General features: G+C 37.7%; 4 protein-coding genes, 1 long non-coding RNA gene and 4 pseudogenes across 7 annotated transcripts; 5 read left to right on the plus strand and 4 right to left on the minus strand.

The window, feature by feature from the left end:
- The first annotated feature begins 3,931 nt into the window (after window positions 1–3,931).
- On the plus strand, window positions 3,932–4,528 carry LOC147927350 (uncharacterized). Its single transcript, XM_087487418.1, has one exon. The coding sequence runs from the start codon at window positions 3,932–3,934 to the stop codon at window positions 4,526–4,528; it is 597 nt and encodes a 198-aa protein (XP_087343544.1).
- A 5,658-nt stretch (window positions 4,529–10,186) lies between these two features.
- LOC147927351 (uncharacterized) lies at window positions 10,187–14,179 on the minus strand. Its single transcript, XM_087486845.1, has 5 exons — window positions 13,959–14,179; window positions 11,483–13,804; window positions 11,195–11,379; window positions 10,674–11,123; window positions 10,187–10,581 (listed from the first exon to the last, which is right to left on the minus strand). Exon 2 carries the CDS (start codon window positions 13,179–13,181, stop codon window positions 12,252–12,254), a length of 930 nt encoding a protein of 309 aa, XP_087342971.1. The 5' UTR covers window positions 13,182–13,804; window positions 13,959–14,179; the 3' UTR covers window positions 10,187–10,581; window positions 10,674–11,123; window positions 11,195–11,379; window positions 11,483–12,251.
- LOC104748871 (uncharacterized) lies at window positions 10,886–11,692 on the minus strand. Its single transcript, XM_010470452.1, has one exon. The coding sequence runs from the start codon at window positions 11,690–11,692 to the stop codon at window positions 10,886–10,888; it is 807 nt and encodes a 268-aa protein (XP_010468754.1).
- Window positions 14,180–22,313: 8,134 nt separating the features above from the next.
- On the plus strand, window positions 22,314–22,841 carry LOC104748872 (G-type lectin S-receptor-like serine/threonine-protein kinase At2g19130 pseudogene; annotated as a pseudogene).
- A 3,397-nt stretch (window positions 22,842–26,238) lies between these two features.
- LOC104747760 (protein HLB1-like) lies at window positions 26,239–28,517 on the plus strand (annotated as a pseudogene). The gene is made up of 8 exons (XR_015581507.1): window positions 26,239–26,551; window positions 26,688–26,787; window positions 26,996–27,061; window positions 27,227–27,355; window positions 27,484–27,519; window positions 27,613–27,732; window positions 27,880–28,049; window positions 28,160–28,517. The product of XR_015581507.1 is annotated as a protein HLB1-like (transcript).
- LOC104748873 (THO complex subunit 6-like) lies at window positions 28,478–31,013 on the minus strand (annotated as a pseudogene). Its single transcript, XR_015581506.1, has 7 exons — window positions 30,574–31,013; window positions 30,427–30,503; window positions 30,169–30,342; window positions 29,772–29,872; window positions 29,481–29,591; window positions 29,121–29,237; window positions 28,478–28,878 (listed from the first exon to the last, which is right to left on the minus strand). The product of XR_015581506.1 is annotated as a THO complex subunit 6-like (transcript).
- Window positions 31,014–32,501: 1,488 nt separating this feature from the next.
- LOC104748874 (UPF0725 protein At3g19520-like) lies at window positions 32,502–34,332 on the minus strand. Its single transcript, XM_019236840.2, has 6 exons — window positions 34,237–34,332; window positions 33,964–34,143; window positions 33,745–33,864; window positions 33,443–33,638; window positions 33,234–33,358; window positions 32,502–33,119 (listed from the first exon to the last, which is right to left on the minus strand). Exons 1-6 carry the CDS (start codon window positions 34,258–34,260, stop codon window positions 32,721–32,723), a joined length of 1,044 nt encoding a protein of 347 aa, XP_019092385.2. The 5' UTR covers window positions 34,261–34,332; the 3' UTR covers window positions 32,502–32,720.
- A 9,664-nt stretch (window positions 34,333–43,996) lies between these two features.
- Window positions 43,997–44,572, plus strand: LOC104747761 (uncharacterized). The gene is made up of 2 exons (XR_015581735.1): window positions 43,997–44,063; window positions 44,191–44,572. It is a non-coding gene; the product is annotated as an uncharacterized LOC104747761 (long non-coding RNA).
- A 16,636-nt stretch (window positions 44,573–61,208) lies between these two features.
- Window positions 61,209–61,864, plus strand: LOC147927352 (uncharacterized; annotated as a pseudogene).
- Window positions 61,865–72,089: the final 10,225 nt, after the last annotated feature.

Here is a 72,089-nt window from a genome sequence, read left to right on the forward strand (position 1 = left end):
AGAAAAAAGATAATTATGTTATTCTTTAATTAATTAAAATTAAATTGATGACAAGAAAAAAAAGAGATTTTTAAGAAATGTGCCACATTTGCAAACCAATTTTGTGGGTTCTATCACATTCACCTCGTCCTTTTGCTATGTACCACAATAAAGAGAATAAAAGACCCATATATCCCTCGAACTCGTTTTCTTTGTTTTTCCCTCGAAAATAAATATTTTAAATTTTGAAAACCAACCTTGCATGTCCTGTCTTTTCATCTGACAATCAATATACATTAATTTTTTTTTTTTTGTGTTTTAAGTCTCGAACTCTTCCTCTCTCCCACTTAATACTCAATCCTAGATAGATTAGTCGAACTCTTCCAATTAAGATAGATTGCGACCGCCGGAGTTTTTATGCCTAACCCTAATTTCGACCGCCGAAGCTTGTTAGTTTAACCTTCCATTTTTCAATTTTCACATAATATCCTTTTCAGCTTGCTTATTCTCTTTTTATCCCATCAGATTGAACTGCAACTTCAACGGTGGCCTACCTCCGGAAATGGAAACTAACGTTGACGCCGGTGAGCAGACCGTAGATCCGGGAGCAGTTGGCTCGACCCCCAATTTTAATCTTATTCCCGAAGAAAGTTTGCGAGACCCTCTCGATTCTGCTGTACCAGTGTTGTCGTAAGTTGTGACCCAGTTTCATCTTTTACTTTCTCCTTCGACCACTTTATTAAAGTCGTAATCGTTTTTGTCTACACAGAGGTCCCCCCCCAGCTGAGAACAACGTTGATCCTCCACCTGTGGTCCCTTTGCCCAACTTTGTCCTTATTCCCGAAAGTACATTTGTGGAAGCCCTCGAATCTGCTGACCCAATTGATGGAGATCTCGAATCTGCTGACCCAATTGTGGGGTAAGTGGCAACCGACATATATTCTCTAATATTGTCGGTGGACAACCATATACTAATTCCATCTTCTTTTGTCTACACAGAGATCTCCCAGATTCGACATCAGACCGTGTTGAAACCAACGATGGACATCTTCCTCCGCGTGCTTTTGTCGGAGATGTCCAATCTGGTGACCCAATTTTGAGGTAAGTGGCAACCGTCATATATTCTTTCATTTTGTCGATGGACAACCATCATATATTCTTTCATTTTGTCGATGGACAACCATATATTAAGTCCATCTTGTTTTGTCTACACAGAGATTTTGTCGATGAAACCAACGAAGGACATCTTCCCCCGCGTCTTTTTGCAACGGATTGCTATCCTCTTAAGGGCCGTATAAACTCATATTCCAAACCTGAATATTTGTTGGACATCGTAGAGGCGTTAGATGGGACCCCAGAGTTAGATTGGCTCTAACAGTCTTGCTTTGGTCGTCTTCTACTACTTCCTGTCCGCAAGAGTTCCCTCTCCGGGAAACTTGTCCACCAATTTCTTTGTCGATCACTGGTCACCAGGAAAAAACATGAAATGTGGTTCGTGTATGGTGGGCATCCGATCAGGTTCTCTCTTTGAGAGTTTGCAGTCTTGACTGGTCTAAATTGTGATCCATTCCCGTCTGAGGATGATACATCTTCTTCTGAATCTGCTGCTTCTGCTGATCCTGATTACCTCAACACTCTTGTTGGTCCGAACAAGAGTTACACAATTAGGCAAATTGTGGATATTCTTAAACAAGACAAGAGGTTGCCGGTTTCAAAGCGGATGGATGGTGATCGTAGGCTCCGACTGTCTCTTGTTGTAATCGTTGATGGCATTCTAATCTGCAATTCATCTAATGTTAAGGCTAGCAGCAAAGTTGTTAATTTGGTTAAAGATCTAGAGTCTTTTGTCAAATATCCATGGGGGAGGCTGTCTTTCGTAAGGACATTGGAGAGGGTTTCCATTGGCGAGGTCATTCAAGGTACGGCAGAATTAGCTGACCAGTTATCACAATCTCACACAGCTACTCACGGGTTCACTTTATCATTTCAACTGCTTTTTCTCGATGCAATCCCACTTCTTGAAAGAATCCTTCCAGATGGAGACGATGCCCAAACATTTACTGACCGTTCTGTGGTTCACTTATCAAAGCTGAAGAGCTTTCATAATTCTAACATTCTGGAAACCGAAATTCATCCATTGGTAAGTGTTTTAACTACTATTTACATTCAAACTCACTCATATATTCATCACATTGTGTGTTTTTCCCTTTTTTAGCTTCACGTAGAGAACATTCTTCTTGGCGAATATCTACCAGAATTTCAAAATTGCTCATGGGATGGTCTTGATGACGAGGATCCTTGTGTTCATTTCATATTACAAAAACTGGAAGATGGTCACATGTTTAGTAAAGAGGACTGGCATGGTGGCCTTTCTTCTTTCCCATTGATTTCAACTGTTGTGGCTAAGGACAATACAGCTTTTGCAGCTCCTAAACCTACCAAATCTAGAGGTCCAACCGTTAAGAAGGCCACCAAAACCAAGTCTAATTCTAACCCGCCAGATGGAGGTTCTTCTCCTCTCCACAGAGATTGCTTATCCGGAAGAGAGCTTCTTCAAGAGGTGGATAGGAGGAACGAAGAACACACTTTGAAGATAAAGGAGATGTTAACAGCTGAAAGAGCACAATGCAAAGCTGAACTTCTTGACGAAGTCCTTAAATCTTTGTCTGCTAAAGGAATCATTCCCAAATCACCTATCGGTATGCATTCAGATCTTTTGGCACAGATGCATGATTCTGCAAATTTGCACCAAAAGACCAAGGAAAAAACACCAATCAACTCGACAAGGTTACCACAAGAGGTATTATGTTTAGTTTAATTTCATAATTTAATTTCATCACCCGTTATCTTTTTGCTTTTAAGGGACTCTAACAATAATTCACTTGTATTCAAGGACCCTGTGGACAACGTCAACAACTCTCAGTGGACAAGCTTAGGTGCAAATTTGTTTGAAAACTCAAACTCAGAAACTCACGGTGGTACCCGTACCCCAGCCAACTCGACTACTATCCTAGAACAGGTTTTATTTTGAGATTTTTATGGGATAGGTGGATTAAATGTCACGTTTTCTCTTCACGTTTAACACTTATTTCATTTGTAATTCAAGGATGTTGTGGACAACCTCAAGGATGCGATGGACAACCTCAACGAGTCTCGGTGGACAAGCTATGGACCACACACTCCAGGAATCCTAAAGAACATAGGTGAACTATACGGGGAAGAACCTCCTTTGGTCAAGAAGGTATTCATATTCCTTTTTTTTTCAACTACTGGATGTAATGTCCACCTACTGAAATTAAATTGGCAGGTTAATTCCCCAAGTCACACTACCGACTCAGGGGATGGTACGTCCGGCAACAATTCTGGCGATCCGTCATTATCTGAAGATCTTACAATGGACGATGTGGAGGTTGCTAGCCCCAAAAAAAAAAGGGGGTCCAATCTGTTGGAGCTCATCAATCCCTCCATCCCTTCCAAAAGAACGAGGACTATGCCAAGAAGATATGGTCAGTCCTCTTCATCTAAGAAAAAGAATTCACGACCAGTGGAGGACCCTCCGTATGAATACTCCCCTTTCCGTATTGTAAAACCTGCACTGCGAAAGAAATTTCTGACCAGACTATCCTCATATCCTCACAAGTAAGTCAGTGGACAAAAGATGTTAAGGTTTATATCTTCTATTTAAATTTGAAGAAATATATTCATATTATCTACTTTTGATCTACAGAGAGTATATCATAGATGGCCTTGGCGTTAAGCGTTCTTTCTTTAAGGAATTGTACTCACCCAAATATTGGGTCGATACTCCGGTATGTTTTGTCCAAATATACAACTTCTCTTCATTTTTGGGGTCTCTTAATAAGGCACATACCGCTTGAACCCTTATTTCTATGTCTTTTTTACTCGGCTTCTATAGCATATGAAAGCAATGCTCACCTGGCTGTGGAGGACGATGGGCCCTTATCTACGCGAGACAAGAGTCGCAGTGTTGGATACTTGGTTTACTCACATGATCAGCACTGACTACGCCCTCTACAAGAACAAGAAGAATAAATCAACATTTCAATGGAACAGCCTCATCAAGAATTATGTCCGTGGCTCTGTCTACAGCCGTCAGTGCAATCTTGCGTGGTTTAGCGATGTAGATACAGTTTACACACCAAGGAACTGGGGTAAGCGGCATTGGGTTGCTTTAGCGATTAAATTAAAAGAAGGCGAAATTCAGATACTTGATCCCCTGATTGTAAACCACGACCAGTCTAAGCTGCCTCGTCTCATGAAACCGCTAGTTGAGTTGTTACCTATCATCATCAAGGACCTAGTCAACCCCGACGTGGCTGATTATCCTCTACCTAAATCGTTCAAGGTTGATAGATTGGTGGACGTCTACCAAAACGACAGAACCGGAGATTGTGGTCCTCTGACTGTGAAATTCATCGAACTACACGCCCAAGGCTTGGGTCTTGATAACCTCACGGAGAAGATGGTGGACGACATTAGAATGAGTTACGCGGTTGATGTCTACCAAGAATTCGTTGTTCATTTGTAATTTTGTGTCTTCTACTTCCACTACTTATCAAATTTGCGGTTCGATCTTGTAACAGAAACTTCCTCCCTTTTCACTTTCTCATTAGTATGCTGATTTAAGACCCTACTATTATGTCTACCATGGACTTCTCCATCATTTTTAGTCCACAAATATTAAAACTGTGTCCACACTTTAAAGTCTTTCTTGCCTTTACAAATTAACACAATACCTGTCCACAGGGTATACTAATAAAATACTTGTCCACATTGAAATAGTAATGTCCACAAAGTCTTTTTTGCCTTTAACAATGAACAAAATACTTGTCCACACTGAAATAGTAATGTCCACATACAAAAATAACTGGCAACAAGTTGCAATCCTCTTTAGTATACTGGATAGCTAAACATAAGTGGGTATCAAACATAACAATTCTTCTTTCTTTAACATCAATTTAAGAACATTACAGAGCTCCCAACTAAAAAACATTAAATACCTCACAACTACAAAACACAGTTCATTATAGTCTCTTTTAATGAGGGTCTATAACGTTCCACTATTTAACCTACTACTACGAACACAACTAGATCACGAATACAACCATTTTACTCTTACAAAAACCATTTCTTATTTGGGGCAACATCTTTTACTATGTGTCCACTTTCATTAACCACGGTAAATCTCCTCTACTCATTGCCCGATCATCTTCAGCTTTGCATAATCCATCGTTTAGGTAAATATGGTTTCCAGTTCCTAGGACCACTTATGGCTACGGGTAAAAATGGTTTTTCCCTTGTTACTAACTCGTATGTCCTCAAACAAACTTGTCTACGTACCTTTCAAGAGGCACCTTTTCTTGTTGACAAGTCTTCAAAGTTCCACCCATTCTTCATAAGGTGTGTTAAGGCTGGCAACCCGTACGCCTGTTACCTGGAAAGTCTTCGTCTTGTAGCTAGGGAAGGTAAGATTGACGAAGCCATCAACCTATTGTTCAATACAATCCCATTTTCTGAAGAAATGCAGTTTGCACTTGGTTTGTTCTTAATCTGTGCTGGTCATTACCACGATGGTGTCTCAACGATCAACTCATTTACGGAACGTGTTGGCTCATATGCAATGGCTGAATATATTTCTGAACCGGTTTTTCAAAACATTCGTCAACTTGGCCCACGTAGGATCAAAAGGTATTGCGATACTTGGCGGTTTTATAATGTTCCAAAGTGTGCCGGTTATGGATACATATGCACCATGGATTCCCGTTGTGAAGCTTGTTTTGTCTGGTGGAGGAGTATTCAATTCATATGTATGTTTTAAGCTTTAACGTCTTCCCATGTTACGGTGGACATGACGTTTTCGCCATGTCCACCGTTAAACCAAGTCTACATGTCCACCGTCGTTTGCATGTACTTCCCTTCAATGTTCTCCATAAATTAATGGACATATCTCTATTCAGTTATAATTACTAACTTTGGTCCACAATTGCAAATAAACAGATACTTCCTCCCTTTTCACTTTCTCATTAGTATGCTGATTTAAGACCCTACTATTATGTCTACCATGGACTTCTCCATCATTTTTAGTCCACAAATATTAAAACTGTGTCCACACTTTAAAGTCTTTCTTGCCTTTACAAATTAACACAATACCTGTCCACAGGGTATACTAATAAAATACTTGTCCACATTGAAATAGTAATGTCCACAAAGTCTTTTTTGCCTTTAACAATGAACAAAATACTTGTCCACACTGAAATAGTAATGTCCACATACAAAAATAACTGGCAACAAGTTGCAATCCTCTTTAGTATACTGGATAGCTAAACATAAGTGGGTATCAAACATAACAATTCTTCTTTCTTTAACATCAATTTAAGAACATTACAGAGCTCCCAACTAAAAAACATTAAATACCTCACAACTACAAAACACAGTTCATTATAGTCTCTTTTAATGAGGGTCTATAACGTTCCACTATTTAACCTACTACTACGAACACAACTAGATCACGAATACAACCATTTTACTCTTACAAAAACCATTTCTTATTTGGGGCAACATCTTTTACTATGTGTCCACTTTCATTAACCATGGTAAATCTCCTCTACTCATTGCCCGATCATCTTCAGCTTTGCATAATCCATCGTTTAGGTAAATATGGTTTCCAGTTCCTAGGACCACTTATGGCTACGGGTAAAAATGGTTTTTCCCTTGTTACTAACTCGTATGTCCTCAAACAAACTTGTCTACGTACCTTTCAAGAGGCACCTTTTCTTGTTGACAAGTCTTCAAAGTTCCACCCATTCTTCATAAGGTGTGTTAAGGCTGGCAACCCGTACGCCTGTTACCTGGAAAGTCTTCGTCTTGTAGCTAGGGAAGGTAAGATTGACGAAGCCATCAACCTATTGTTCAATACAATCCCATTTTCTGAAGAAATGCAGTTTGCACTTGGTTTGTTCTTAATCTGTGCTGGTCATTACCACGATGGTGTCTCAACGATCAACTCATTTACGGAACGTGTTGGCTCATATGCAATGGCTGAATATATTTCTGAACCGGTTTTTCAAAACATTCGTCAACTTGGCCCACATAGGATCAAAAGGTATTGCGATACTTGGCGGTTTTATAATGTTCCAAAGTGTGCCGGTTATGGATACACATGCACCATGGATTCCCGTTGTGAAGCTTGTTTTGTCTGGTGGAGGAGTATTCAATTCATATGTATGTTTTAAGCTTTAACGTCTTCCCATGTTACGGTGGACATGACGTTTTTGCCATGTCCACCGTTAAACCAAGTCTACATGTCCACCGTCGTTTGCATGTACTTCCCTTCAATGTTCTCCATAAATTAATGGACATATCTCTATTCAGTTATAATTACTAACTTTGGTCCACAATTGCAAATAAACAGATACTTCCTCCCTTTTCACTTTCTCATTAGTATGCTGATTTAAGACCCTACTATTATGTCTACCATGGACTTCTCCATCATTTTTAGTCCACAAATATTAAAACTGTGTCCACACTTTAAAGTCTTTCTTGCCTTTACAAATTAACACAATACCTGTCCACAGGGTATACTAATAAAATACTTGTCCACATTGAAATAGTAATGTCCACAAAGTCTTTTTTGCCTTTAACAATGAACAAAATACTTGTCCACACTGAAATAGTAATGTCCACATACAAAAATAACTGGCAACAAGTTGCAATCCTCTTTAGTATACTGGATAGCTAAACATAAGTGGGTATCAAACATAACAATTCTTCTTTCTTTAACATCAATTTAAGAACATTACAGAGCTCCCAACTAAAAAACATTAAATACCTCACAACTACAAAACACAGTTCATTATAGTCTCTTTTAATGAGGGTCTATAACGTTCCACTATTTAACCTACTACTACGAACACAACTAGATCACGAATACAACCATTTTACTCTTACAAAAACCATTTCTTATTTGGGGCAACATCTTTTACTATGTGTCCACTTTCATTAACCACGGTAAATCTCCTCTACTCATTGCCCGATCATCTTCAGCTTTGCATAATCCATCGTTTAGGTAAATATGGTTTCCAGTTCCTAGGACCACTTATGGCTACGGGTAAAAATGGTTTTTCCCTTGTTACTAACTCGTATGTCCTCAAACAAACTTGTCTACGTACCTTTCAAGAGGCACCTTTTCTTGTTGACAAGTCTTCAAAGTTCCACCCATTCTTCATAAGGTGTGTTAAGGCTGGCAACCCGTACGCCTGTTACCTGGAAAGTCTTCGTCTTGTAGCTAGGGAAGGTAAGATTGACGAAGCCATCAACCTATTGTTCAATACAATCCCATTTTCTGAAGAAATGCAGTTTGCACTTGGTTTGTTCTTAATCTGTGCTGGTCATTACCACGATGGTGTCTCAACGATCAACTCATTTACGGAACGTGTTGGCTCATATGCAATGGCTGAATATATTTCTGAACCGGTTTTTCAAAACATTCGTCAACTTGGCCCACGTAGGATCAAAAGGTATTGCGATACTTGGCGGTTTTATAATGTTCCAAAGTGTGCCGGTTATGGATACACATGCACCATGGATTCCCGTTGTGAAGCTTGTTTTGTCTGGTGGAGGAGTATTCAATTCATATGTATGTTTTAAGCTTTAACGTCTTCCCATGTTACGGTGGACATGACGTTTTCGCCATGTCCACCGTTAAACCAAGTCTACATGTCCACCGTCGTTTGCATGTACTTCCCTTCAATGTTCTCCATAAATTAATGGACATATCTCTATTCAGTTATAATTACTAACTTTGGTCCACAATTGCAACTAAACGAGACTAAACAAATATATGCAACCATCATTATAACCTAATTATATTATGGACCAAAACGATAACGTTTGACTGTACTTGCTCCATAACGTCAGGTCGCCATCAATCCGGTAAGACATTGCTCCTTCCCACATACAATGTCCAAATCACTTTACAGCCTGTAACACATCCTTTTAAATTAAAAAAATAATTCAAAAATAAAGTATTAAAATTTAAAAACCAATAAAGGATGGATAACATTCACCATCACTTTCATTATCCCCTTTCTTTCTCTTAACATTGTCTCCGTTTTACCAACAACATGGGTCGATACAGTTACAGTCAGCCTTCTTCCTCCTCGGCTGATTCTGTTAAGTCTCGCGACCGCCAGAATGAAAGGTACGGGATACCCAGGAACTGCTGGTGTGGTAGAAATCTTGAACTAAGTACCCACCATGAAGGTGTAAACCAGGGCCGTCTTTACTACAAATGTGCTAGATTTGAGGTATTAATTGTTCCTTGTAATTTCTGAAGCTCTGTTTCCATTTATTTCACTTTAAATAACCAAGATATGGAATAACAAATTGTGTTTTCTCTTAAAACAAGGATGGCGGTTTACACCTCAACAAGCTGTGGCACGGGGCCATCAACGAGGAAATCCACGACCTACACTCAAAGCTTGATCAGCGTGACGACCTTATCAACTACTTCACCCTTGGACCAAATGGCACGAAGTTCTACCCCTCTATGCTGGCCGCCCGAATGGAACATCATGGAGAAGAGATTGCCCACCTCAAACAACTTATTCGTGAGATCAGTGATGGCTACGAAGAACTTGCTTCCTACGTCCACAACCTTACACCAAGGAACAATCACCCTTCTACTCCATCGACCTTTGGGTTAAAAGGATTCACCATTGCCTTTCTCTTTTTACTACTTATTGGCCTACTTTTTTACATTTTTAAGCACTAATGTGTTCGCTAGAAATCACAGTACTTTATGTTGTCTACCAGTCCAAGAATCATGTCTACCAGTCCAAGAATCTTGTCTACCAGTCAAAGAATCTTGTCTACCAGTTCTTTCTGTTTCCTTTTGTTAAGTTATGTACTCTCTGTTTCCAATGTCCTCTATCTTTCCTTTCTAAGTTATGTACTACCTGGCCATCTATCTTTTGTTATTTAAGCATGCCTTTAATTGCATATCCACACTTTCAAAATTACTTGTCTATTACCACGCTTTCAATATTTCATATTATGTTATGTCCACAGTTAAATTATCTTTCCATCATCAGGGATAACTCAGTCACATGTTAGAATAGTAGCCAAATGCTGAAGGTGTGTGTTAGAATAGTAGCCAAAAGCTGAAGGTGTGTGTGGACTAAAACAGTTATAACCAAAAGAGTCTTACAACCATATCCCCCAAAAGAGTCTTACAACCATGTCCCCAAAATAATATTACAACCATAATAACCATAGCCAAAGGTGTTTGTCGACTACATCTTACAATCATAATAGCCAAAAGAGTCTTACATCCATATCCCCCAAAATAACAGCCATACTACCCAATTTGATTTCCCAAATGCTGAAGGACATTAAATCTTACAACCATAGCAGACAAAATAATAAGGGACTCATAGTAAAAAATCCATCAGCATCCAAAAAATGGAATCCCAAACAACACTTCCTTAACCAATCTTCATCTCTTCAAATTAGCGTCGAGCATGTTTTCCTGTTGTGACCTTGTCCAAAACATCTCCCACATTTTGTTACTCTCTTCTTCTTCTGGAAAACATTTATATCCAACCAACAAATGGTTAGTTAAATGGACCATGTTTCATAAGAGTGGACATAATTGTTTAAATAGAGTGACTTACGTGATGAACTTCACCTTGTGATGGAATCCTTCTCTTTTTTGGCCTTCCCCCCTGGCGCTTTGTCCTTGGTGGGTTTACAGGTACCTCTGTCAATTCTTCTGGGATATCCACGTCTTTCTCATTTGGACGAGGCATTACAACTCCTTTGTACTTTTCCCTCCATGGTCCAACGAAATAACAGCGGCTTATAAATGTGTATGGGTCAATGTTTCTTATTCGACCAGCAGCCAGAGCGTGACAGCAAGGTACCATAAGTACGTCAAAAACCCTGCAAGTACATGTTTTTTCTCAAGGTCAACTGTAAACTCACACCCAATCCCGTCGTTCACTTGGTAAATCCAGTCAGTAGCTCCATTGACCGCACAATTGAGTGACTCCTTCAGATGGTCAATCAACAATTCTTCAATTTCTGGTGTACACCTTGTCCTTGTCTTCCCAGCGAATGTCCTTCTACACCAAAACCACCTCATCAACATTGCTCTTATTAACTCTACCATTGACACTATCGGATAATCAACAGCCTTTTGCATTGCGGTGTTCAATGACTCTGAGATGTTGCTACTCATCAAATTGTAACGGTTGCCAGGGAAGTGTGAAAGTGTCCAATGTGGTAGTCCAATCTTAAGTAGATACTCCGCACACTCTGGTTTTGTTTCCTCGATTTGCCTCCACCAATAACGGAAATCACCAACTGTATATGCTCTCCCTGCTTTTGAGACAAGGTTAGCCAGACCGCCGCTTTTGAATTTGTGATTAACATTACGAAAAAGATGAACGGAGCATGCTGCATGATGTGCTAGAGGATATACTTTTGCGAGTGCAGAATAGATAGAAGCATGCCTATCAGATACAAAAACAAGGTCTTCTTCATCTGGAACAAATTTCGATAGATTCTTCAAAAACCACACCCACCCAGCATCATTCTCCACTTCCACTACCCCAAAGGCCAGTGGATAAATCTGCAAATTTCCATCCTGGCCACTAGCTGCTACCAAACAGCCTTTGTACTTACCCTTCATCGTTGTACCATCTATCACTATAACTTTCCTAAGAAACTTGTACCCATCAAATACATGCCCCAAATGCGAAGAACAGATATTTGAACAAAGTGTTACCCTTCTTGTCGACGGTCGTATGCAAATCTGTTATTGTCTCAGGGTTTGTTGACTTAACTAGGTGTAGATACGTTGACAGAAATTCGTAGCTTCCTTCTTCAGTTCCTCGTGTAGCATTAACAGCCAATTCCTTAGCGTTCCAGGCTTTCATGTACGATATCGTTACGTTCAACTCTGACAATACCATTTCTGGTAACTCGCATGCCCTTGGTCCTTTTTTCCCATTTGCAAATTTGCCTTGCAAAAGTCCAGCCAATATCTTTGCCGTTGCTTTAGAACCATATCTAGACCTAGCCGTAACGTCGCAGTTGTGTTCCATTGTAACGGTTCTCACTTCCAAATTCAAGGTGTTTGGAAGAGTGACAGCATAAACCCTCCAACCACAATTCTTGTCCACGCAGGCTGCAATTACTCTCGTTTTGTCGGAAGCAACTATACGGAAGCAGAAAATCCTCTTCATAGCTTAAAGTGATAGCGCATTGTGCATCTCGGCCTTATCAGAAAATATTCTACCTACATAGATTGCATCAACCGCTCTTTTCAAATCCATGTTTCTTTCATGGCTTGGCAAGCCTCTCATATTATCATGGCATGGTGGAGCGTCATTCAACAATAAAGGGTCAGTTTCATCTATCACAAGTCCTCCAACAAAATCAACAAAATCAGCATCCGAACATTGATAACCAGACGATGAACCGACTGCTACTATCGCATTCTTCATTGGGATGCCGCTAGAGTTCCCCTCTACAATAACCACACCCTCATCTTCATCATCAGTTACACCCGTCCTCTTCATGTTAGGATCCCAGTCCGGAGGATACTCTTTGTTAATCCGTTCAGTCCACTCATCGTAATCATATTCTGGACTGCTATCCCCAACTATGAGATTGTCCACTGCTGCTTCTACAGTGGACAATGGACCTACAACATCACCAATTGAGTTGACTATGTCTACATTAATCATATTGTCCCCCATCTCTCTCATATCAGAAACCGGTACATCACAAAACCGATCTTCCCCATTGACCACCACCTCAACATGGTTACCCACCATTACATTGTTCTCAGGTTCTAATGCATTAACCACACTAACCTCATATAGACCCGCTTCACAATTATTTTCCAATCCAATCCCATTGTCTGACGACGCAGCTGTAGTGGACATCACCTGATTATTCTGGTCCACCAACGGAGCTCTTGTGGACACCCCCTGAGTATCTTTCTCCACCAACGGGATACTAGTCGACAACCCCTGATTATACTTGTCCACCAACGGAACTACTGTGGACACCCCCTGTTTATCCTTATCAACCACACTAACCTCATATAGACCCGCTTCGCAATTATTGTCCAATCCAATCCCATTGTCTGACGACGCAGCTGTAGTGGACATCACTTGATTATTCTGGTCCACCAACGGAGCTCTTGTGGACACCCCCTGAGTATCTTTCTCCACCAACGGTATACCAGTGGACAACCCCTGATTATACTTGTCCACCAATGGAACTATTGTGGACACCCCCTGTTTGTCCTTATCCACCCTTCAGCCATCCTTGCCTTATAACTTGCTTCTACCTCCTCCACAAACGCCACCAAAACTTCATCATCAAGCCCATCATCTCCTTCATCCGCAACCATACCAGCGCACACAAAATCGTCACTCTTTTCTCCATCAGCCGAACCTTTTAAACTCACATAGAGATATAGTCCTGGGTAATCCGCCATCAACCCCTTGAACTGATTCCAATCAATTTCTGATTTTAACGCAACAGGGGGCCATTTTCCTTGACTCATAATACCCGCTTCTCCTTTAAAGCAAAAGCTCAAGATTAATTTTGTCTCCCATAAGCACACCCTGAACGCTTTTGCAACCTTCTCTTCCAACTCTACCAATGTCGTCCCTTGATTATACCCTACACACCATGCCAATTCTCCCACGCGAGGAACAAACTTCCAAATCCCGCTTGTTGCACAAGTCCAGTCCCCAACTAAAACACAAACACTTTCTTCCATCACCTACATATGCCATCTAAAACATGTTACGACATTTTTAAAAATTGTTCTTTTTATACTTTCATAAGATGGACATTTAATGCAGCACAACGAACATACCAACTGGCTATCAAAACACTTGAAATAAAAATCTTTGTCACAATAAATGTTCACATACCTTAGTACCAGTGTCTTCGTCCACCACAAAAATACTATCAATCCTTCTCCTTATATTAAACGCAAGCAACTTGTCCGTCAAAAACAAGAAATTTTAATATTTTATTCTTAATACTCTAATGCTTCCTTTTACCCAGCATTCCACTTCTTTGTCCGCTATTAATGCCAATTTCACTTACCCATGTCATTAATGCCAATTCATAGGTTGTACTGACTCGCCGACCTGCTATTTTTTCCGCACGAAGCAAACAACTGAGGGTAAAAACGTCATTTTCTGGAGCTCAATTTGGTAGATTTCACAAGGTTCATCGAATGTGGTATAATTGAAAAGGTTTATATGCAATGTGGTACATTTTTTAAAATTCCCAAAAAAAAAACCTATAGTATCCCACATTGGCTCTACCAAAACAATTTACTCCAAATTCCTTTTATATATATTCTCTTCCCTTATTGATACTTTTTTTTGTGGGCACACTAACTAATTGTGGGCCACTGGGCCCTATCCTAAAAATGTAGGATTAGTAATAAAGTAATAATTACAAATTATCAAATGAATATATAAAACAAATATGATAGAAATATAAATAATTAAATATTATACTATAGAAATTATTTTTTCATAATATTTATTTTAATATCAACTTTTCTAAAGTGATATAAATATTTTACATTATTTTTGATAATTGATGCAAATATTTTATATCACTTTAATAAAAATGATGTAAGATTTACAACATTTTTTGTAAGTAATGTAAAATAAACATAGATTCCATTTATTGATGTAAATATTTTTTTCAACCGATGCAAAATATTTACATCAACAAAATATAAATCATTTGTTTGAGTGATGCAAATTATTTTAACATCATTTAAAAATAATACAAATATATAAAATAAGTGGTGTAATCTTTTTTTTTTGTAGTGTTGATTGATTGGATTGAAGAATGTTATGATAATATGGTGTGTTTTTGTAACATACGCGAACAGGAATCCCGGTTTGGGATGTGCATCGATCGATGCAAGGGTGGTATCGATCGATGCAAAGTTGGTTTTCGCGAATGAGTTTCAGTTAAACATTGCGTTTTGGGATTAGGAAAACCCTGAAATCGTTTATAAAAGGGGGGACTCGAGGGTTTGGTCGAGTGTGGCCGTTTCTGGAGAAAAAGAAAGAGAGAAAGAAGTTCTTGAGTGTTCTTGAGAGTTTTGAGAGATTTGAGGCTGTTCGTGTAGAGATATGTAGCTGGGACCGTTGTAGGAGCTTCTTAGGAGTGTAGATCTTCTTGTTTGAGGTTCAAAATCTTCTTGGCAAAGGTGAGTGCATGACCATGGCTTATCTATGCTTGAGATTTCTCTGATCTGCTTGTTTATGTGTTTATTTGGCTTGTTAGAACTTAGAATGTTGTTGAGTCGACTCTAACTTCTAAAAAGAAAGAACAAAGAGAAAAATCTCTCTTTTGATTTTTTCTCTCTTCTCTCTCTTCGATACAGTTCGCCCTAGCCGTCATTACAGAGTCGACAAAAGAGCCTCCGCTCTCCGATGCCGGTGTAGCTATGGCTCGCCGGCATCGGACCATGCCGTCATGTTTCTGCTCTAGCTCTCTCCCGTCAAATCCAAGTTTTTATAGTTTCAAGTCTTTGTTCAAACCGCACTTCCGGTTTTCTCTCTGACGCTACTTCCGCCGTGTTTTGTCTTCTCCATCCAACTTAGATGATCTCTTGTCCCCGGCGACTGCCTCTGGTAATGTTGTTGCTGAAGCTTCTGCCCTGTCTCCGCTGGATCTGGTTGAGGTAGTTATTTTGGTTCTCCTCTCACCGGGTCTCGTCTCCTCCTTCCGCCTCTCTACTCTGCGGCTTGCATCAGGGTGTCTCATCACCTCCCCTCATCTCTTTGTTTGGTGGGTTTCCTGAATACTTCTTCGGTTTTGCCTTTTTGCTCTCGGTCCTCAGTCTGAGGATGGGGCTGAGTCCGTTTTGAGAGTCGCTCTCTCCCGATCCGCCGGTTTCCTCTTCCCGGCAATGCCTTCTCTCGCCCTTCTCCTCCTGGGTCAATTCTTTGACTTCTCGGGCCCCCATCATCTCAGCGTTTCCACTGGTTCCACCTTCTCCTCTGTTGCTCGTCTGAAGAAGCAGATATCTTCTGGTGCGATCCCTGCCGCTCTCTCCGTCAGCCTCTGCCAAGTTGCAGAACCACCAGAGCAAGGTCACAGGTTGAGACCTTGGAGTGTGGTGTTTTGGTGGGCTTGGTCCAATACTTCTTGGGCCTGTACTGCTAATCCCTTACTCTTAATGGGCTTATTGGTTTTATGGTCCATCCAAAGAATCGATTTGGTCCGCTCCAATCCTCTCGACTGCAGCTGCTTCCTTCTATTCTCGAGCGTTGGATACTTCTCCAGCTCCTCCCTGCCTGCATCAGATACTCCTCCAACGGGTCCAGTCTACGTTCAATCTAGAACCACCGTTATTGGTTCAGCTTCCGTCCATAGTGGGCGTAGTTTATTCACCGACTTTGTTTCCGGTGTCTCTCGAGGTTGCCTTCAACCTGTAGCCACCTATGCTGGCTCAAACTTTGTTTTAAAGTCACAGATTATGTTGACTACCCCTCTTCCAGTTGAGTATGTTGTGTTGAGTGCAATTTCTCTCGTGGGTCTACTCATGTTAGATTGTTTTGACACTTCTCCTGGTCTCATATCAAGCTTTGTTATGCTTGTGTCTCTATGTTTAGGCTTTGCTTGCTCCTTTGCTTTAGTTTCCAAGCCTACTATTCGGGTATGTCCGAATATGCTCTATCCTTTTGTACTTTTCTAGTTTGAATGATAAATTTGGTGCACAAAAAAAAAGAATGTTGTTGAGTCGCAAGAGGCTTTGGGAAGCTTTTTGTGGCTTTGTTTGTGTGTTTTGGTGGTCTAGGGACGGAGATGCAGCGAGAAGAACGATGGTCAAGAGAGAACTCTTTCTCAGTTTGAAGATTTAGCTTCTCGTAAATACAAAAATCCATATATACATTAATTTCATTTTATTTTCTCTGAAAATTAGTTAATAATCTTCAATTTTTTATTTTAGTTTTTTTTTATATATTTAGGCTACAATTTATCATAAGTGTTCAGTTTAAATGTATCACAATAACCAATTTTAAGGTTGGTCATCACTCTTAGCAGGAGTAGCTCTCCTGAAAAAAAGATAAAGATTTATTGTTGGAAATGGACAAACAATTCGTTCAGGCATATATGTGTGACAACCTCTCCCGCGGACCCCACTAGCCCACCGCTAGCTGCCCCAACGGACCGTCCATGGACCCTGCTAGCCCACTGCTAGCCGTCCCAACAGACCCCAAGCTAGCCCTGCAGGGCATCGTTCCTAACCCCTCACCGTGGAATGGAACTATTCATCCAAATCCACAGTAGGTTATTGGTGCGCCAGGCGTTCCTAGAACCCTGGTCCCCACCCTTTAACAACCTTCCCACAGGACAAGCTGTCACCAATTGACCTGCAGATCAAAATTATATGTCGGTTTTTATTGTAACATAAAATTTCATCAGATTCCGTCCATTGTAACATAAAAATCGATTGGTGGCAACTTGTCCTGTGGGAAGGTTGTTAAAGGGTGAGGACCAGGGTTTGAGGAACGTCTGGCGCACCAATAACCTAATGGTGGATTTGGATGAATAGTTTCATTCCACGGTGATGGGTTAGGATCGATGCCCTGCAGGGCCAGCTTGGGGTTTGTTGGGACGGCTAACGGGGGGCTAGCAGGGTCCACAGACAGTCCGTTGGGGCAGCTAGCGGGGGGCTAGTGGGGTCCACGGGACGGGTTGTTACAATATGACATTGTTTACTCCCATCTGCCACGCCGATATCCAAAATGGCCTCACAAGATTCTTTTATTTTACAAGATTTGATAGTCAAACAAGGAGCTCACCGTTCATGGGATATGCATAAGGGGAATTGGCAGATAAAAAAAAAAAAAAAAAAATACTTAGGTTCACCCCTAGGGGTGAACCTTTGTATTCACCCCCTCCTCTCTCAACCAATCAGATTGTTCTATTTAATATTTATTTAAAAATAAATCAAAATTAAATTAAAAAGCAAAAAAAAATTAAGGAAACAAATTCTGTATACTTTTATTTAAGGAAAGTTAAATATTGACTTGGTTTAGATTTTACAATTAAACGAGGTTATATATCGGTTTGGGTTTATAAATGAGAATTAGGGTTTAGATTTTACAATTAAAACAAAATAATGTCGGTTTGGATTTACAAATGAGGTGGTTAGGGTTTAGATGTTACAATTAGAACAAAATTATATGTCAGTTTGGGTTTACAAATGAGATGGTTAGGGTTTATATTTTACAATTAGAACGAAATTATATGTCGGTTTGGGTTTACAAATGAGATGGTTAGGGTTTAGGTTTTACAATTAGAACGAAATTATATGTCGGTTTGGGTTTACAAATGAGATGGTTAGAGTTTTGATTTTACAATTAAAACAAAATTATATGTCGCTTTGGGTTTACAAATGAGATGGTTAGGATTTAGATTTTACAATTAGAATGAAATTATATATCGGTTTGGGTTTATAAAAGAACAGTTTAAGTTTTTAGTTTTATAATAATGTATACATATTTTATTTCCATATTTTATAAGGAGGTGAATGAATAGGTTCACCCCTAGGGGTGAACCCAAGTATTGTCCAAAATTTTTTTTTTAATTAACTGGCTAACTATTCTAAGTTTCTAACCATAACCTTCTCATATTATGTATATTTTCTATAATAATGAAAATTATGTCCCTTGTACATAACCAACAGTTGTTAACACATTCTCCCTCTCACCCTATTCACGTGCACCCTTTTTTTTTTTAACAACAATAGAATCAGCTCAAAAGAGCCAATTTGGAGGAAAAGAATTCACAAATAAAACATGCTGCGGTGACAGTCGCGCTTGGCGTGCCAGGGAATCCGCTTTGACATTCGCAGTACGAGGGACCAGAGATAGAGAGAAGGAAAGGAACTCCGGTTGATCTATCTTGATGTCGTCGAGGTAGGGTGTGAAGGCCGGCCATTCATGAGGAGAAAACACCATCTTCACTAAATCATTCACGTGCACCCTTATTTCTATTATATATGTACACATATTTTATATCTTCTCTTTTCTTTTTCTTTCTTTATCTTTTAATTTTCTTATTCTATATATTTCTATTTATCTGTTTATAATTTGCAAAAAAAAGTTTATTCATTTTAGAATTTCACAATCTCACTCTAAAAACAAACTTTTTGTAGTTTATTTAATTATTTCATTTTTTTAAACGGACAATTTTAACTCATTATATAACTAAATAATAAAATTATTTATAATATATAGAACACAACAACATTCTGTTTCATGTTTTTTTTTTTTAAATATCATTCACAACTTTTGAGTTATATTTATATTGCATAATTACAAATTTAAATTATAACTAGAAGTATGCAAACGATTTATATGTAAATTTTTTTAGCGCTTAATTTGCTTGTTGGGGTTGACAATATTATATCCTTTAGGGTATAGCGTTTTTATTCGATATGCGTTTGACTTGAATGTTTGAGTTCTCTATGTTGTATCATTTAGGGTATAATGTTTTTTATTAAGCAAATATTCAACTCGACAAATTACGTTTCATATCATATATTTCTAAATAAAAACTTATTTCATATTTTTCATTTCATTTTATACTATTCCATTTATGTGTTCTATTTAAACTGAAATGTTGTAAACGATTTATATGTGTTTTTTAATGTTTAATTTGGTTATGTGATTGACAATATTATATCCCTTAGAGTATAGCGTTTTTTATTCAATATGCGTTTGAGTTCTCTATGTTGTATCCTTTATGGTATATAGTATTTTTTATTAAACAAATTTGTAACTCGACATATTAGATTTTATATGACTTGTTACATTATTTTATACTATTCCATTTATGTGTTTTTTTAAAACTGAAATGTTGTATTTACAAATATTTTTTATTTCATTATTCTTTTTTATTTATTTAGATTTCTAAAAATTTACTAAAATAGTATAGTATAATATTATTTTTATCCAGATTATATATAGTATTATATGTATATAACTACCAACACTATTTGTTATTATAATATTTTCTTACATTAGATTTTAGACATAAAAAAATACTACATGTCATGTTACTATAAAACCTACAGCAGTAGCTGCTACACGTCATACTCAACATTTCCTTCCACACAGCGTGTTCATACCACGCTACCCTATTTTGGTAATCTCACGATGGGCCTTGGCCATTTTCTTAATTTCACACATTAATGTGCTATATTCTTTCTTTATTTTTTTTTTTATTTGGTTATCTCGCAAAATCGCCCTATGCATCTATACTAGTATTTTTGCAGCAGTTTTTGCTCAAAAATACTAATAAGGAAAGTTTTAGCAATTAATGCTACTAATGCAATTAATTCTATCAACCTCTAGCAATTTTATATGGACCTCTTAGTATTTTATGGGCCTCTTGATAATTCATAATTTCAGGGTCTCCATTAATTTAGGTTGTAGACAAAACAGTGTCCAAAATTTCATAGGACCCGCGAAAATATACTCTTTTGCTAATAATCTAGATAAATTTTCCGGAAAATGAAATTGTAACATTTGCGGAAAATTACATTGCAATAACTATGACATTAATGATATTCTCAATTGCCAAAATGATTCTGAATACAAATGAGTAGACTCTTGATTTATAAGGCATTCAAACTTTAAAAACTTTTATTTGGTTTATTCCGCTTCTTCATTTTAAAGATTTTTAAAAGGTTAAATATGAAAAATATTTAAAACTTTTAAAAAGTTAAATATGATAATATTATACCGTAGATACACAATAAATACTAAAAGTTAAGATGATATAGTGTGAGTTAAAATATCTCGGGACGGGGTTATATAGCAGGACAGGTTTTATCGATATTTATATAAATTAAAAAATAGCAGTAATTCAGTGTTACACATATAAAACATCGTTTCATTATTTTGTTAACACTGTCAGTATCAGAAAATAGACATATCTAATTAAATTTAAATTAATATTATATAAAAAATAAATTATATTGCGGTATTATATAGTTTATTTAATAATTATTATATAATTATAACATATTTAACTAACAAATACAATTTATAATTTTAATATTTTAATTATAAATAATTTTTGCTCCGCGGTGTACCGCGGGTCCTAATCTAGTAAACTCTCTATTTTGATAGCCACATAAGACCAGTAGATCATTCAAAACTTCTACCTCTCAAAGGAAGATAAGCCAGATCAATTAATTTGGAACTATACATTCTCTGGAGATTACACAATCAGATCAAGTTATTGGTTCCTAACCCATGATCCTACTGATGATAATCCTCATCCTAACATCCCACATGGGTCTGTTGAACTAAAGAATAAAATATGGAAACTACTCATAATGCCAAAGATCAAATATTTTCTCTGGCATACCATATCCCTAGCCTTGCCTATTACTACAAGACTACGTACCAGAGGCATGAATATTGATTCGGCCTGTTCCCGATGTAGAAAGGATGATGAGTTATAAATCTCTCTATTTACTTGTCCTTTTGCCATTTCAGTTTGGCGATTTACTTCCTCTCTTAATTGGAGTCAACTATCTGATGATGCGGAGGAAAACATTTATACACTCATATCTTATTCATCTCGACTGGACATCTCCTCTCATGATGCTTTACAACATTTTTGGCTTCTTTAGCGTATTTGGAAGACCAGAAACAACACAATCTTTAACAATTACAGAGAAAGTGTTTTTAAAACTGTTTTACAAGATCAAGCTGAAACACAAGAATGGATTAATATTATGATGAACAAGACAAACTTTCTAATCCCCGAACACATTGGTGGACAGCTCCTTCCCAATCTTCGGTGAAATGCAACTTTGATGTAGCTTTTGATACGATTAATCTTCAGGCAACTGGTGGCTGGATAATTTGAAACCATAACACCCCTTGTTTGGGGTTCAACATTTTTAGGTCATGCTGGAACTCCACTTAAAGTAGAAACAAAAGCCTTGCTAGTTAATTTGAAAAAATCATGGATTAAAGGATACACAACTGTCCTTTCCGAAGGAGACTGAGAATCTTATCAAAATTGTCAATATGTTTTCAGAAGAGAAGAGCTCTAACAAACCTGACTCAAGATATTCAGCATGTTAGAAATACTGAGTTACAAACTTACAATGCTCTCCTTGAGACGTCAACCAGTTAGATTCACAGTTCTGTCCCACAGTTGCTGACTTCGGGTTGGCTAAACTCGTGGGACGAGATTTTAGCAGGGTTTTGACGACAATGAGAGGTACAAGAGGCTATCTTGCACCAGAATGGATCTCGGGAGTTGCGATAACAGCGAAAGCCGATGTTTACAGCTACGGGATGATGCTATTCGGGCTTGTTTCCGGGAGGAGAAACACGGAGCAATCAGAGAACGAGAATGTGAGATTCTTTCCGAGTTGGGCAGCGACTATACTTACCAAAGATGGAGACATCATGTCGCTGCTTGACCCTAGACTAGAGGGTCATGATGTCGTGGATACAGATGAGCTCACGAGAGCTTGTAGAGTGGCGTGTTGGTGCATACAAGACGAAGAGAGTCATAGGCCAGCGATGAGCCAAGTTGTTCAGATTCTTGAAGGTGTCTTGGAAGTGAATGTGCCGCCTTTTCCAAGATCAATTCAAGCTTTAGTCGATACAGATGAAGCTGTGGTCTTCTTTACCGAGTCATCGTCTTCGTCAAGTCATAATTCTTCACAGAAACACAGCCATTCGTCTTCTTCTACTTCTTCCAAGAAAACGACCAACGAGAACTCTTCCGCTTAGCTAAAAATATGTAAAATCATGTTTATCATCAATGTGTAAGTTAATATAGTGATATTAGTTGTTGTAGTAACATAGCAAGAAAATCTCTGATTTTTCTTCTATTGTATAATTATTAGTATTTTATTTGGTAAAAGTAAATTTTGTGTAAAGTTTGAGGGCTAAACCGGGAAATCCAAAAACCCAAAGAGGCTATTCGAGAGACGTGGGTGGTTGTGGGTGATGGGTTTTGGAGTAAGATGTACGGAAGATGGGAGAAATGAGTACAGCTGTCGAGTCGTGAGTGGATTAAATATAAGCTTGGTTTTTAAAAAAAAATTGAGGAAAATGTGGAAAATGAGGGAAAAATATAAAATACAAAGCGGAACTTTATGAAAGAGATTCTTATTTAGTAACATTTATTTTTTCTAATTTGAGGACCCAAGAAATTATCCACACCTATTTGTTTTTGTCTCTTCTCTACCAACACGCCCACGAAGAACCGACGTTGAAAAAGAGAACCCTTACTCTCACTACTCCAAAAAAAAACCTACTCCTCGCTACTCCTTCTGCTCAAGGAAGGGTCGCTCGCTGAAGAAAATCTCCGTTCTCCGCTCTTCGGTTTTTTTCTATTTTTTTTTTGTTTTTGTATAAACCTATCTTCAACAAATCCGCTCCTATCTTCAACAACAACAAATCAGCTCCGGCGGCTTTAGGTATGGAAATGCATTTCCACCCTAAAGGTATCTTCAGCAAATCGATGGCAGGAGGTAACACTAAATCTCTCTCAATCAATTTCTACAAAAGATGAACCACTCTTGACCTAAGTTTTTGTTGAAACAGAGATGAAGCTTACGAAGCTTGTGCCCATGATTCTCTATGAGTCTCGACAATTGATTGATCTTATGGGGACTCATCTCGACAAAATGCGTTCTGAGGTTAACTAAGAATCTTCTCTGCTCATCTCTGCACTTTTCACTCTGTCATTACTATCACCCTATATGCATTAAACCTTAATCCTACTCCAGTAGTTCCTTTTGTGTATCTAATTAAGCAATCTTTTAGCTGCTTTCAAGTGTTTAGAGGTTAGCTTCTTAAGATATCGATACAAATATATAAGATATAGAAAACATCAAATCTGGTCGTCACACAAATTTAGCAGCTTCTTAGCATAGCATATTTGAGATAAAAGGATTCTTTCATCGTTTTTCTCAATTTCCATTCATAGAAGAATGGTGCAACTCGCTAAACATATTTCTTGTCTTGTGATGTCAATTCATTCTGGATGATCTTTGCAGGTCAAGAGCTTGGTTGATCCTTGTCATGATAAACTGCAAGATGATCTCGACAAAATGCTTTTTGAGGTTTACAAACTCGTCTCTGCTCATCTGTTTTTCACTCTGTCATTACATCATCCTATATGCATTAAACCTTTGAGTAGTTTTTTTTGTGTATCTAATTAAGCACTCTTTTAGCTGCTTTCAAGTGTTTAGAGGTTAGCTCCTTTAAGATATCGATACAAATAAGATGTAGAAAACATCAAATCTGGTCGTCACCCAATTTTAGCAGCTTCTTAGCATAGCATATTTGAGATATATAGAATGATTCTTTCATTGTGTTTCTCAATTTCCATATTCCTAGAAGAATGATGCAACTCGCTAGACACATATTTCTTGTCTTTTGATGTCAATTCATTCTGGATGATCTTTGCAGGTCAAGAGCTTGGTTGATCCTTGTCATGGTGAACTGCAAGATGATCTCGACAAAATGCTTTTTAAGGTTTACAAAGTCGTCTCTGCTCATCTGTTTTTCACTCTGCATATATTACACTCACATGTTACTAAACCTCAATGCTTATTGTTTTTCACACAATTTTAGCAGCTTCTTAGCATAGCATATTTGAGATAAAGGATTATTTCATTGTTTTTCACACAATTTTAGCAGCTTCTTAGGATAGCATATTTGAGATAAAGGATTCTTTCATCGTTTTTCTCAATTTCCATTCCTAGAAGAATGATGCAACTCGCTAGACATATTTCAGTTTCAAATCTGGTCGTCACACAAATTTAGCAGCTTCTTAGCATAGCATATTTGAGATAAAAGGATTCTTTCATTGTGTTTCTCAATTTCCATTCCTAGAAGAATGATGCAACTCGCTAGATACATATTTCTTGTCTTGTGATGTCAATTCATTCGGGATGATCTTTGCAGGTCAATAGCTTGGTTGATCCTTGTCATGATGAACTGCAAGATGATCTCGATAAGGGCTTTAACCACCAAGCCACTGGTATGCCGAGGGGGGGAACGACGGTCAAGGAACCGGAACCGGAACCGTAGACAGAATTCTTTTATCCCTCCTGTACCAACACCAGCGACCCGGAACCGTAGACAGAATCCTGTTATCCCTGTACCACCACCACCAACACCAACTCAGGCACAACTGGATGATCCTGAATTTTCAGATGATAATGAACCTTTCATTTTTGGGGATGATGACGGTGGACGACAAGTTTTGATAGCTCATAGGTCTTCGGTGTTAAAGCTTTTACCAAAAGCTCTTAAAAAGCATCTAGATACATATAAGTCAGTCCCTGTCCCTAAAACTCTTGCAAAAAAAATCCTAGGTAATGAGAGATTTCGCCTAATGGAGAGAAAGATAAACTTAGACGACACTCTGATGCTTGTAGATTCTAAAGGGAAACTTTTCTTCTTTTGGCCTACTTTACCACTACCTCCTGAGCTTGTCCGTGAGAATGAAACCATGTCGTATTCTGGAAAAATAAGGGATCAAGATGATCATCCCTTATGTTGGGATTACAGCACTTGTGATTTGGTGAGTATTGCAGCTGTCATATGAATGAGTATGAACCGTTGAGTCAACTGTATTTATGTGCAAATGCTGATAAGGACAGCTACAAGGAGAGAGTAGTTGAAGATCCTTATACTTCTGAGAGAAAAGTTCATAGTTGTTATCCCTGTTCAGTCAATGAAGCTCTAAAATTTGTTAAGAATTGTAAAGGTCTATCTAAAGCCAGTGAGATGGAGATGGATGTAGACAAATTTAACTGCAGGGTAGACCTCTTAGAGAGGGTGAAGTGTTATTTGGCATCAAGGATGTCTTTAGATATCCTACTTTAGAGGATGCTTTGAGACGCTTAGGGACAAATCCTGTGATTGCTACTTTAATTTGTTTTGAGGATTGGAAGAACCAGGAATCTACGAAGCGTTTTTCGGTGCTTCTAAAGTTCCTGTTTATCTTGGGGTTCACGAAGTAGTGATGCTTGATTGTATCAGGATAGAAGGGAAGACAGTGATCAGATGTAAAGCCTCGAATGGAGATATAGCTAACGGAGGTTACGTTTATGTTTCCCCAGAGGTTATGTTCATCGAAGTTGGGGGCGCGAGAAAGAAAGGTGGGGAGTTTAGTTGTCGAAAACACCCACAACATCTGCTCGTCAGGAGACGGAATCCCAAAAAACAGAGAACAACAAGTTTAAAGTCGACTTCGGAAGGAGACAGGGATCATCTTCTTCTAGGGGTTCTGGTCAGATTTGTGGGATGCAGAGATCTTATTCTAGTGGTTCTGGTCAGATTTGTGGGATGCAGGGATCTTCTTCTAGTGGTTCTGGTCAGATTTGTGGGATGCAGGGATCTACTTCTACTGATCTTCTCAGCCAAGTAAAAAACCAGGAAGGAGACTGGACTCCTCATAGTTCTTCTGTTTCTTCCTATAGGTCTCTCCTCTCTTCCATATTTCAAACTATTTGAGCTCAAAATCAGGATCATGTCACTACTTTCTGAATTGGTTTGTGAGATTTTGCAGTTTGGTTAACTCTCGACTCTCGTTTTCCTCTCTCTTTGGTTGTTTAGTCGAGAGAGTGCTTCTCAACAAGCGGAGAATGATACTGCAATGGATCTGATTGCAATCTCCCATATGGCAAAGATGTGCAGTCGCACAAAGGAGGCTGAGGTTAGTAGTATTGAAATCATGATTGTAGGTCCTTATCCTGCTAACCCGTGAAAACTGTAATTATTGTGATTTAATCTCAATTTCTAATACTAAAGAAGTGTGTGTTCGGCAATTTACAAGGTGTTTTTTTCTTTTTGACTGATGTAAACATTTCATTTGAATGTGCATGATTGATTTCGCTTCCCTTCTCTTTTGTTTCACCATACAGTTTAGGGAAGCAATCAGGTTGCAATTTGATTCCCATCAAGCCATGTACAACCTTGAAACTGTTCTGGTCAGTCATTCTTATTAGCAATCCTTTCACAAGTGTTTTACTCTTCCACAAGTGTTTCACATTGTAGTTCCAATCTAGTTAATTGACCACTTTTACGTGCAGCACTATAATTTCAATCCAATTAATTGACCAGTGTGGATGCTTCTCTGTTTAACACATTTACAGCATGGATTAGCCGAAGACACGCTTAGAATAGGGGTTTCAGGGAACGGCAAAGACATGCCTCCCAGTGAGTTACACAGCGAATCTGCCATCTACACTGCTGCAGCTCATTCGTTGAAGCCAAGTTATTCGGTAAGTTTATTTGTCTCCATTTTGTGCTGGTATCAAAGATCCTTTTGAGTCATATTGCTATTAAATAAGACTGAGTGCCAGAACTGGATTCATTGTTAATTTCAAGGCTAATCATTTTCCTGGTCCAGGTTTGCCGCAATGCTGTGAGGCTCGTTCGTTCCATGGTACCTTTTGATGACTCATCACTTCACGCACTTACGTTGACTTAGTTTTGTGGGAAAATGACCAAAGAGTTAAAATTTAATTTATGTTGGCAGCTACCTCTACCGCATCTTAAAGTTGGATATCTAACGGCACCACCATTGGGCAACTCACTCGCTCCTCACAGTGATTGGAAACGCACGGAGTTTGAACTCAATCACGAGAGGCTTCTACAGGTACTCTCTCAATTTGAGTTGCCTCAATCACCGAAAAAGTTTTACTTCTCAACCTAAAGAGAATGTTGAATCATGAGGTTATGCTAAAAGATGTACAGTACCGTGTTTCTAGAGAAATTTAATTTTTTTCCTCTTGGCGTCGTGTAGGTACTGAAACCTGAACCAAGTGAAACGGGGAGAAACATGTCAGGAAAGTCAGAGGCATTGAAAGTGAACATTACAGAGATCGTATCAGTGACCCCTTGTGCTGATCTCACTCTAGTCTACCCCCTGGTGCCGGTCTCTGCATTCATACCATTCATGGCCCAGTTTTCTTGGTAAGCCCCCCCCTACATACATAACCAGTTAATTAACAGGATAAGCTTTTAGAGATTCGTGCCCGTTCAATAAAACCAAAGTTTAATGAAAACTTGAATTGCATAAACAGGTTGCAGATTCATGGGAGGCGTTAGATGCATGGCTCCATGCGATTCGTTTGGTCTACACAATTTATGCGGGAGGGAAGAGTGATGTTTTAGCCGGTATTCTCACCGCTTAATGATTAACTTCACACTTTTTTTCAGACTTATACAAAGACTTCTTTATCACACAGTCTTTGTATAAGCCAGGGTCTTGATATTTTGCTGCCATAAATTCTCATTTTGAAACATTTTTCTTTCGGGAAAGTTACAATTAATGCTTTTTGTTGAAAAAGCAAAAAAAAAGTTATGGACTTTCGTTAATTGTTATGGGTTTGTAAAAATTGTTTTCCCCCAAAATTTAACTTTTTAAGGTAATACAATATATATAGCTTGTATACATACAATAATATACTGGCGCCACAACGTTAGTATAAGGCAGTCTAAGTGAATTTCTCCCTCTGCTTCTTTCTCAATTTGAACAAACCAATTACATTGAACCAAACAACTGCTACCATAGTCAAATCAAACCGAACTGAACCAAAAGACCGCCTCCCCATTCCTCAACCTTCTGAACATATGTGAAACGGGATCTTGAACTCTTTTTCAGAAGCAGGAACCTAAGTATTGAGCCAAAACCGAGAAATGGTAAGGAGTTTTACAATGAGCTGCTACGGAATGTGCAGAGATGACTTCCAAATTGAGAGATGACATCAACAAGACCTCCATAACCTCCCACAGCAACTACCTGCAGATACAAAAGCATTGGATTAACGGTTACACATCGAGTGTCTACTCCAAAAGAGTTAACAAATTCACATAACATTACATATATCATATATCGACCTTTTAAAGTGATAAGCAAACACATGTAAAGAGAACTAACTAACATGGCGTTATCTCTGGATATATCATATATCGACCTTTTACAGTGATAAGCAAACACATGCATATTGTAAAAGGGGAGAAAAGAAGGAATTGGAAACATACCCCTGCTGGATGCATGGAAATGGAAAATACTGAACAAGGAGCACAGTGAATTTGAGAAAGCAAAGCTCCATTTAAGTCAAAACGCGTTAGAAGTGGCTCTGCTCCTACAGTCAAAATCTGATAATGCGATACTTGTTAGACAAAGACATAGAAAAAGATGTCCAACTTTGTCAAAGGAATTAAAACTGTGTCGACCTCTATTTCTAGATTAGAAAAGACGGTAATTTTTCTTTATCAATTTAGTTAAAGAGAGATGATTCATAGAGATACTACATAGACCTAATAAGCCTTTATAAACAAATAACACCTACGGCCTCTCCGACTTTAAATTACACCGCTATCTAATCTTGTTGTGCTTACTTGCTTTTCATCAAACATCACATCCTGTACATGTGCAGGGATGGATATCGTTGATACGCATTCTGAGGCAGGAAGATTCCATAAAGCTAAACTTTTACCCTGTCCACAAACCTGAAATGCCAGTAGAAATAACAGTAAATGCCCAGTCTTTAAACTTCAAACTGATTCACCAGGAAAAAGAAACTATATTCTTAGGTTAGTGGAGCCGTGGAGGCAACAACCCCTTTTGAAAAATAGCACGCTGCAACAATTCATTTGCTTAATGTGATTATTCATTTGCTTAATTCTTACCAACCAGCTTTCACTTCCATCGAGGGCAATAGAACTAATGTGAAGGCCGGACTTTTTATCCTGGGAACCAATTACTCTAATGCATTTCCCGGTTTTGCAATCTGGTTGACAAAACAAAAGAAAGCCTTGAGTGTACAAAGCTTAGTCTAGACAAGTAAAGTATACCACATGTACCGTAACCTAAAACTAAACGTAGTGATGTAACCACCAAGAATGTTTTGTAACCACCAAATGAACATCATCGAGTTTTAAGAAGCAGTCAACAAAAATGAGGAGCATTATATCTGAAGTACCAACACGAGGACTAAATGATTTTGAAAGTTCTATAACCACAGATGATCCAAACATAATACTACTAGAAACTACAGCATTATAAAGAGGAACGTGAGAAATATACCCCAGATTCTTGCAGTCCCATCCTCTGAACCCGTCAATATCTGGATCAAGAGACTTAGTATGATCAGACAAAAATGCCAAATGGTTGTGGATTAATCAAAGGGACTCAATCAAAGGGACATGACTCACTTGTGTTGTGGATTAGTCAATTCAATCAATGGCTTCGCATGATTCTCTGTATATCATAAGAAAAGAACCACCAAGCTCTTAGTTTGATCTTTCATATCCAAAAACCACATAGAATAAATGGTGTACACACCTTCCAAATGAAGTGATGCTTCTGATTCAGCAAATTCTTTCCATCTCCATCCTCGAACTCTACCATCATCACCACAACTACACAAATCCAGATCGAAATTTTCAAAATTACAATTTCAAAGAACCAACAAAGAAGGGTTTAGTTTACCTGAGGAGCAAAGCATCTTCGTCTTCACCGTAGAACTTGACATCATAAGCAGGGCCATCGTGTGCCCTAACCACTCTCTCAGGTTCAGCCACCATAACATCCTGACCTTTCGAGTAGCCAAAACTCGCCGATTGAGAAACAAGCGAGTTCAGAGAATGAAAAGCTAAGGTTCCATCGCTGGAAGCAACGACAAAGGCGTCCGGATTAGGGATTCTCGCCGGAACAGGAGGAGCCCAGGCGGTTCTGAATACTGTACGCGTCTGTATCTCTCGCTCCTTCAGTATTGCTTCTCTATACTCATCTTCATTCCAATTTGTAGCGTCTCCGTACATTTTCCTCTGTTTCTACTTCCGGTGATACTCTTCTTCTTGCAGAACGCCGGCGATAACACCACCAGTGGTTTGGTGAAGGTAGAGGAGGGATTTCTAAACCGGCCGATTTAGTAATTCTAATGATCATATACTCTTTTAGTCCCTTAATTATTTTTGTATTTAACATTTTGTCTGCTAGTTTTCTCAGGGTGCAACTAACTCCTCTTGTCTTTGATGACCAACCTTGCGACGCAATCAGAAGTCTCCTGAAACAGCTCTGTTCGGTTTCAACATGTCTTGTTCACTGGTTGCTAAGCGGGCCTCTCTCCATGGGCATCCTCTGGATCCTACTCTCTTTGGTTGTCCAAAAGCACCCAGAACTGCAATGCAAAGGGGCATTCAAAGAGGTTAAGAGGATATGATTTATCAACTCATACAGGATGCGCCACATCTTTGGCATGACCTGTCCGAAACACTGTGATTGTCTGCTAATCGGCTTTTCGAAGCCACATATCCTGTTATGGCCTACCACAGGAAGTGCTTGATTTTCTTCAGTGTGCTCGGCTCCACCACCTCGCCAGTGATTTGGATAGCAATGGCCAACGCATGCCCTGATTTGACCGTATACTATCCAGTGAACCATGTCTATCCAGCAAGTTAATCCAGAAGCTAAAGATTTAACGAAAGTTGCGGATAACATAAATTTCGCCTGCACTTACTCGGACTGCACGACACTTGGTTACGGGTCTTCTTGCAATAGTCTTGATGCAAATGCGAACGCTTCGTATACGTTTAACATGTACTTCCAAGAGAAGAACCAGGATGAGAGTGCTTGTGTATTCCAAGATATGGCCACCATTACCACACAAAATATATATCAGGATTCAGGGACAATGCAATTTTCCCTATTCAGATTGTTGCTTCCCAAGCTTCTTCTTCTTCGTCTTCTCCTTCTTTGGTTTTGTTGATCGCCGGAGTTTGGTTTCTCTTAATAGGGCTGATGTGTTGAGGTTTTAGTTTAGTGAGGTTTTCTTTATATATATGGAAACTATTTTTTTTGTGGTGAAATTTATTTCCAGATATGAATATGTTTGCATTGCAAAAGAGGAAAATCATTGAGTTTGGAATATGAAGACTAGCATGTATATTTGATCAATCATAAAAAAACAGGACTCGCAAACGGCAATATTGCTTCTTTATCACAAGGGAGTTCGAGTAACGATTCTGTTAATTTATACTACTTGTAGTCACTATATTGTTTATTTTTATAGTTTTTCAAAACGAAAATATGTTTCCCTCAAAAATTAAAGACGCTCTTCTCTTTCAGTATATTATTATTACTTGGATTTTTTAACTTGGGATCGATCATCGACAAGGAGGTTTCGTCTCTATGCACGGCGAATCCGTTGTAATGATGACGTTTTGGAATGAATGACAAGTCGAAGATTAAGCTACTGAAAGGGTAGAAGGAAGAAGACAGATATACTAAAATTGCCTTCTGAAAGCAAGAAGAATGCTTCCAAATCCTTTCCTTCGTTAAGTAGATAAGCAGAGCAACAATCTTAAAAAGTCCACACAACACAAAAAGCAATCGGAACACACCAAATAACTTAGTTGACCAATCTCAAGCAGAACAACACACTTAGTTAAAATCTACAAAAAGTTGCACAAAAACAAATCCACATAACAATCCTCAAGCACCAAATAACTTAGTCAACGGGTTCATTATTGGGATCCACAAATTCAAAAGGATCAAATATTGTGCAGACGACAAGCCAGCTTCCATGGTTTGAGAGCGCTGAGTACAAGCCCACCAATGTCCGTTGAAACCATCCATCATGTCTGATTGTCATGTGGAATCTCTTTGTCCTCCGAGCCATGCACAGTTGTCTTCTGGGATTCCCCGATCCCTAATAATCTGATGCTGTGAGTGCGACCCACGAGCCTAAAGACTTCCGTATGGTCATCCAAGATTCTTCTGACAACAGCAACACGATCAACATCGTCGCCAGCCCGAGCCTTGCATGAGTCTGTGTACCTAATGTAGAAAATAGCATCATAGGCGCCAAGTCCCTCGGTAATGGGCAACACATGTTCTCGTGGAGTTTCCATAGCCACTCTAAGAATCTTCAAATTGGCCATACCAAATTTGCTATGGGTCCTATTAGTTGTGGCAACTGCGAGTTCCAAATACAGACGAATCCAGTCATTTTTCTTCACCTCTGATTTTTTCAGCTGCCCAAAACGAAAAAAAAAAAAAAAAACTAAAATAAATATGTTTGTTGGTTGACCATAAATAAGCGGAAAAGAAAAACTCTCAGAAGCTGCGAGTGTGGTCTTTGGATTTACCACGTAAAACCGGTCTGAAGTATCATCTTGGAAAGGATTCACTGGCGGCAACTTAGGTAAGAAATCTGAGAGAAGCTTTATATCTGAGACGCTTCCACCCCATCTGTTGCCATTCATGGGTTCCCCTATACAAAACAAAGATAGATTTTTAACTCGAGATTATTGTTGTTGGTCATGTACACTAGTTAGTTTACATACATATAATTTACCTAGAGGTCCAGCCATAGTGCACGTCAAAAGGAGCCTGTTATATTTTTTTTCATTAACTTGAATCTCAAAAGTTTGAAGTGGCGAATCACTGGTCTCCCGTGGATCCTTGACATCAAAGGTTATGCGGTATTGGCAAGCAGCACAACCCGTGGACATGATGTATTTATATATAGTACTGACCTTCAAGTCTTTCCCCTAAAATAGTAAACTTGATTGATATATTACCACGAGACGAGATTAAATCCAACAGATATATATATCCTCAAGAAAAGAAAGATCGTTACTAGTGTATATAATTTACCTGGAGAATATTGTAACGATGAAGACCCAACTTAGCGTAAAGTTGGAGTATGAAAGCTTTAAAACTGTGGTACGGATTAGCACGGTAGATTAACGGCATGCCACGGAAGATTCGGTAGTCCTAATTGTACGTACGTAAGACCCGTTTTGTTATTGAGAAAAAATTAGGAAGCAATTTGACAAACCAACAAGTAGGTATATAGAAAGAATGAATACGTACATCGAACTTCCGCTGTATTGGGACATCGTTAAAGTTCCGAACCACAAGCTCCTTCTTTACCTTCTCCTCCATCAAGACCTTCTCCTTTACCTTCTCGTCCATCAAGACCTTTACCTTCTTCATCAAGACCTTTCCCTTCTTCATCTTCATCAAGAACTTCTTCTTTCCCCTCTTCATATTCTGAATGGACGGATGTAATTAAAATAATTGTCATTAGCAAGCAAATATTAGTCAAAGAAGCGATAATTGAGAGAAAAAAAACAAGTAGATTACGTCGCAGTTCTTCTGAATTTCCATAACCTCGGATCGGACCCGGGTATCTCACGCTTAACCTTCTTCTTCTCCCTTTCCTGTAAGCGAGCGCGGGATGGATGGATGGATGCGATTTAGGTTTTCTCTCTACTCCACTCCACGCCTTTTATACCTCACTTCTGGGCTTTAATTGGGCCTTCGACTGAACTCAGGAAAAAAAAACATGAAAGCATGAAGACGTTCTGGTGCTACAAGGCTGTGTTGTAGGACTCTGGAAGATGTTTACGCGTCTTGGAGGAGTCATGGATATTGGATGACGTGGTAATACTTTTGAAGGCTTGTTAATTAGAGGACAAGATATTATCATATTGACTAGAAGATTTGGACTTATCCTTGTTTAGGAAAGTAGGTCATAGGAGGGTTCCTATATATTGTGTTATTAGGCCAAACATGTTGTTGGGGCCGTTCAAGAAGAATTTTAGAGAACTAAGCGAGAAAGCTTTTAGGGTTCTTAGGGATTTTGGTTAGATTAAGAATTGGTCAGTGGCAAGTCGTGTTGACTGTGTGTAAATCTGATTAAACATATCTTGTAAGATTGTTTAAGTGATTCTTAATAAGAAAAGAAGTTCTTTTCAATATTGGCTGCATCTTTGTTTTTACAATTGGTATCAGAGCAGTCAACCGACGAGAGCTCTATACTCGCTACAGGTTGAGATCTTGGGATAATGATGCAGTCGGGTAATGAGTTAATGATGCTTCAAAGGGCTGTGATCTTGGATGAACAAAGCTATGATCGTTGGAAGGTCCGCATGGTTGGACGGCTGTTGAAGAAGGCTGGGAGCCTCCATATGAGAAAACCGAAGCTGGTGACAATATCACTAAACCTAAGGCACGCTGGACAGTGGAAGAAAAAAACTTGTCTAAATACAATGCTAGGGCTCTTAATGTTATCTTTGGTGCTATTGATGATGATGACTTTAAGCTTGTTCAAGGTTGTGAGTCAGCTAAAGAAGCTTGGGATATTCTGCAGAAGACTCATGAAGGAAACTCAAGTGTCAAAAGAACAAGATTGGATCAGCTTGCTTCTCAATTTGAAGTCCTAAGGATGGATCCAGAAGAGACAATCTCTCAGTTCAATGCTAAAATGAGTTCTATTGCCAATGAAGCTAAGAATCTTGGTAAAACATACAAGAATACCAAGTTGGTTAAAAAATTAATTAGGTGTCTGCCATCTAAGTATGTAGCACACAAAGCTGTCATGAGAGTCTCTGGAAACACTGATACTTTGAGATTTGAAGATCTGGTTGGTATGTTGAAGTCAGAAGAGATGGAGGTTGCTGAAGAACAGAGAATTCATGACAAAGGGATTGCATTCAAGGTAGATGACACAAACGACCAGCTGAAAAAGATAAAAGATAACATGTCCTTGATGGCAAGAAACTTTGGAAAAGCTCTCAAGCGTGTTGAAAAAGGACAGGGACGAGAATTAGCATGTTGGAATCGAAGTGCTACAGGGAGGTCTTGTTCTACGCCAAATGTATCTGAGAAAGAAAAAGCTAATCGGAGAAAAGAGATTCAATGTCTTGAATGTGGTGGTGTTTGTCATTACAAACTTGAGTGTCCAATGGTTAAGTGCAAGGAGATGAAGTGCTTTGAATGTAAAGGGATTGGACATTTAAAATTTGAATGCCCAAACATGGTGAAAGGAAAGAATAAGGCATATGTTAGCTTTAGTGATTCAGAATCAGAGAGTGATGGGGATGAAGAAGATGGACGAATGTTGAATCTTTTTGCATACAGTGCTAAAAGTGATGATATAGCTGATGAAAGCTCAGATGATGATGATGAAGAATCAATTTCAAAAGAGAGCTACTGTATTTTGTATGACAATTGGGTTCAGTTGTGTAATGAAAAGCTGTTACTTGTCAAGGAAAAACTAAAATTGGAAGCCAAGGTCAATATGCTAGAAGAAGAATGTAAGTCTGAAGTTACAACTTGTAAGGAGCTACTTCCTGCTGAAAAGGAGTCGCTTGAGAGAAAGTTGAGAAATCTTCAAGGACTCTATGGTTTGGAGAAGGAAAGATCAACAAGCCTTGAAAGGGAGCTGAATGAGAATCACAAGAAGATTAGGATGTTGAATAATGGTGGCAAGAAGCTTGATGAGATACTATCTATGGGAATTGTAGGATCTCAACATCAAGGTCTGGGTTATCATAAAGAGGAGACTATTGAGCTGTTGTCTCGTGATAAATCAGTAAGTTTTGTTAAGAGCAATGTAAATCATGAAGCTGAGTCAAGTATTCTGGAAAAAGTGGTACAACAGAAGGTCTCTGTAGCACCAACCCAGAACACACGACATCAACATATATCTTCTCGTGAGCGAAAAGGTTGGACTAAATCCAAGCGAGGACGAAGGGTTTATGAATGCTTTCATTATGGTAAAAGTGGTCATGTGAGATCTTTCTGTTACAAGTTTAAGAACAAGATCAAGGAGCTTTGGATGGCAAGAAAGTGTTTTATTGATCCCTTTCATTTTTCTAGAGTCTGGGTGGCTAAAAAGGATTTGTACAATAAAAATTTCGAGAATGATGAGATAAAGTATGATCAAGGTTGCAAAGAGTCTGAGGAAATCAACCTATGCTGCAATCTCTCGAAGATAATCACTGAAGAAGATGTTGGAGTTGAACCTGAGGTTCTACAGAAGCATGTTGCAGAACCACCTGTACAAGAAAAAGTCACAACTGAATCAACAAGATCCAATAGTAATGATTGGAATGATGAATCATCAGGAGTCTTAGCTATATCTAAACAGTTGCAAGGTCATAAGAATCAGTCTGCTGCAGTTGCATTTGTTGAGCAAACCGTTCGTCATGTTCAGCTGAATTCTCAAGGAGTGCTACAACATTTTTTTGTTTCACAGGTTGAATCTAAGAACATTATAAAAGCTCTTGAGGATTATTTTTGGTACAAGGCATGATAGGAAGCTTGTTGTGTCTCCCTGCATATATGTCTTCATCCTTGTTTTTATATGAATGTGCACTCACGCTGGGGGAGTATGATGAGATGGTGATATTGGTGATGATAGTGATGTTGTGGCTGAATGTGGTTGAGGCTTATGGTTTTGAAAGATTCTAGTAATATGCACATCTGGAGGACAAGATATTATCATATTGACTAGAAGATTTGGACTTATCCTTGTTTAGGAAAGTAGGTCATAGGAGGGTTCCTATATATTGTGTTATTAGGCCAAACATGTTGTTGGGGCCGTTCAAGAAGAATTTTAGAGAACTAAGCGAGAAAGCTTTTAGGGTTCTTAGGGATTTTGGTTAGATTAAGAATTGGTCAGTGGCAAGTCGTGTTGACTGTGTGTAAATCTGATTAAACATATCTTGTAAGATTGTTTAAGTGATTCTTAATAAGAAAAGAAGTTCTTTTCAATATTGGCTGCATCTTTGTTTTTACAAAACATGCATTTCTTTGACATTTTATCTCGGTTTGAGGAACCCACTTAAGTTAGGGGATGTGTTGGAGGAACCCACTTAAGTATTTTAATTGATTTTGTCTATTTGGTGGATTTTTTTTATATATAATATATATTTGGATTAGATTTTAGTACAACAACACGTCGACAAAGACATTACGGTGAGCTTGCAAGCGGAGAAGATATATCGTGAACTCCTTGGCCTTACCAATGGTTTTGAAAGCTGCCTTGGAGCTCGGTGTTGATCGATCGAGACAATTGCTGCTTTAGGTGATGATGTGTGGCTCTCCCCTTCCGAGATAACAATAAATCTCCCTGTCAAGCTTACCAATCCAGAGGGGACAGTTATATTAAACCCAGGGCCGGCTCAAACTTTTCTTGCACCTTGTGCCAAATTTTTTTTTTTCTCCTAATTTACAGGTCTTATTTTTAGATTTTCAATATTTTGGGGTTTTTTTGTCAAAATATGAAACATTGAAGAGCCTAAAAACCTTATAATTTTTTCCAAAATATTGTGACATGGTGCAAATGCACTTTGTGCACTGGGTCATCGCCGGCACTGATTAAACCGGATGCTGCGTTTCCTTGCTAGTCACTCCATCTTAAAGTATCGTATTGTTGAGAGCGGAGAGATCCTATACGCTGCTGAACCGGTTTGCAAGTTTTTCTTGAAGGACAATTCATGACGGGTCCGGTTCTCTCTTTTCTATGTTTATGCTTCTACAAAGCCAAGTCCGGTTCTCACTTTCAAGCTCCTCACCTGCAGATTTTCGACTTCATGGAGTGATAACTTGTCTCTCATCACTGATGCGACACTGAGCTCTGTCACGCTATTCTTAATGCGCTATCGTTTTCAGGCCACTGTCCACACCATATGGAGGGAACGAAATGGTAGGCAACACGGGGACACCCCGACATCAAGCTCCTCAACTTCTCAAAACACTTGACAGAAACATAAGAGACAGACTGCTAAGCATCAACACTCAAAGAAAAGTCAAATATGCAACTGCCATGGCAGAGTGGTTATCATCAAGATATTTTGCAGATTAATATTTTTCATGTACTAATGCTTAGATGAATTTTTTAAACTCACATTTTCATCACCGCTGATATAAAACGTTATTTTTCGAATAAATTTTACATTTTATTCAAAAAAAAAAAAACAGCCAAGTCCAATTTAAGACTTGGTAAGTATACCGTATACGATACTGGCATAATATAGCTGAAACCCACTTATATTATAAACTAGGTAGTAACCCGTGCTACAGCACGGGACAAAATATTTTTATAAACGTTATTTTTATGTAAATTGAAAAAAAAAGCCTAGTCGTGTTTACTTTGGAACGGAATATACGTCCTATCCTGTCCTGTCATGTCCCCTCACGTCTCAACCCATCTCCTATTGTTCCGTTTCATCTCATCTCATCTCATCCAGTCTCGTCTCGTATCCATCAGAATTTTTTGTGTGATGTTCTTTCTCTTTAAAATAATTACTCGGTAGACAATTTTACTAAACAATTTGGGTAAGAAATTTAGACGGGATAGCAGAGTTCTCCGTTGAATATATTTTATTTAGATAGTTGAAATTATCCAAAATTATAATACTAAACAATTTGGGTAAGAAATTTAGACGGGATAGCAGAGTTCTCCGTTGAATATATTTTATTTAGATAGTTGAAATTATCCAAAATTATAATTTTCAAAAATATAATTATTTTCAAAATTAGCAAAACTTTCAAAGTGCCCATTCCAAAATGGTTAATTACCTGTCACATAGTCAATCCTTACCTAAATTAGTGAAAACTATATACCTATATTTTCCGATTTGTACTTTTATCTAAAATTTATGTCTCTCTTTTCCTAAAAAAATTAATCAAAATATTGTTTTTCATTATTCGAATTACCCGTTACAGTTTACTTATACTATTTCAATATATGTACTTAATTAGTAAATTAAATTACTTAAAAACATTGATAAAATATTTTTAGGTTGTTAAATTTTAATTGTATAATATTAATATTTTCCATAAAAATTAGGTTGCCACTCTTTTATGGTGTTTTGTTAATATTTTGGTGTATATGTAGAATACTCCAATCCGTACCGAAAATAAATATGATCATCATCTTCATCAGCTGGAATATATACATATTTTGCAATCCATCCATAATAATCAAGCACAAACCATGTTTGTTAAAAATGTTAAAGTAATTTTGTTACGGGATGTTAAATCTCGTCCCATCCCATCCGTTTCCGTCCTGTCCTTATCCATCCCGTTAGAAATTTTATGTCCTATAACCATTTCCTTTTAAATAATTACTTATATTAATTTATTAATAAATTTTGACTAAAAAATTTAGACAAAATACATGTATTCTCAATTTGAATGTTTAATATATATATATATATACAATTCCATTTGGGCTGAAATTTTTGTTTTTAAATATGGTTTAGAAGAATTTTATTTTAAGTTGTGAAAATTATTGACCATGGATCCATACGTACATGCGAGATTATATTTATAAATTTATTTATTTGGTATAATATTTATAATACAAACTTATATTAATTTATGAATGTTTTAGTCTAATAATCTTCTCGCCATAAGCTTTGGATTGACATGATAGAGAATCTGGATCAAATGTCAACCAAATTAGCGATCGTTAAAAACTTGAATTATCAAATAAAATAAAAAGCCGCAAAAAAATTAAAACTTCCTGAACCAAATGATCTTAATAAAATTGGCAAACATGTCAAACATGTCCGCTAAGTCTTCCCCACAATGAGTTTAAAATATATTGACCCGCAAAAAATCCAATCTAAGAAATCCATTGTAAAAAATAGTATATTTTCATCCATCCCGCTTGAATACATGAGATTCGCTTGTAACCCATATAAATTTCAATAAATCATTTTCCGAATTTAGAAAATATTTAAAGGCTTAAACTTAATTTATATTAAACTATTAATAATAACTTAATTAATATTCATAAAATAACTAAAAATTATATTAATATGGGCGTTGTAGCATATGTACGTTATTTTTTTCTATAAATTAAAAAAAGTAAACTTAGACGTATTTACTTTGGATTGGGAAATTCGTTCCATATCGTCACATCCCCTCACGTTCTAACTCATCCTCTCTTGTCCTGTTTTATCCCGTTTCATCTCATCTCGTCTCATCCCGTCTTGTCTCGTCTCGTCCCGTATCCATCAGATTTTTTTTTTGTCTAATGTTTGTTCTCTTTAAATAATTTTTTTGTTAAACAATGTTTATTAAAATAAATTGGGTAAAAATTTTAGACGGCATACCAGAGTTCTCTGTTGATTTTTTATTTTTTAGTTAGTTGAAATTATCCAAAAATATAAGTTTTCAAAAACCATATAATTTTTTTTAAAAATACCAAAATTTTCAAAGTTGTCGTTCCATAGTGGTTAATTATCTGCAAAATCAATTCTTATCCAAATTAGTGAAAACTTGACATTTGAATTTATCTACCTACATCATTTTATTTCTTAATTTTCTCTAAAATTAATATCTTTTTTTTTTCTAAATAATCGTTCAATATATTGTTTTTCGTTATTCAAATTACCCGTTTCATTTTACATATATTTTTCTCGTCTTAGTACCATAAATAGACTGGAATTTTTCTCAAATTTTAATTCTTGTTTTTTGTAATTAATTAGTATATTAAATTACTTCAAAAATACTGGTAAAACATATATTCAATCAAATAATAAACTATTTTAGGTCGTAAATTTTAAATTGCATAAAATAAAAAATTTCCATAGAAATTAGTTGGCCACTATTTTAGGATGTTGTCGATATTTGGTGTATATGTAACATACCACAGCCCATACCGAAAATAAACATGATCATCATCTTCAACATTTGGAAAATATACAATTTTTTTTTGCAATCCTCATACTAATCAAGCACAGCCTGTGTTTGTTGAAAATGTTAGAGGATGTTAAATCTCGTCCAGTCTCATCCCATTCCGTCTCGTCCCAATCCATCACATTAGAAATTTGATGTCCTATAAGCATTCTCTTTTAAATAATTACCTATATAATAATTTTATTGATAAATTTTGGCTAAGAAATTTAGACAAAATACATTTATTCTCCATTTGAATGTTTAATTTATATAGTTAGTATAAATTATAATTTTTAAGAACTCTCAAAATATTTTCAAAAATACTCAAAATTGTCAAAGTATTCGTCTCAAAGTAGTTCTTTACATGTCATTTACTAAAGTTTTTTTAAAATCATTTTAGTACATTGTTTTCTATTATACAAATTACCAATTTCTGTCTTACATCCACTATTTCTCATCGTAATAGCGTAAATAGACTGAAATTTTAAGCATAATTTAATTTACATGTTCTGATATGAAATTATGTACATAAACAGTAATATATTTCTGATGATATTAAGAGTATATTTATATTAAAAAATTAATTTTATGACTAAAGATTTCCATTCCATCTTTTGATTCAATTTCACTTAAAATTATTTAATGTGTTTTTGGATCTTTGGTTAATAAATAAAGTTACATTTAATATTAAAATCCAAGTGATAGATATTCTCCAAACAAATAACTTTTTGAATGAAAGTGTGATCCAATTTTTTTTTTGGCCATACTTTTAGGGCGTCAATATTTTGGTATATACGTAGAACACCAATTTGTATATACTCTCTCTCTCTCTCTCTCTCTCTCTCTCTCTCTCTCTCTCTCTCTCTCTCTCTCTCTCTCTCTCTCTCTCTCTCTATATATATATATAAAGGATCCGCGTGTTTAAACGTGAAACCGGGTCAAATTGGTGGGTAAAAAGGATCCGCGTGTTTATCCGAATTAAAACAGACAAATTGACGTAATTACCCTTAATGATTTCTTTTTATTTTGTTATAACTCCAATGGTATACCCTTGTAATTTCTTACAAAATGAAGGTTTAGTCCATAAACTGTGTTTCAAAATAATAGTAGGGATGTGTATTGTTCAATCTTCAATGATATTTTGTCTCTCAGGACACATCTTAAGGGTGTGATACTAGAAGGAAAAGATGCATTCAGCTCTGCCCATAGCATGGAATGCTTTGAATACATCCGCTCAGACAAAAAATTTGGTGAGTTGTTTAACCGAACAAGGTCAGAAACTTCATGGGTCTATGGTCATGAAGAAGGTTCTAAAAGTTTACAAAGGGTTTGAAGATGTAAACACGTTGGTTGATGTGGGAGGAGGACTTGGCACCATAATAAGTTTAATTACGTCAAACTATCCTCATTTTAGAGGCATCAATTTCGACCTTGCTCCAGTTTTAGCTCGTGCTCCTTTATTTTTTTTTTTTGTCGGCAACTTTCATTGATTAAGCCCATAATGGGCAATATTACAAGGTGAAAAAAAAACGGAGCCCAACAAATTAAAGCCCAATAATAAATCTAATAGTTTAATATACAGTAAAACACAAATAGGTTTAGAACGGGACATGTAGAGATAATTTAGGATGTTGGGGTGGACAAAGAACGACGGAGTCACACCGCCTTCCAATGGCTGAGTCTCCGATCAGATCCAAAAATTCCGATTGTAGAATCATCTTTTTCGCTACAGGGATCCAACGATCTTTAGCTTTTTGCTCCGAATATCACCACTATCCTTCTGCATCTTCCTCCAAGTGATAAAAAAAACAAAAGCCCCATGAATCTTCAGATTTGTGAAGCACCGGAAAACGGAAGATGGCTAGATTTCAGATTAGTCGCAAAACTTTGCTCTCCTAAACTGTTCTTCACCCTCCACAAAATTCCTCCCATCACGATTCTCAAACTTAAAAAGAAACCATCATACAAAGCCAATTACAGCAATTAATAAAGGTATGAGGATTTACTCTCTTCTTGCTTGGAATCGAGCAATCTGTTGATCTGAGACCTCTGAATCACCACTCAGCTTTGACCTTCTTAACATGAAAGAGATCTACATAGCTCTGCAAAAGGAACAGAAAACACAAAAAACTTAGCCATAAGGCTAAGAAGAACTCGCATCTAAGCGAGATATTGAAGCCGGACTTAGCCGGAAAGAAAAGCCGACAACAAAAGTCGATGAAATATTATACAACAGCTTCTTCTCTCTGAAAATTTTGAGAGAGAGAAGAGAGAGAAAGCTTTTTATCGGTAGCTCGTGCTCTTTTTATTTCTGGTAGAAAATGAATTTGACAAATTTAGTAACTTTATTTTTTAATTTAAAGTTCTGGTTTCGATATCATATATATATGAACCATTAATTACTATTTTAACGTAAATCAATTTTAGGTGTGGAACATTCCGTTGAAGATATGTTTGTAGAAGTTCCAAAGGGCGATTCGATCTTTTTCAAAGTAAGTTTTACATACACATCATGTGGATTATATAACCATTTTGTTTTAATCTTTAACAAATATATAATTTCAAAGTCAAACCTAATTATACGAGACTTTTTTTTTTCTTTTTGTAAACTAAAACCAGTGGATACTACATGATTGGGCAGACGAAGATTGTATAAAAATTCTAAAAAAAATGCTGGAAGAGTCTTCCAATGAAAGTGAGAGTGATCATATTAGACATGGTTGTGTCAGTAGAACCAACGAGTGATGATATTTCGTCAAACATTATGTTCGACATCGATGCATTCATGCTAACACAAACATCAGGTGGTCAAGAGAGAACTCTTTCTCAGTTTGAAGATTTAGCTTCACGTTCTGGTTTTACTCGTTGTGAGGTCATTTGTGTTGCGTATTCATATTCAGTTAATTGAATTTTACAAATAAATTTGAAGTTTGTGGAATTGTACACATGCATGTGGAGAGTATAAAAGCTAAATAAAAGGATATTTAATTTCTTGTCGTTATCAATATCTTTTATAACTGAATATTAAAAATAAAAGATATTGTTTTTAAAAATCTGCCACATAGGATTTGTTTTATATTAAAAATAAGAAAGAATTACTCAAATGTTATCCAAAAGTTGGTTTATTACTCAAATCTATAAATCTTTTAAAAATTACTAGAATATTTAGTGCCCTGGGTGTAATTACAATTTACCCCTTGGGTTTTGTTTTCCGAATTTGAGTAAAAAAAAAAAAAATACACATCAACAAATTAAAATACACATCAGATATGAATTAACACGTCATTAAGCAGTTTTTTTAAGATCCACAGTTTTGTTTTCTCTCGTTTATATCAAAGAGAGGGAAAGTGAATAGTTTTAACTATTCACAAACCGCGAGAAAAAAAAATTATCGAAACTCTCGTCTCTCGTCACCGGCGATACTGTCATTGTCCACTCTCTTGCCATCAATCTCCCGCCGTCATCTCTCGCCGTCATCTCTCACTGTCATCTCTCACCGTCTTTCTTCGTCGTCGCACTCTCTTTCTTCAATTGGCTCTCTCTCTCTCTTCGTCTTCTTCGTCTTCTTCGTCTTCGTCTATCCGGTATGTGTCGACTGTTTAGTTTCGAGTTTTCCGGCTGAATGTGGGTTTTTTCGATGATTTACCGCTGATTGTCGCCGTTGTTAATGACGGCTGATTTGTTAGATCTATTCGATTCGATGGCTGATTTACTTTTTGTTTTATGTTGCGGCTCAGTTATTTTAGGGTTTATGGCTGATTTGTTAGATTTATTCGATTCGATGGCTGATTTACTGTTTGTTTTATTTTGCTGACGGATGAGTTGTGACTGAGATATTTTGTGCTTTAGATCTGAGTTATGTGTTTGTGGCTGAGTTATGTTATGCTTTGTGTATGAGTTTGTTTTATGTTATGGCTGATTCATTTTATGATTTACTTATGAACTATAACAGATGTCGATGGTGATTATTTCTTCTGAAGAACAAGCAAGGGATTACCCCCCAAGACTATACGCTAAAATAGAGTCTAGAGATATAAACACAAATTTCAGGATGAAAGAATTCCCTCAGATTAGGGAATCAATAGGACTGGATGCGTGGGAAGAAACGAAGAAAGTACCTATTGGAATAATCTCTAAGCTAGTTGATAGCCAATTCGTCTGGTCTGGTAAGGTTGTTCATTTCCTACTATGTAACCAGTTAAGGGTACATAAGAAGGAGCTTTGGTTTGTGGTCGGCGGTCAACCTATCAGGTTTGGGTTGAATGAGTTTCATTTTCTGACGGGGTTAAACATAGACCCAATGCCTACTGAACGGTTTGAACTTGAAGAGGAACACAAAGATTTCTTCAGACTTTTGAAAGTGCCTGGTGGGGCAGGTCCAACGCTACTTGAACTCAGGGAAGCATTAAGAGTGTGCCGGGGATGGGTTAACCTTGATCATCGTAAATGGTTGGAGCTGTTGCTTCTTCAACACATTGGACTTTATGGTTTGCATCATAACTCTAGAATTCCATATGAAAGTGCCAAAAGAGTTTTTGATGATGAAGCAATGAAGACGTATCCGTGGGGTCGGTCAGCATTTGAAGCTCTTGTTGATTCCATAAAGATGTTGAACCCTACGGGAAAGTCGTACACCCTCAATGGGTTTACACCCGTGTTACAGGCTTGGGCGTATGAGTCCATCAAATGCTTTGGAGAACGGTTTGGGAATGCATCAGCTAATGATGGTGGCATACCGATGCTTCAATGGGGTGGAAACCGTACACGTTCATCGCTGGAAACCGCAATTGCTGAAGAGATCAAAGCGCTTGGTGAGGTAAGGTTTATATCTGGTTGAGTGATTGTTTAGTAATGGATGAGTTATGATGTAGTTATGGCTGATTTATTGTTTAGTAACGGCTGAGTTATGTTTTAGTAATGGATGATTTATGCTTTAGTGTTGGCTGAGTTATGTTTTAGTAATGACTGATTTATGCTTTCATTAGTAATGACTGAGTTAAAACTTACTGATGGGTTTCATAATCTCTTATGTTACAGCTGCGTGTGATTAATATGGTTATGAAGGAAAATGGCTGCAAGCTATTTCATTCGTGGCCAGAAGAAGAAGACGACCCAGCAATCGATCGCCTGATCGAAGACATACATCTGAATACGTTTGTTAAAGGTTTTTGGGATGTTAAGGGGAGTGATAAGAAGAAAAAGAAAAAGAAAGCTGAAGCAGTTGTTGAGTTTGAATCTCCTCCCGCAAAGAAGCGGAAAGTTCAGAAGATGAAAGTTTCCAACAGTCAGGAAACTAGTGAAGGAGTTGCACAGGAGAGGAAGAAGAAAGGAAAAAAGGTAAGTGAGGAGGAAGATGCTGGGGAAGATGATCTCTACGAATTGATCTCTAAGTTATACACAAGGTTTGTCACCGTTGATAGGAACATTGAAAATGTATCGGCGAATCTGGAGAAGAAGATGGATGAAAGGATTGAAACCAGGCTTGGATCTTTTGAGACAGACCTCAAACAGATGAAAGAGCTCGTGCTTTCAAAGAGCACGACTGACCAGACTTTAAAAATGGGACAGGAACTAAATAACCTGGGACATGGACAGGAACTTCAGACATCAAAAGGTCCACCAAAAGTTCCGGTAATGTCTGGTTTATCTTTGTTTTATGGCTGATTTTTCAGAATGTTTAGGCTGAGTTATTATAATTTCAATTGTCTTCGCTATGATATACAGGAAAAGAACTCTTTGACTTCTCCTAAGAAGTCTCCAGATGCTAAGAAACCAGCTGATACGAAAACAGGGCCTTCCACGAGGAGAAATGCCAAAGAGTTAGAGGCGTCAGAGAAGGCCAAAGAGTTAGAGGCGGGAGAGCCGGTAATGTCTGGTTTATCTTTGTTTTATGGCTGATGTTTCAGAATGTTTAGGCTGAGTTATTATAATTTTAATTGTCTTCGCTATGATATACAGGAAAAGAACTCTTTGACTTCTCCTAAGAAGTCTCCAGCTGCTAAGAAACCAGCTGATACGAAAACAGGGCCTCCCACGAGGAGAAATGCCAAAGAGTTAGAGGCGTCAGAGAAGGCCAAAGAGTTAGAGGCGGGAGAGAAGGTAATGTCTGATTCATCTTTGTTTTATGGCTGATTTTTCAGAATATTTAGGCTGAGTTATTATAATTTTAATATACAAGAAAAGAACTATTTGACTTCTCCAGATGCTAAGAAGTCTCCAGCTACTAAGAGACCAGCTGATACGAAAAGACGGCCTTCCACGAGGAGAAATGTTAAAGAGTTAGAGGCGGCAGAGGAGGCCAAAGAGTTAGAGGCGGCAGAGAAGGCCAAAGAAGTAGCTGCGTTAAAGAAGCCCAAAGAAGTAGCTGCGGCAAAGCAGGCTAAAGAAGTAGCTGCGGCTGGAGGTAGAGGTGGAGGTAGAGGTAGAGGTAGAGGTAGAGGTACAGGTAGAGGTAGAGGTAGAGGTAGGGCGCCTACAAATCCTACTGCTGCTGTTGTGGCTGCTGGTGTTAAGCCGTTGAAATTTGTACTACCTGGAGGTTCAGAAGCTGGTGCAGAAGCTGGTGCAGAAGATATTACAGACGAGTATTTTGCTGAAGCCGACTCACTTGAACCTGAATCTGAGGATGATGAGGAGGAAAAGATTAGGCTTGATAGAATTAAAGCTTTAAGGCTGGAGAGTGTTAAGCTGTCAGCGGATGGGAGTGCATTGAATACACAACAAGATCATCCAAGCTGGATTTTCCCTAATATTGGAGACAACGGACTGACGTGCATGAGGAAGAACTGTTCACCTGGACCTGGAATATATGATCCTCTGGCACCTGTTGATCCGGTGAAGTTGCAGAAACTTTTGGAGTACCTAAAGAAAGCCGAGTATGACCCTTTAGACCCTTTTGCTTAACAAGTTAATAACAGCTTGTTAACATTATATTAACTTGTGTTTATTTGTTTGTTAGGAATATCCCGTTAGGCAAAGGCGGAATGGAAATTGAATTCTATAGGGTGCTAATCACCGAACGAAAGGAATGGCCAGTGAAGCCAGAAGAATATGGTAAATATGGGTGGGTTACTGATGAAGTAAGTTTATCTTAATGTCTTAGTTATTGTTGTCGTTGTCTGACTTATATTACATTATGGCTGCGTTGTTGTTTACTACTCAGTTTTCTGTTGTACAGCACTTGGGCGCGTTTATGGGAGTCCTTAGGTGTAGGTACAAATGAGATCCCTTCCCATTCCACAACAAACGCATTGCGTTTATAGACCCGTGGTTCACCAGTGAAATGGTTCACCGTCATTATCCGTTGTTCAAGTCCGAACCCAAGTTTTTTACAATGACTGGCAATTGTTATGAAGAATTAGTTAAAGGTTTGATTCCATCAGATGAACAAACTAATTTGAAGTGGATAGAAGATGTGGATCACCTGTATATTGCTCCACAAATTGGAGGCGATCACTGGGTGGCGCTGCACGTGGATCTCAACAGAAGGCATATTGATTGCTATGATAGCATCGTGGGACAAGTAACCGGAGAGAGTGAGCTTAGAATGCTGAATGCTTGTAGGGCGTTTACGCGGATGATTCCAGCAATGATGAATGCGAACGTTCCTCACGAAATTCGTACACCTACTTACAAACAGTTTACCTTCAGGAGGAGGACAGTCTCCAAGGTCCCTCAAAACGTACAGGTTGGTGACTGTGGCGTGTACGCTTTAAAGTTTATAGAATGTCTAGCGCTTGGTGTGTCTTTCGATGGAATCTGTGATCAAAACATCCAGGGTATACGTGTTAAAATGGCAGCAGAAATCTTCGATGAGTCACCTGATTTTATGAATCAGTTCACGTAAAAAACATTTGTATTTCTTTTGGTAGGTAGGACTTGCACTTTGGATATGTAAAAAAACCTTTGGATTTCTTTTGGTAGGAATTGTATTTGGAAATGTAAAAAAACATCTGGATTTCTTTTGGTAGGAATTGTATTTGGATAAGAAAGTTCTTTGTTTAGTATCTTTTCAATGTTACGGCTGAGTTATGTACTTCACACGGCTGAGTTATAATTAAATATTGAATAAACATATATGTTATGGCTGAGTAATATATTTCGAACGGCTGAGTTATCTACTTCGTACGGATGAGTGAGTTATGGCTGAGTTATGAACTTGGTACGGCTTCGTTTAGTCTTTCGTGCCGTGCCTCGATATTACTAAAAGTGTTGTTGGGGAAGCCCAAACAATAATTCTGTGCCTGCTCAGATCCACACGCGTAATCAATTTATAAAGTTAGTTTTTTCACAATATATTATACAAAATAATTAAAAAATTGAACTCAAAATTCGAATAAAAAATCTTAAAATTCCGACAAATTGACTAAGTGATGGCTGAGTTATTGACTTACACGGCTGACTTATAAAATATTTGTAAATTTACATTATTATAACTCAACATTTAAATGTAAAATTGAATTATGAATATTACAATTATTATAACCAATAAAAAGTAATAATTATAGAGAAAGATTGATTTTTACACATTCTCACCAAGGATGTGTAAAACATACAACACATGACGTTTAGGGGTTAGGGTTAGGGTTAGGGTTGGGGTTTAGGGTTTGAGATGTAGGGTTCAGATTATTTGATTTTTGGATTTGGTTCTAATGTGTTTTAATGTGTATAGTTTAAGGTGGTAATATGGATATAATAATATTATTACCATTTGAATATTTTTTTAAAAAATCAAAAAATCAAAAAAGATTTGGTTATTTCCGGTTATGGGTCAGTTATATTAATATCTAACCATAAATAACCCAAAATATATTGTAATTAAGTAGATTAGCCTAATATAACAGAAATTAAGCCGAATATATCCGAAATTAATTAAACATACCAATTCAAAAATATCAAATTGGAAAATTTATTTTATCGGTCGGTTCGGTTTAGTCGGTTATTTAGGCATTCTAATAAATAACCCAAAATATATTGTAATAAAGTAGATTAGCCTAATATAACCGAAATTAAGCCGAATATATCCGAAATAAACCAAACATACCAATTCAAAAATATCAAATTGGAAAATTTATTTTATCGATCGGTTCGGTTAAAACGGTTATTTAGTCATTCTAGTTTGAGGGTTGGCTGAGATATCGTCTATGACGGCTGAGTTATAATTAATGATGACTGAGTTATAATTAATCATGACTGAGTTATTAAAATAGATTGATAAAACACCACAACATAGAAAGTTCATATCAATTCCAAAAAAAAAAAAAAAAAACAACGGAGCTTGACTAATCTCACAGATACTTGTTCAAGCTCTCAAACTTCTTCTCCAGCGCGTCATATTTCTTTTCCAAATACAAGATCATTTCTTCTTGAATCTCGATGCGCTTCTTGGTTGCATCCAAGTCCTGCTTCATCTCATTCTTCTCCTCCTGAATAACCCTAAACTCTTCGCACACTGCATCAGTCCACCACTTCCTGAAACCGCAGCCTTGACCGGGACCCTTACAAATAGTACATAATTCATATTAGACTAAAAAAAAAGTCAGAAACAGAACACAAAACTCAACAATAAGAGTACAAAAATATTTACATATGTGATGTCATACGGACAACTGAAATAACGTTCTCCTCTCGTGGTAGGATCATTAGAAGTGGCAACGAGAAGCACCGCACCGCAATTACACCCGATTGGAACGCCCTTGTCTCGCCTCCGGATTTCGCCGTACCTCATTTTCATATTTATTTCATTACGATTCAGTTCCTACAGTTCCACAAACACAATATTAAGATAATGCTTTGAGATTTCAGATAGTCTAGAGATCTACCTCAGCTAGTGCTTCAGAAGCAGTTTTCTCATCAGCCCTGGATTTGCCGCCGTATATATCTCTATTTGCCATCATCTTGACTCGATCTCGATTACCGAAGCAATAAATCACACCAAATCCTTTAATTTATACTAAAACAATATATCGAACGACGTCGTTTGACAGTAATATACTTGAAGGCTGAGTTGTGTTCTTTACAAGACTGACTTAGGATAGTCAGTTAAATTAACAACTTTGTTATGGCTGACTTATGCAACGGCCATAATAATGGTTTTACGGCCGAGTTATCCGACGGCCACCCTATTAATTTATTATATACCCGCTCGAGAATGCAAAAAGGGTTGTTAGGGAGACGCAAACAATAATTATGTTTCTTGTTATCATCCATACGCTTAATAAAAATATTTTAAACGATTTATTATTAAAAATAAATTCAAAAATTTGAATTCAAATTTGTCATGTATTTTTATTTATTATTAAAGAAGGGGCCAGTAATTTGACTAAGTAGTGGCTGGGTTATTGACTTAAACGGCTGAGTTATGAGATATTTGTAAAATAAGGTTATTATAACTCAAAATTAAAATTTAGAATGGCAAAATGAATATTACTATTATTATAACCAATAAAAATAATAATTATAGACAAAAAGAGTGATTTTTACACATTCTGATCAAAATGTGTCAAACATACCAAAACATGTTGTTTAGGGGTTAGGGTTAGGGTTAGGGTTTAGGGTTTAGAGTTAGATGAGGTAACATTATTTGTTTTTAATATAACAGTTTGGTTTTGGATATAATGTGTTTGGATTAAGGTGGTAATATGGATATACTTATGGTTGAACCATTTTGAAAATAATTTTTTTTTAAAAATTTTAAAATTTTGAAATTAATTTTTGGTTATTACCCGTTATTGGTCGGTTAGATGAATATCTAACAATAAATAACACAAAATATATTGTAATTAGGTAGATTAGCATAATATAACCGAAATAAGCCGAATATAAGAAAACTAGGCAAACATACCAATACAAAAATACCAAATTGGGAAAAATTATTTTTTCGGTTCGGTTCGGTTTAGTCGGTTATTTAATCATTCTAATTTGAGGGTTGGCTGAGATACTGTTTATGACTGCTGAGTTATCTTTCCAGCATCGACAGTTACAATGAGAGGGAAAGTGAACGGTTTTTAAACCGCGGAAAAAAAACTCTCTGTCCTTATTGTCGGCGAAATCAACCCTAATTGCGCCGGCGATAATCTGTCTTTTTCTTCTCTCCCACCGTCATCTCTCGCCGTCCTCGCTCGATATCCTCATTCGCTCTTTCTTCTCTTCGTCGGCGCTGGTCTTGTTCGTTTCCGTCTAAGCCGTCTCGTCTTCGAGTTCCGGTATGTGTCTTCCTATTTATTTTTGAGATACGGTGATTGTCGCCGTCTTGGATGGCTGAGTTTGGACTGAGTTATCTTATGCTTTACGACTGAGTTATGTATTATGGCGGAGTTATTATATGTCTTGTGTTTGCCATATGTTATGGCTGATTTATTTATGCTTTACTATCAGATGGCGAAGGATATTTCTGAAGAACAAGCAAGGGATTACCCACCAAGACTATACGCTAAAATAGAGTCTAGAGATATAAACACAAATTTCAGGATGTTAGAATTACCTCAGATTAGGGAATCAATAGGACTGGATGCGTAGGATGAAACGAAGAAAGTACCAATTGGAATAATCTCTAAGCTAGTTGATAGCCAATTCGTCTGGTCTGGTAAGGTTGTTCATTTCCTACTATGTAACCAGTTAAGGGTACATAAGAAGGAGCTTTGGTTTGTGGTCGGCGGTCAACCTATCAGGTTTGGGTTGAATGAATTTCATTATCTGACGGGGTTAAACATAGACCCAATGCCTACTGAACAGTTTGAACTTGAAGAGGAACACAAAAAGTTCTTCCGACTTTTGAAAGTGCCTGGTGGGGCAGGTCCAACGCTACTTGAACTCAGGGAAGCATTAAAAGTGTGCCGGGGATGGGTTAACCTTGATCATCGTAAATGGTTGGGGCTGTTGCTTCTTCAACACATTGGACTTTATGGTTTGCATCATAACTCTAGAATTCCATATGAAAGTGCCAAAAGAGTTTTTGATGATGAAGCAATGAAGACGTATCCGTGGGGTCAGTCAGCATTTGAAGCTCTTGTTGATTCCATAAAGATGCTGAACCCTACGGGAAAGTCGTACACCCTCAGTGGGTTTACACCCGTGTTACAGGCTTGGGCGTATGAGTCCATCAAATGCTTTGGAGAACGGTTTGGGAATGCATCAGCTAATGATGGTGGCATACCGATGCTTCAATGGGGTAGAAACCGTACACGTTCTACGATGGTATCAGTAATTGCTAAAGAGATCAAAGCGCTTGGTGAGGTAAGGTTTATATCTGGTTGAGTGATTGTTTAGTAATGGCTTCGCTATGATTTAGTTATGACTGATTTATTGTTTAGTAACGGCTGAGTTATGGTTTAGTGTTGGCTGAGTTATTGTTTAGTGTTGGCTGAGTTATTATTCCCTGATGGGTCTCATATTCTCTTATGTTACAGCTGCGTGTGACTAAAATGGTTATGAAGGATGATGTACGGGAGCTATTTCATACGTGGCCAGATCAAAAAGACGACCCAGCAGTTGATCGCCTTATCCAAGACATACATGAGGATAAGTTTGTTAAAGGTTTTTGGGATGTTGATTCTGACTCTCCTCCCGCAAAGAAGCAGAAAGTCAAGAAGGTGGTAGTTTCCAACAGTCAGGGTGGTGGATCTGGTGAAGGAGCTGAGCAGAAGGTGGTAGTTTCCAACAGTCAGAGTGGTGGATTTGGTGAAGGAGCTGAACAGAAGGTGGTAGTTTCCAACAGTCAGGGTGGTGGACCGGTTGGAACTATCATTGAGTTGGTGTCTAATTTAACCTCAAGGTTTGACACCTTGGAAAAAAACATTGGAGATAGAATAGAAGAGAGGATGAATGAAAGGTTTGAAACCAGGTTTCGTTCTGTTGAGAGTGATCTCAAGCAGATGAAAGAGCATGTGCTTTCCTTGGGTGTTGGGCAAACTAGCCAAAACAATGTTGAAGACCTTGGGGATGAACTGTTGTCACAAAACACTTGTAAAAATTTCAAAATAAAGAACCTTATTGATGAACTGTTGTCACCAAAAAGTCCACCAGTACCAGCAGTTCCAGGAAAAATGCACCAAAACTACTCTGTCAACAGTCCTCCGGTAATGTCTTAATTATGTTAATCTTATGGCTGAGTTTCTAGATTGTTTAGGTTGAGTTATCATTATCTTTAATTGTCTTCGCTTATGTTATACAGGTAGTTGGCAGTGGTTTGGCTGGGGTCAGTAGGAATCTGAATAAAGAGTTTGATAAAGATGAGTTTGATAAAGATCATCTTCTTAATTTCATTGAGAAGTCTCCAGCTGCTACGAAACCAATTCAACGGACTAACACGAGGAAAAATGCCAATGATGGAAAGAAGGACGAAGAATTAAATGCAAAGAAGGCCAAAGTTGAGGCGGCCGCTGCAAAGAAGAACAAAGAGTTGGCGGCAAAGAAGGCCAAAGATGAGGCGGCGGCTGCGAAGAAGGTCAAAGAGTTTGCGGAAAAGAAGGCAGAAGATGAGGCGGCGGCTGCAAAGAAGGTCAAAGAGTTGGCGGAAGAGAAGGATGGAAATAATCCGCCAAAGAAAAGAGTTAGAAAGACTACTAAGCCTAATCAAATCAATCAATTGGGATCTGATTTGAATGAGGGAGTATCCAAAGCTGGTGCAAACGCTGGTGCCGACGCTGGTGACAGCAGTATATGTGATATGACAGCCAAGATTATGGCTGAATACAATATCCTTGAACCTGAATCTGAGGATGATGAGGAGGAAAAGATTAAGCTTGATAGAATCAAAGCTTTAAGGCTGGAGAATGTTAAGCTGTCCCCGGATGGAAGTTCATTGAATAAACTACAAGCTACACAAGAGAGGACTTTTCCTTATATTGGGGACAACGGACTGACGTGCATGAGGAAGAACTGTTCACCTGGACCTGGAATATATGATCCTCTGGCATCTGTTGATCCGGTCAAGTTGCAGAAACTTTTGGAGTACCTAAAGAAAGCCGAGTATGACCCTTTAGACCCTTGTTAATCACATCTTGTTAAACTTATATTAACCTGTTCTTATTTTTTTCTTAGGGGTACACCATTAGGCAAGTCAACATCAAATATTGAATTCTATAGGACTCTCATCACCGAAAGAAATAACTGGCCGTCTGGTACATTTGGGTGGCTGTCTGATAAAGTAAGTTTAACTTGATGTCTGAGTTATTATGTTTACGGCTGAGATATTATAAGTGATGGCTGAGTTATTATGTTTACGGCTGAGATATAATACATATTGACAGTAGGTGGCAGTGGTATGATTTGTTATTGTTTACGACTGACTTATATTACATTATGGCTGAGTTGTTGTTTACTAATCAGTTTTCTGTTTTACAGCACTTGGGCGCGTTTATGAGACTCCTCAGTATTAGGTACAAACGAGATCCCTTCCCATTCCACAACAAACGCATTGCGTTTATAGACCCGTGGTTCACTAGATCGATGATTGGTGATTATACGATGTTCAATATGAAACCCAAGTTTTTTAAAATGACTGGCAATAGTTATGAAGAGTTAGTTAAAGGTTTGTTACCACTAGATGAACCGACTAATTTGAAGTGGATAGAAGATGTGGATCACCTGTATATTTGTCCACAAACTGGAGGCAATCACTGGGTGGCGCTGCACGTGGATCTAAAGAGAAGGCATATTGATTGCTATGATAGCATCGTGGGACAAGTAACCGAAAAGAGTGAGCTTACAATGCTGAATGATTGTAGGGCGTTTACACGGATGATTCCAGCAATGATGAACGCGAACATTCCTCACGAAATTCGTACACCTACTGCCAGTCAGTTTGGTTTCAGGAGGAAGAGTGCCTCCAACGACCCTCAAAACGTACAGGTTGGTGACTGTGGCGTGTATGCTTTAAAGTTTATTGAATGTCTAGCGCTTGGTGTGTCTTTCGATGAAATCAGTGATCAAAATATCCAGGCTATACGGGTTAAAATGGCTGCAGAAATCTACAATGAGGCACCTAGTTTTTTTGATCCAGATTAAATAATGCATTATGTCCTTCCTTCGTTTCGTTTGTTATCTCGTTGTACTTGGATTTGTAAAACTTTGATTTGTCTATTTTCAAAATTATGGCTGGTTTACGGTTAAGTTACGGCTGATTTACATACTTCACACGGCTGACTTATGAAATATTTGTAAATTAAAATTATTATAACTCAAAATTAAAATATAGAATGAAAAAAGGAATATGACAATCACTATAAGCAATGAAAAGTAATAATTATAGACAAAGATTGATTTTTACACATTCTGATCAAAATGTGTAAAACATTCAAAACATGACATTTAGGGGTTAGGGTTAGTGTTAGGGTTAGAGGTGTATGTTTCATATTTCCAATTTTGAAATTATTTTTCGGTTATTTCCGGTTATGTGTCGGTTAGACGAATATATAACCATAAATAACCAAACGTTTCAAAATTAGGTCGATTAACTTAATATAACCGATAGCAAGCCGAATATAACCGTAACTAACCGAAAATAATGTAAAAATAGTTTCCGGTTTGGTTCGGTTGGTCGGTTATTTATTCATTCTAATTTGGTGTTGGCTGAGTTATGGTAAAGTTATTGCTGAGTTATCGTTTACGGTATATTAATTTATTATATACCTTCTCGAGAAGACAAAAAGTATTGTTGGAGAGACACAAACAATAATTATGTTTACTGTTAAGAACCACACGCGTAATAAGTAAGATTTTAGCGATTTTTTATTTAAAAAGAATTTAAAATTTGAATTTGAATTAAAATTTTTTTTTTTTAATAAAAGTATTTCTCAAACATTTGACTGATACGGCTGAGTTGTCGACATAAATGGCTGACTTATGAAATATTTGTAAATTATAATTATTATAACTCAAAATTAAAATATAGAATGAAAAAATAAATATTACAATCACTATAAGCAATGAAAAGTAATAATTATATACAAAGATTGATTTTTACACATTCTCACCAAGGATGTGTAAAACATACAACACATGACGTTTAGGGGTTAGGGTTAGGGTTAGGGTTAGGGTTAGATATGTATGTTTCATATTTCCAATATTATGGGTTTTAATATAACAGTTTGGTTTTGGTTATATTGTGTTTGGTTTAAGGTGGTAATTTGGATATACTAATATGATAACCATTTTTCAAATTTTTAAAAAAATTCTGAAATTACTTTTCGGTTATTTCCGGTTATGTGTAGGTTAGACGACTATATAACCATAAATAACCCAAATGTTATCCAAATTAGGTCGATTAACTTAATATAACCGATAGCAAGCCGAATATTACCGTAATTAACCGAAAATAATGGAAAAATTAGTTTCCGGTTTGGATCGGTTTGGTTGGTTATATAGTCATTCTAAATTGGGGTTGGCTGAGTTATGGTAACGTTATGGCTGAGTTATTGTTTAGGGTCTTCTCAATAATATGAAGATATGAAAACGTATTCTTCTTTCTTTCTTGGGTCTTTTGTTCTGTCAGATTACTAATAAGTATTAAAACATCTCTCGATATTACAAAAAGTGTTGTTAGGGAAGCGTGAAAAATTACTAATTCTGTGACTGCTCAAATCCACACGCATAATAAATTCATAAAGTGAGCTTTTTATCACAAGATATTATTGCAAATAATTAAATAATTATTATTCGAATTTCGAATTTTATTTTTCTTAAAGTATTAAAACGTCTCTCGATATTATTAAAACGTTTCACGCATTTTTATTTTTTGTAAAAGTATTTGTCCGACAATTTAAATTAAAATTATTATAACTCAAATCTAAATTTAAAATAATTATTCAAAGTGTTACGGTAAAGTGATGTCTGAGTTATTCTATAATGTGGTTGACTTATTGAACTTTATGATTGAGTTATGATTCTGTGATGGCTGAGATATCGTAATAACGACTGATTCCCTTCCCTTATATTAATATGAAAGTACTAACAAAACGAAATAAAAAAATAAAAAAAACACAAAATCATAGTTCGTAGTTCATAGTTCATTAGTTCATGTAGAAGACGACACAAAAGTACAATGACAATCACTTTTTGAAACCGACGTCATCTGGGCCAAATTCTTCAAACATATCGACCAAATCATTCCAAACTATGCTAGTCAGCATCTTGGGTTTATTGCCACCACTCGCCCATATCCTCCTGAGAGCACGTATCTGGGATCTGAATATCGTTCTAGCCACCAAATTAAACTGCGTCCAGACCGTTAAAGTATGCTTTGGATCCCACGTGTATTTACGCTACAATTGAAGGAAAGGAACGATAAGAGTAAAGAATAATATCAATATGGTTTGTTTTATTGATCTTACCGCGAGGAGGAGAAACCACCGTCTCTTAAAGTGGAAGGGAATCAAGCGGTACGTCGGCCACGCATGGTACCAGTTGTGTTGAAGTATTCCTCCGATCGCGATAGAGAGAACGTGAAGGAACTTGAACCACGTAACAGTGGTTTTGTCAACCAAGGAACCCACACCAGGGTTTAGAACCGGAATATTCTCTCGACCAGTGGCGCAGATGATCGCTTCGACATCTCTAAAAAACTGTCCATCGATGTGAGGAACAACTTCCATGTCGATAGGAAGATGTAACAGATAGACAGATCTGTGATTTAAGAGAAGATAAAGAGAAACAATAGAAACGAAGAAGAGATGAAAGAGATGAAAGAGAGTCAGACATATGAATGAGGAAAATATAAAGGAAAAACAATAGAAAAAACGAAAGGTCGCGTTTATTATTAGGTTAACTTATGGTTTCCCGCCAAAATATCGCTTGACGGCTGAGTTATAATATATACGGGAAACGAAAGGACATATTATAACTGAGTTATAGAGAGTAATGGCTGGGTTATTAGAAGAAAATTTTTAAAGGTAAATGAATGATATATATGATTTGACGGCTGAGTTATACTATTATTTACGGGAAAACGAAAGGTCATGTTACGACTGAGTTATAGTGAGGTATGGCTGAGATATCGAAAGAGTAATGGCTGATATATTCACTTTACAGCTGAGTTGTAATATTTACGGGAAAACTTTCTTGTACTCTGGTCCAACCAAATAATATAATATTATTCCATCTCTGTATATATACAAGTATTCCCGTTACTTTAGTCTATTACCTCTCAACTATAATATTATTCCATCTCTGTATATATACAAGTATTCCCGTTACTTTAGTCTATTACCTCTCAACTACAACACTCTGTCCGCTCGAGCACCCAAGATGCCGGATCTCCCCGACGATGTTTTCATAAAAATCGTTTCCCTTGTTGTAGAAAATGCTGCAGAATATGGTGGATGGTCCTCACTTGGTTCTATTTTAAGGGCTGGTCATAGGGGGAAAAATGCAGTATACAGTGATGAAGTTCTAAAGACAGCTGCTATATATTGGCTTTGTACTGATCCATCAGAAATCAACACATCCAATGCCCCTGATGGTAGCCTCCAAAATGAAGGGCGGCACAGGGCTTTCTTCGTCAAATGCTTTGAGGCCGGCAACCCCATTGCCATTTACTACGAAGGGCTAAGGGTTGTGGCTGAGGATAGAGATATCCAGCGTGGGATTGATATTCTCAGTCGTATTGTACCGGCCGACGGTTATGCCACCTTAGCATGTGGGGTACTAAGTATTTGTCAAGGGAATGAGGATATGGCCGTCCATTACCTCCAGCTGTTTGATGCGAATCATTATCCTCTGAAGTCTTCGGATGCCATGTTAACCGGTAATTATTTTATGTTTGAGTTATCTCGTTATAAGACGGCCCGAAAAAACTCATACACTGTCTCCCTTCGCTATCCTGACAACCCGCTACTCCCTTCACCCGTTTGTGCTGTGATGTGTTATTTAGAAGACGGTCTCCATCATCTCAACGGTCTCCTTCCTCTCCACTGTGGAGACATCTTTGAAATCATGTGCAAAAACTGTTACCTTTGGTGGTTGTCAATCAAAGTCTCTGAGATCCTTTAGGGTTTCCAGCAGTGAATTCCAGTTTTACCTTATCAACTCGCGACTCTAAAGTCTGTTTATTTTAAAATAATTATTTTCCATTTCTTGTATTAAAAGCGAGTATCTTTTTCATGTATTAAAGGTCCCTATTTTCCACAATTTAGTATCTCCTCTCCTCTCATTAATGGCTGAGTTATCACAAGAAACAATATGAAAGTAAATGAGTGATATATATGACTTGACGGCTGAGTTATAATATTTACGGGGAAAAAAGGTCATGTCATGGCTGAGTTATCACAAGAAACAATTTGAAAGTAAATGAGTGATATATATGACTTGACGTCTGAGTTATAATAGTAACGGGAAAACAAAAGGTCATGTGACAGCTGAGTTATAGTGAGTTATGGTTGAGATAGTAATGTTAAGGCTGAGTTATAGTTCGAAACAGCGCTATCAGAGACTTGTAAAACCGTAATTGATTGAAGGCGTAATACGCGAAGCGTCGCTTATGAAGCTGAAGGGGTACTTTTTGTAAACCAAAGCGACGTTTCGCGTATTATAAATACTTTTTGCTATCGGACTTACTCATCAAACATTTGTCTCACGAAAACTCCTAAATCATCTCTCAGATTCGAAAAATCTATTTACATTCTTCCTTCAATCCGTCAGAAATGGCCCGTCGTTCTCCTTCAAGCCTTATAAGGACTGATCTGAGATGTCTGAACAGGGATCTTTCGCCAAACATCACAGCAGGTAAACACATACATCTTCAGAGTAGATTTGTTTTACTGTTAAGGATAAAAGAGATTGAGTGTTTGCCTTTTTTTTAGTAACTGTTGATGACGACATTTACCGTTGGGAGGTTACTCTAATCGGACCAGTGAATACTCCTTATGAAGGGGGAGTGTTTAAACTTAGGCTTACTTTTCCACCTGATTACCCAAGTAGTCCCCCCAAGGTATCTATTTTTGATTATACTCCTTTTTATTTTAGCAAGCATGATTATTAGTACTCCTTTTTTGCAGCAACTCAATAGTTTTTTAAATAAAATTTCTTGATTATGCAGGTTGTTTTCATTACAAGAATTTGCCACCCAAATGTAGCAGATAGGGGAGGCATTCACCTAAAACGTTTGAGGCGCGACTGGTGGACTCACATGTCCATTGTTAAGGTTTTCAAGGAATTAGTGGAGAAGTTAATTGAACCAGAGGTCAATGATGAGGAACAGACCATTGAATACCTTGCTAACCTCTACAAATCTGATAGGAGAAGGTTTGACGCCATGGCTAGAGAGATGACTAATCAATATGCTGGGAGTGGAAACTGAATATGAACTTAAATAGTTCAAATCTATTTTTAAGAACTCTTGAATAATTTATCTTATATTTGTTCTTTTTAATTAAATATTTCAGTCTCTGTTGTTGTAAACTCCTTTTTTAATTAAATATTTCAGTAACGTAATGGCTGAGTTATCACAACAAACAATCTGAAAGCAAATGACTGAGTTATACTAATGTATGGCTGAGCTATGGTATTTTAGGGAAAACGAAAGGTCTCGTCGATTAATATAACGGCTGAGTTATAGTGATTTATAAATCCGCAATGGCTGAGATATCGTAATACATGCTAAAATGGTGTTGTCTAACTGGTGTTAGTTGCCTTGATACCGTAATACCGCCAAATCATATAACTATTTTTTCCCGCCAAAATATGATTTTATGGCTGAGTTATTGTATTTTCGGGAAAACGAAAGATCATGTGACGGCTGATTTATTATATTTACGAGAAAACGAAAGGTCTCGTCGATTCATGTGACAGCTGAGTTATGGTTGAGATAGTAACATTATGGCTGAGTAAAGTGATATATATGACTTGACGACTGAGTTATAATATTTACGGTAGAACGAATGGTCATGTGACGTCTGAGTAATGGCTGAGTTATCACAAGAAACAATTTTAAAGTAAATGAGTGATATATATGACTTGACGGGTAAATGAATGATATATTATAACGGCTGAGTTATCAAAAGAGTTATATTATTTACGGGAAAACGAAAGGTCAAGTTACGACTGAGTTATAGTGAGTTATGGCTGAGTTATCAAAAGAGTAATGGCTGATATTTCCACTTGACAGCTGAGTTATGGCTAAGTTATCACTAGAAACAATCTGATATATATTGATTTATAAATCCGTAATGGCTGAGATATCGTACCAATTATAAATCTGTAATGTAGGATTTTTATAGACTTATAGTGATTTTTACACGTTCTATTATTTGGTTAACTTATGGTTTCCCGCCTATTATTTGGTTAACTTATGGTTTCCCGGCAGTGGAATCAATGGGGGTTGCGTTCCAAGTTTTAGTATAAATAGGGAAAGGGTTGGAAATGTTAAGAGCATTCCAAACTAGAACGAAACTAGCAAAGATGCCAGTGACTACCCGATCTGCATGGTTGAAATGGGCCCGAGAACTGACAGCCGCTGGAACTAGCGGTTTCGGTCCGAATGCGTCGGATAATGCCCCCCCTCAAGAGTCTCCGTCTCGATCCCGTTACTTTAATCCTTTGCAAAGGGAACTCCGGATGTACCGAGCTCGCCGCAAGAGACTTGGCGCTTATATTAAAGCATTTCGTCTTAAATTCGAGCAAGTCTTTCGTCTCTGCCGATTGGAAGGGACTATCCGAGTCCTGGATGAGCTCATCGCCGAAGGTTTTTTTCTGGCGAAGTGGCGCATGACTCGTCTACTTGCTGAGCATGCCTCTTGCGTAGAACAGGTCTCCCGTATGGTGGTGCCCAACTTACCCGAAGGTGATTACGAACCTTTGGGAAATTCTGACTTCCCGCACAACACGGAAGTCTTGGCCTACCGAGCTTGCCTGGAGAGGCTGAGGCGGTACATCAACCACTTGGAGTCAACGGAATATTTCTTCCGCGAAAGCCATGACGTAGAAGGTCCATGTGCCTTCTTGGAGGAGATGGTGTCCAAGGGCTCCGAAGTGCCGATGGAAAGGCTTGAATCCTTAAGGCGGGATTGTCAGATCTGGCGATCTGAACTGAGCAAGCTGGTGGTGGAAGAACCGTTGGAGTCCGATCTATACGGTCCGCTCCCATCCTGAGTGTTTGACTTTTTTTTAGTAACTGTTGATGACGACATTTTCCGTTGGGAGGCCACCCTAATCGGACCGGTGAACACTCCTTATGAAGGGGGAGTGTTTAAAATATTTCAGTCACTGCTCTTGTAAACTCTATTTTAAAAAATATTTTATTCAGAGTCTACTGTTTTAATATTAGAAACAACTTGTAAAGCTTTTAGAAAAGCAAATAAAATTGATATATATCATTATAAACAATTTGTAAAACCTTTTAAAACTTTCTAAAAACCAGATATACTCTTGTAAATGAATGATATATATAACTTGACGGCTGAGTTATAATATTTACGGGAAAACGAAAGGTCATGTGACGGCTGAGTTATAGTAAGTTATGGCTGAGGTATCACAAGAAACAACTTGAAAGTAAATGAGTGATATAAATGACTTGACGGCTGAGTTATAATATTTACGGGGAAACGAAAAGTCATGTGACGGCTGAGTTATAGTGAGTTATGGATGAGTTATAGTAAATATATGGCTGAATTAGTAAAAAAGATTGATAAAACACCACTAACAACAACATTAGTTTGCTTGGAATCCATAACCATTAACAACAACATTATGGAAACATAATCCCATTATACACTATCTCATCCTGCTATCTTAAATAGACCAAACATGATTATATAACCAAAAACTATCACAACTATCATAACCTTCATCCTTGCTTTCAATTCTGATTTTGCATCTTCAACCCTCTCAAATAGCTCCTTCCCAAGCTCCATTTGTAGTTTTTCAGTTTGAACAGAGAAAGACTCTACCTCATCCAACAGTGCCTCATCGACCCACTTGAAGACGTGTTCATCATTCATAAGCTATCAAGGTGATGGAGACAACAATTGGAACAAGAACAGATTCAATATAAACCAACAAGAACAGATTCAACATAACCAAGAACAGACTCTACCTTCTTCGCAGCTGCATACCCACAACGGAAGTATCGTCGACAAGGATTTGACTCCGATTTCGAATTTTTGGCCACGATTGCTTCTCCACACCAACATCTCTTAGGTACGCCAACAAATGTACCTCGTCCTCTCTCTCGGACATTTGATGCATAACTCGAATCTCCAGATACATTGCTCATGATTTACGAGAATTTGATTTTTTAGGGTTTAAGCATTCGACATTTGGGGATTTTCGTTTTTAAGAAGAAGAACATCACTCGACAATTAAATATTAATATTATTAGGTTAACTTATGGTTTCCCGCCAACAACTGGATTTTAAAATTATTAGGTTAACTTATGGTTTCCCGCCAAAATATCGCTTTACGGCTGAGTTATAACCATTATTGGAAAACGAAAGGTCACGTAACGGCTGAGTTATAGTGACTTATGGCTGAGTTATCACAAGAAAAAATTTGAAAGTAAATGAATGATATATATGATTTGACGGCTGAGATATCATATTTACGGGAATTCGAAATGTCGCACCGATTCATGTTACGGCTGAGTTAGAGTGAGTATGGCTGAGTTACCTCAAGAAACTTTATGAAAATAAATGGCTGATATATATGACTTTGCGGCTGAGTTACAATATTTATGGGAAAACGAAAACTCTCAACGATTCATGTGACGGCTGATTTATAAATCTTTAGTGGCTGATTTATCATAATATCGGCTGATTTATATTAATATGAAACATTACAAAAAGAAATAAAAATCAAACAAGTTCAGGGTTCATAAAGAAGAAGAGACGACATTACAATGGAATTAACTTCTAAAAACCGATTAAGAGGAGGAGGAACCATGAGCTTTTAGTTAATCCCAATCAACAGGAGGAGGAACCACACACAGGTCGGCATCGGCCTCCGCAATCTCTCTCATCTCCTCTAACTTCTTGTGCTCTGTCGCTAAGTCGACAAGTTCTCCAGCCAAGATTTGATTCAGTTGGTTTAGTTGAGCGTCGATTAGTTCCTCTTGATGCACGAGGACGGTCTTCTCTTCCTTCTTCTTCATATGCTCATCCATCATACGCAGAATTTCTGCGTAGCGAAGCTTTGACTCCGCCTCGACCGCGGCCCTTGTCTGAGAAAAGGCTTCGGACACACCCATTAGTGATTCCTCTTCCCACTCGTAAGCTTCTGGGACTCTTGCTGGCGATAATGCTTCGTCTGCCTTGCGTTTTTGACGTCTACTGGAACCCTCTCCATCCATAGCTCGGCTATCAAAATAAAAACAACCGTCACCAACTGATAGGTGCAATGATCGGAAAATATGCAATAGATTGAGAGGGGATGGAGAGGAGACTTACATATGCAATGATCGAAGGATATATTGATATTGGTTGTAGAGGAGATTTGTAGGTGCAATATATTGTGAGCGGAGAAGAAGGAAACGATACAATGAGGGAAACCGCCTTCCCGTTCGTGACGGATGTCTGGGCCTATCGAGCTTGCTTGACTAGGTTAATCTGATACGTCAATTTCCTGGAGTCGTCGGGTGAAGCCTTCCGCGAGCGCCATCTTCTTGAAGGCCCATGTGCCTTTATAGAGGACATGATGTCCAGAGGCTCCGGATTGCCAATCGAAAGGCTAGAGGCCTTACAACGGGTACGAGATTTCTGTCGAATTGCGGTGAACGAACTCGCAGTGGAGGAACCATTGGAGACTGACATATCTGGCCCAGCTCCCGTTCTGCGATTGCAGGACCGTCCAGAACGCTAGAGGGTTGGTGGCGAAACTTTTCGATCGGGCTCCCCCGACCAGAGATCTCTCGTTTAGGCGTTGTTATTATATATATTTTTTGTTGTTGTTTGGATGAAGTGTAATGGAAACTAATCAAAACGATTTTAGTGAAGTTTAATGTCATGGCTTAGTTGTAAAATTTACGGCTGAGTTATAGCTTTTACGGGAAAACGAAATATATAGTCGATTCATGTCATGACTGAGTTATCAAAGAAACAATCAAACGACTGATTTATACGACTGATTATATGGCTGAGTTATAGTTTATTACGACTGAGTTATCATGATACAGGAAATATATCGTCGATTCATGTGATGGCTGAGTTATAGTGTGTTATGGCTGAGTTATAGTGTGTTATGGCAGAGTTATACTACTTGACAGATGAGTAATACCACAAAATAAAGTAATAATACTTTGACAGATGAGTAATAACACAATATAAACTATAGAGCACAAGTTTTCGCATTGTGCCCAACTTGCTTACATCGCGAACATGCGTGTTGCTTCCTAGGGCGTTTATTTTCAGTGGTAACTTCCAAAGATGATTTAATCCTACGCTTCTTTGGTCTTCCTGGCTGGTTCACAACAATCGGAGGCAAGCACTTCTGATTATCCACAATTTCAGGAGCAGGGAATGATTCATCTGGAGGCATGATTGAACCAGCCCATCCGTTAACCAAATCGACACTCCTAAATTTCGTATCGCACATGGATATACGAGACACATCCATATGCTCTGCAGCTGCGATTGCATGGATGCATGGTATTTTCTCGTGGTCGAAACGACGGCATGTGCAACTTTTTATTTCTAAATTTACAACATGCAAAGATGATCCATATTTCACTTGAACACGTACAGCATCAATCTTTTGTACCTCCATAAGTCTTGCTCCGATGACACGGTCCTATAAGGGAGTAGAACAAAAAACAAAACGCTTTAGGCTGAGTTATGAAAACAATTATGGCTGAGTTATTGAAACAACAATGGCTGAGTTATGGAAACTATAATGGTAATGGCTGAGATAAGGAAACAATTACGGCAGAGATATGGTAACTGTTACGGCTGAGTTATCAACATTGACGACTGACTTATGTAAAATTACCTGTAATAGTTTCTCAACACCTCGAGTGAGCGTTGTTTGCTGCGATTTCGCATCCTCTCTCCGTTCAGAAAACCATCTGGTCATCATATCCCGTATCGATTCTAGAAGTTGAACTATGGGAAGACTTCTAGCATTTGACAGTGCATGGTTCATTGATTCTGCAATATTCGTTGTCATTAAATTGTACCTTTCACCCGGGAAATGAACACGCGCCCACATTCAGACACCAGCTCGTTGGAGGTATCCATGTAGTTCGGGATGACGTGCTTCAATCTCATTGAAAGCCTCATTAAAATCAGTTAGCCTAAAACACTTTGCCGCTTTTTTCACCAGAGGGAACAAATGTTTTCCTTTGAACTTCACCAAGATGTTCTTATACAAATGGTAAGTGCAAATTCCACGTGAAGCCAACGGATACACTTGACGAATCGCTTTCCCTATTGACTGATGTCTGTCAGAGATTACCGCAAGATCCTTTTCGTCTGGAATGGCAACTTTGAGTTGTGTAAAGAACCAACGCCAAGACTCATCATTTTCAGTGTCAACAACAGCGAAAGCTAATGGGAAAATTTGAAAGTTACCATCCTGAGCTAGGGCTGTTAGAAGTGTCCCTTTGTAACTACCATGGAGAAACGTTCCGTCGACAACAACAAATTTACGCATGAAAGCAAACCCAGCAATACTCGCACCAAAAGCAATAAAAACATATTTGAATCTATCTTCATCACCTATTTGAAGACGCGTGACTGTACCCGGATTTTCCCTTTTTAACTTGAATATGTAAGAAGGCAACTCGCTAAAACTTTCCTCAGGAGTTCCCTGATGGATCTGCCTTGCATTCAGCAGCGTTCGATATGCCTTCCAATAACCCATCTGTCGACACCAACAAATTAATAAATCAGCCATAATATATAAATAACTCAGCCGATACATTCGAATAAGTCAGCCTTAAATAATCAATAAATGAGCCGTAAAATGTAGATAATTCAGCCTATACTTACCTATAACTCAGCCATTGTTATCAATAATTAACTCAGCCTATACATACCTATAACTCAACAATTATTATCAATAAGTCAGTCGAAACATAGTAATTACCTTTAGACTAAATTGCTTATTGAAAATGACTCCGACACTTTTAGGTTTAACATCCGGACCAAGATCACCAAGATAGTCCCTGTAAAGACCTGCCAGTACATCAGTTGTTGATTGACGGCATCTAGTAGAACGTTCCGTCACAGAACATGTGTGTTCCGAATCGTATACACGAACATGAAAATCCGGGTCATCCCCTTGTACAAATGCACGAACTCTCCAAATACATCCTTTAACCCAACACCTAAAAACCACTTGTCTCGGATTTGAGACTGGTACATTAAAATCAAATCCATCCCTAACCGAAATATGTTTCACGTGATTCCTGAACTGCTTTTTGCTACTGTATCGTTGTCCTACAGCAATTTTTAGCGTTGACACCTCCAACCTAATAGCCTCCGGATTCATCTTCGATCCGGCAAAGTTATCATCTCTATGAGCTTTCTTCTGAGGAGGCGGAGTAGGTGGGTCTTCCAATGTACTCTGAGGCTCGCCCAATACAGAAAACTTCTCGTCATCAGATGACTCACCATCGGAGTCGTCGAAAACATCAAATCGGGTTGAAAATTCATCGTCTTCTTCTTCGTCAGATGCTACTTCAACAGCTTCTTCTTCGTTTTCTTTGTCAACAATCTTACCATAATCAAAACAAGTGCCTTCAAATCCCCCACCGCACACTTCGGGGGTAGATTCTGCTTTCGAGTCTCTGCTTCGCCGAATCATACTTCCTCTAGCTCCACTAGTTTCTGTAGACTCTTTCGCCGAAAACTCTACACAGAGACGTAGCTGATCGGTTTTCCATAGACCCAAAAAACATTGCAACTGTCGATCATTGGAGACAAAAACTGGTGGAGTATCATGCGCCAGATGTTTCATTGCCCTGTTCGAGAACATGTAGCTCAGCTTTAGCTCATGTCTAAACGAGTCCAATCCATAGTCTTCAAGAACAACCTTAACAAGCTTGTCGTATGTTGTGCCTCCATCTATCTGCACAACTATACACCCTCTCTCGTCGGAGTTAAATACATATCTCTGTGTCTTTATCCAATTACCGGACACAACTAGTACCGGCACTGGATCCATGAAATATAATGAAGAACAAGGTGGAGAAGAACAAAAGTAGAAGAACAAGGTGTGAAGAAGAAAGTGAAGAAGAAGTAGAAGAACAAGGTGAATAAGAAGGAAAAATAGTTCACTTATTAACCAGTTGAAGAACCAGAGTCGAACGACGTTTCGTATTTCCGGAGAAAAAGATGATGACATGGAATGCTGACATGGATGCTGCATCCGACGTGGCAAATCAGCCATGAAACAATACCATAACTCAGCCTAACTAAAACTCAGCCACAACACGAAAAACATTACAGTAATTAAAAAGCAAAAAAAATTGCTGCCAAACTCAGCCGCTTCATGAACTGAAAATATGTAACTCAGCCGTATCGTTTGATAAGTCAGCCGTAACTGAAAAACATTCTAGTAATTAATCTTTTGCCAATAAGTCAGCCGTCAAACGGCTGACTTGTCGATAAGTCAGCCTATTACGGCTGAGTTATAGTTTTTTACCATAACTCAGCCGTAACTGCATCTCATAAGTCAGCCATTTTTCATAACTCAGCCAGTCGGAAAATGGCAACTCAGCCGTGTCGTTGTGATAACTCAGTCAAAATTTTGACAACTCAACCGTGTCGTAGCGATAACTCAGCCAAAATCTTGACAACTCAACCATCAGGTGAAAACTCAGCCATTACTACAGCTGAGTTATGCGCATAACTCAGCCAAATTTAATAAGTCAGCCATAACTCTTGGCTGACTTATAAGCGTAACTCAGCCAGATTTTCATAAGTCAGCCGTCCGCTCTTACTCAAATGTTTTTTTGAGTAACTCAGCCGCAACATACTCTGTATCGCGTTACGGCTGAGTTATGGTACACGTCAGCGATTTCTGACGTGGCGTCTGACGTGGCAATGGCATTTTTGTAATAACGTTTTTTCCGGTAACATAAACCAGGGGCACGCTGGGTATTTTGAAAATACCCGAAACATTCTAGTAATAAAAAAGTTTTTTGTAGATTCTGGTAATATTACCTAAAATGAGTAACATTTGAGTAATTCACCCTAAAAATAATTTTAAAATAATACAACAAAATTATAAATTCAAAAAGTAAAATAAAAAAAAAATAAAAAACCTAACTTTTCTTAACTGTTTTCCCACTCCTCCACGATCTTTGCAAATTGTTTTTTTTTTTTTTAAATATTAACTAAAATCATTCAAGTATTACAGAACTATCAAAAAAATCCAAAAATCATCGAGACCATCTTTGTTGTTCCTCTTTCCGCCCACTTTTTTTTTTTTTGGTTCAAAAGCTTTACTCCACTTATTTTCACAATTGTCTCTCTTAAATCAATAATTGATCCTCACTCAGCCCTTTAAAATTTTCTTAGAAGATATCATGGATTGTTACCACATATCAGGTATAGAATGAAGACGACATCGTAAGCAATCTGAAGCAACTAAGAAAAGCTCAAACTTTTATGTGGTAGCAAACTCACGCAAACTTATTTTTCCATATGGCGAGCGATACAAGAATGAAAAGTAACAGAGAATTGGTGAGTATAGTAAAGTAATCAATTCTGTGTGTTATTCAAATGTTTACTTGAAATATCCGATCATGATAATATATGACTATTATCATTTGCACTACGGTATTTTTCGTATAATATATGTATAACGATTAAAAAATATATAGATTTGACTTTGCTGTACTATGTCTCTGACTCTGACTCTACGTACGTTTCTAGCTATAACTATCTTTCTCATCTCATCTTATTATGTTTTTCTCTTGAAGGTGAACGATTACCCGCTTTATCCATACAAACACAATGGTGTAGCCGTGTAGATGGAAAAGTGATTAGAGGATTAGTCTTCTGTATAAGGTATCAAGTTAAACCCAAATTATGAATTGAAAACAAAACCAAAATGACAACGGTCTATGTTGTGTTAATTATTCAGGCTATGTTTACATTTTTCTCATATTAATCTTTGAATCTATATTTTTCCCGTACGAAGTACGGGTCTAATACTAGTATTTAATAAACTCTGAATAATTATCAACATTAATATCGCACATGCATTTAAGAAATCATCAATCTTGAAGCAATCACATCCCCACTCAAATGCTTCTCATTACATGTCCACTCATGCAAATGCCTCCACATTTTTCCATTTCTCTGGCACATTCGTCGATTAATGATTTAAATGTCTAGGAATATTATCCGCATTATAGCATTGTGTGAGACGCTAACCACCATGTATCTCATGTTTATGTGGTAACTAAAAATCTGAAATATATATTTTAAGATATATGAGAAATTGAGAATGGTGGAAATCATATTAACATATATGAAGAATGAACTGAAAGAAATCTAGAATTTGGAAGGATGAATCAGTTTAATTAACATCATTGTGGAATGAACTACATAAAAAAAAAAACTAAAAGTTGGAAAGATAAATCA

Source organism: Camelina sativa, chromosome 15 (genome assembly GCF_030686135.1).
Source record: "Camelina sativa cultivar CO46 ecotype springtype chromosome 15, ASM3068613v1".
Lineage (NCBI taxonomy): Eukaryota > Viridiplantae > Streptophyta > Magnoliopsida > Brassicales > Brassicaceae > Camelina > Camelina sativa.

Coding starts and splice junctions, on each gene's coding strand:
- LOC147927350 (XM_087487418.1), top strand. CDS start 3,932: ATGGGCCCTTATCTACGCGAGACAAGAGTCGCAGTGTTGGATACTTGG.
- LOC104748871 (XM_010470452.1), bottom strand. CDS start 11,692: ATGAAGGGTAAGTACAAAGGCTGTTTGGTAGCAGCTAGTGGCCAGGAT.
- LOC147927351 (XM_087486845.1), bottom strand. CDS start 13,181: ATGTCCACTACAGCTGCGTCGTCAGACAATGGGATTGGATTGGACAAT.
- LOC104748874 (XM_019236840.2), bottom strand. CDS start 34,260: ATGGAAATTCAGAAGAACTGCGAC. Junction 33,865..33,963: donor CAATACAGCGGAAGTTCGAT/GTACGTATTCAT, acceptor ACGTACAATTAG/GACTACCGAATCTTCCGTGG. Junction 33,120..33,233: donor CTTCAGACCGGTTTTACGTG/GTAAATCCAAAG, acceptor CGTTTTGGGCAG/CTGAAAAAATCAGAGGTGAA.